Source organism: Loxodonta africana, chromosome 16 (genome assembly GCF_030014295.1).
Source record: "Loxodonta africana isolate mLoxAfr1 chromosome 16, mLoxAfr1.hap2, whole genome shotgun sequence".
Lineage (NCBI taxonomy): Eukaryota > Metazoa > Chordata > Mammalia > Proboscidea > Elephantidae > Loxodonta > Loxodonta africana.
This window is the reverse complement of record NC_087357.1, coordinates 79176983-79249071: the sequence shown is the minus strand read 5'-3', so window position 1 is coordinate 79249071 and position 72089 is coordinate 79176983. Positions and strand designations below refer to the sequence as shown.

At 39.7% G+C, this 72089-nt stretch overlaps 2 protein-coding genes across 2 annotated transcripts in view; both read right to left on the bottom strand.

Annotated features, from left to right (window-relative positions):
• Positions 1–25355: 25355 nt before the first annotated feature.
• Positions 25356–34123, bottom strand: ZNF487 (zinc finger protein 487). The gene is given in 6 exon segments (XM_064269091.1): positions 25356–26190; positions 26192–26276; positions 33509–33604; positions 33909–33964; positions 33966–34033; positions 34115–34123. Coding segments are annotated over 6 exon segments (726 nt in total). The 3' UTR covers positions 25356–25778.
• A 35855-nt stretch (positions 34124–69978) lies between these two features.
• The window catches only part of LOC100659333 (zinc finger protein 33B-like), a 25184-nt gene continuing 23073 nt past the window's right edge, over positions 69979–72089 (bottom strand). The window contains exon 4 of the mRNA XM_064269809.1: positions 69979–72089. This exon is cut by the window's right edge and continues 717 nt beyond it. Within this exon, the coding sequence (XP_064125879.1) occupies positions 71227–72089 (863 nt within the window). The 3' untranslated portion in view covers positions 69979–71226.

Below are 72089 nucleotides of genomic sequence, written 5' to 3'. Positions count from 1 at the left end.
ATTCCATGTTCATGGATTAGGAGACTAAATATAGTTAAGGTCTCAATACTACCCCAACAATCCACAGATTCAAAGCAATCCTGATCAAAATTCCAACAATCTTCTTTATAGAAATGGGAAAACCAATCTTCAATTTTATATAGTCAGGCAACAGGCCCCAAATAGCCAAATCAATTATGAAGAAGAACAAAGTAGGAGGAGCCACATTTCCTGATTTCGAAACATACTATGAAACTACAGTAATCAAAACAGTCTGGTACTGACTTATATAAAAGAGACACATAGACCAATAGAAGAGAATCGAGAATCCAGAAACAAACCCATACATCTATGGTTAGCTGATTTTCAACAGTGTTAAGTCCGTTCAATGGGGAAGCAAGAGTCTCTTTAATAAATGGTGCTGGGAATACGGAATTTCCACATACAAGAAAATGAATCAAGACTCATGCCTAACACCTTACACAGAAACCAATTCAAAGTGGGTGGAGTATTTTAAGTGAAAACTGAAGAAAAAAAAAATTCTTAGACGAAAATATAGCTTTATGGCTACAGGGCCTAGTTTTTAACAATGGATTATCAGATATAACAAAAGCACAAGCAGTAAAAGACAAACTGGATAAATGGGACTACATAAAAATTAAATACTGTTGTTCTTTAAAGGACTTTATCAAAAAAGTGAAGAGACAACCTATAGGTTAGCAAAATATCTTCAGGGACCATATATCCAAGGATCTAATACCCAAAATATACATAAAACTGCTAACTAAACAACAAAAAGACAATCAAACCAAAAAATGGGCAAAGCACTATTGAAGAAGAAGAACAAAGCAGGAAGAATTGCACTATCTGACCTCAGAAACTACTATACAGCTATGGTAGTCAAAACAGCCTGGTACTGGTACAAAGACAGACACATTGACCAACGGAACAAAACTGGAAACCCAGATGTAAATCTATCCACCTATGGTCACCTGATCATCGACAAGGGCCCAAAGTCCACCAAATGGGGAAACGACAGTCTTTTTAACAAATCGTGCTGGCAAAACTCAATGTCCATCTGCAAAAAAATGAAACAGGACCCATACCTCACACCATATACAAAAACTAACTCAAAATGGATCAAAGACCTAAACATAAAGCCAAAAACTATAAAGTTCATAGAAGAAAAAACAAGATCAACGCTAGAGGCCCTAATACACAACATTAACAGGATACAGACCATAACCAATAACATACAAACTCCAGAAGATAAGCTAGATAACTGGGATCTTCTAAAATTTAAACACTTATGCTCATCAAAATACTTTACCAGAAAAGTAAAAAGAGATCCTACAGCCTGGGGGAAAAAATTTGGCTATCACAAATCGGACAAAGGTCTAATCTCTAAAATCTACAAGAAAATTCAACACCTCTACAACAAAAAGACAAATAATCCGATTCAAAAATGGGCAAAGGAAATGAACAGACACTTCACCAAAGACATTCAAGCAGCCAAGAGACACATGAGGAAATGCTCCCAATCACTAGCCATTAGAGAAATGCAAATCAAAACCACAATGAGGTATCATCTCACCCCACATTAGTGGCATGAATCAATCAAAGAAACAAGAAATAACAAATGTTGGAGAGGCTGTGGGGAGATCAGAACTCTTATGAACTGCTGGTGGCAATGCAAAATGACACAACCATTTTGGAAAACGGTATGGTGGTTCCTTAGAAAGCTAGAAATAGAAATACCATATGATCTAGCAATCCCACTCCTAGGAATATATCCTAGAGAAATAAGAGTCGTCACATGAACAGACATATGCACACCCATGTTCACTGTAACACTGTTCACAACAGCAAAAACATGGAAACCACCTAGATGCCCATCAACAGATGAATGGATAAACAAACTATGGTACATACACACGATGGAGCATTGTGCAACGATAATGAACAACGAAGAATCTGTGCAGCATCTCATAGCATGGATGAATCTTAAGGGCATTATGCTGAGTGAAAATAAGTCAATCACAAGAGGACAAATATCATATGCGACCACTACTGTAAAAACTCATGAAAAAGTTTACACACAAAAAGAAACAATCTTTGATGGTTACAAGGGTGGGGAGGGCTGGGGATGGCAAAACACTAAACAGACAATGGATAAGTGGTAACTTTGGTGAAGGGTAAGACAGTACACAATACTGGGGAAGCCAGCACAACTTGTACAAGGTCATGGAAGCTCCATAGATACATCCAAACTCCCTGAGGGACCAAACTGCTAGGCTGAGGGCTGTGGAGACCATAGTCTCGGGGAACATCTAGCTCAATTGGCATAATATAGTTTATAAAGAAAATGTTCTATATTCTACTTTGGTGAGTAGCATATCAGGTCTGAAAAACCTGTGAGCAGCCATCTAAGATACTCCACTGGTCTCACCCCTTTGGGGGTATGGAAGAATGAAGAAAACTAAACATACAAGAGAAAGATTAGGCCAAAGGACTAATTGACCACATCTACCACAGTCTCCACCAGACTGAGTCCAGTATAACTAGATGGTGCCCAGCTACCACCACTGACTCCTCTGGCAGGGATCACAATAGAGGGTTCCAGACAGAGCCAGAGAAAAACGTAGAACAAAATTCTAACTCACACACACACACACAAAAAAAAAAAAACAGATTTGCTGGCCTGACAGAGACGAAAAATCCTGAGATTATGGTCCCCAGACACACTTTTAGCTCAGTAATGAAGTCACTCCCAAGGTTCACCCTTCAGCCAAAGATCAGACAGGCCCATAAAACAAAGAGACTAAAGGGGCACACCAGCCCAGGGGCAAGGACCAGAAGGAAGGAGGGGACAGGAAAGCTGGTAATAGGAAACCCAAGGCCGCGAAGGGAGAGTGCTGACATGTCATGGGGTTGTTAACCAATGTCATAAAACGATATGTGTACTAACTATATAATGAGAAACTGGTTTGTTCTGTAAACCTTCATCTAAAAAGAAAAAAACTAAAAAACCTTCATCAAAAAAAAAAAATCATCTAAAGTACAATAAAAAAAGAACAAAAGTAATAATTTTTTATTAAAAAAAGGGCAAGTGGCCATACAAGTTACAATAGTTGTTGTCTATTCACTTGTAGCAACAGAGGCAGGAGAGTTAGGAATAGTAGGAGGAAATGGAATGTGTCACTAACTGCTCTGTGAACAACTGCCTCCTTTGCCATGAGACCAGAAGTGGATGGTGCATAGTTACCATTACTGAACATCCTGAACAAATACGCTATAAAAGAATCCTGATCAAAACAGGGAAAATGTAAAACAGAATATCAAAGCCTCATGGAATCCAAATTTTCTGGAGCCATGAAGACTGGAAGGATCACCAAAACTACTGCCCTGAGATAATCTTTAAACCTTCAACCAAAAATATCAGTCAAAGTCTTCTCAAAACCAAACAAGTTTAGCTTAACTAGTAAAGAATGTTTGCTTTGAGCATTGTCTTCTTTCAAGTTCTATCTCTATGTGATCAAACTGACAACAGCAACGCAATAGATACAAAACTGTGGAAGCACTGAGTTTATGTTAATAAGGAAACAACTCAAAAAAGGTGAGAATGGCTGTATAACTCAACGAATGTAATGTTACTGAATTGTAGATGCAGAAATTGTTGAATTGGTATATGGTCTGCTGTGCATTCTCAACAACAAAAATAAATTTTTTTTTAAAATGGGCAAAGGTTTTGAACAGACATTTCACCAGGGAGGATATTCAAATGGCCAAAGCACATGAAAAGATGCTCAATATCATCAGCCATTGTTGTTAGGTGCCATTGATTCAGTTGAGACTCACCCCAACCTTAGGTACAAGAGAACAAAATACTACCCAGTCCTGCTCCATGCCCATGATCGTTGTTATGCCTGAGCCCACTGTTGCAGTCACCATGTCAATCCATCTCATTTAGGGTCTTCCTCTTTCTTGCTGACCCTCTACTTTACCAAGCATGCTCTCCTCCAGGGGCTGGTCCCTCCTGATAACATGTCCAAAGTATGAGAGATGAAGTCTCACCGTCCTCACTTCTCAGGAGCAATCTGGCTGTACTTCCTCCAAGACAACTTTGTTCGTTCTTTTGGCAGCCCATGGTTATTCAATATTCTTCACCAACACCATAATTCAAATATATCGATTCTTCTTTGGTCTTCCTAATTCACTGCTCAGCTCTCACATGCATATGAGGCAACTGAAAACACCATAGTTTGGGTCAGGCACACCTTAGTCCTTCAACTGATATCTTTGCTTTTTAACACTTTGAAGAAGTCTTTTGCAGCAGATTTAGCCAATGCAAGGCATAAATATGGATCTCTTCCAGTCGGTTGGCCAGGTAGCTGTCTTCCAAGTATCTTGGCACAGATGAGTGAGCACTTCCAGTGCTGCATCTCTTTGCTGAAACATCTAAATCGGTATTCTGTCAATTCCTAGAGCCTTGTTTTTTGCCAGTCTTCAATGCAGCTTGGTCTTCTTCCTTCAGTACCATTGGTTCTTGATCATATGCTGCCTTCTCAAATGACTGAACATTGTCCAGTTCTTTTTGGAACAGTGACTATGTATTCCTTCCATGGCACACAATAATTTTGCTGAATAAATAAAAACAAAACTTCTTCTGGGCCCAGCTCCAGACACACTTTCACATCTCTCTTCATTGAGTCTTTTCAAAGGAATGAAAATGGAAAACATGGAAGAACCAGATACACACTAGTTGATGAACAAATTCTACAGTGAGAATTCTCAGAGGGAAAAATAAATACTTGCAGAAGGATGGGGTGGGGTTATTGGATGTAATAATTTCCCACCAAACGAAAAACCAAACCCAGTGCAGCTGAGTTGATTCCGACTCATAGCGACCCTATAGGACAGAGTAGAACTATCCCATAGAGTTTCCAAGGAGCACCTGGTGGATTTGAACTGCCGACCCTTTGGTTAGCAGATGTAGCACTTAACCACTACGCCACCAGGGTTTTCATAATTTCCCAATGACCCTTAATATCTATATCATACCTCATTTTCATGATTTAAAATACCTACTTCCATTACTGTCTGTTCTGTGAGATGGAACTTAGATATTCTGCCTAGGAGGTATTCTTTGCAAACACTAATTCATGGATGATTGTAGTCGCAAGCAAACCAAATTATCTGCAATTTTTGGAAGCTCTATAATCTCTAATAAACAATAGTAATTTTGCAGTTTTGTCTTTCAAAGTCTAATTTTTTCCAGACAAGATAATGCAGCTTTGTCTAAACTTTTTTTTTTTAATATTGTATTATGTTTTTTTTGTTTTAGGTGAAAGTTTACACAGCAAATTAGGTTCCCCTTTAACAATTTCTATACAACTTTTACAATGTGTCAACATTCTCATTACTCCCATTCTGTTTGTTCTGTTTCCTTTATCTACCTTCCCTTTCCCTTCTTGCCTTCTCATCTTTGCTTTTAGGTAAATATTGACTGTTTGTAATGGCATCAACAGGGAGGGTGGTGGGGGGGGGAAACAAACCAGGGGACACTGTCAGAGGGACAAAATGACTGTCTATAAAATTTTTGTGTAGTGTTTTATCAGAAATCTATTATTTTTTATAAAAGTATCCCTGTAGTTAGTTACAACAACAAAAACTTTTTTTCATAAGCCTAGCTTACATGTACCAATATACCTACAGGGATAAAACTCTATGCTAATTTCATTTTTGAACCTTCTAATGCGCTTGTCAGAAGGGCCATTATTACCCAATTACAATCATGCTTTGAATCCCATGGTTTGTTCTGCACGTGCTGCTGTTTTCATTGCTGCCAGTATTTTTATAGTCCCTGATTTTGTCAAATTTTCTGGTGTTTTAGCTACAGTATTGTGGCAATTAGTATTTGTGAACCTATGTCAGTAACTTCTTTGAGAATGAAGCAGTAATTAAAAAAAAGACAAAGTGATGCACAGGAATTACAATTTATCAGTAACATTAGTACAAAACACATTATACAGATTCTGTATGGTCTGGTACAAGAGGAGGTGGTGGGGGGGTTGACACCATAAGTGTCTTAGTCATCTAGTGCCGCTATAACAGAAATACCACAAGTGGATGGATTTAACAAAGAGAAGTTTATTTTCTCACAGTAAAGTAGACTAAAAGTCCAAATTGAGGGTTTCAGCTCCAAGGAAAGCCTCTCTCTCTGTCATCCTTCTCATCAATCTTCCCCAGACTAGGAGCCTCTCTGCACAGGGACCCCAGGTGGCTCCCAAAAAATCACATCCTTGCAACATGCAAAATATATTCACCCTGTCATATCATAGTAAATGTCTTAAATCCAAGTCCAAAATCCAAAAACTCTTCTTCATCTGTGAAATCTAGAATACAAGTTATCTGCTTCCAAGGGTACAATGGCAGAACAGGCACAAGCTAGACATTTTCATTACAAATGGGAGAAACTGGAGGAAAAGAAGTGATCACAGGCACTAAGCAAAGTCAGCAGAACACACTGCATTAGCCCTCAAGGCTCTGAAAATAATCCTCTGTTCTCTGAGACAATTTACACAATAGCCCTGTCCTCCAGACTCTAGGTATTGGCCACTCTCTCCAGGCTCCAAGGGGAGGCCCCCTGGCCCTGGGCTTCAACTCCACCTTCCAGGCCCACCGGGACAGCAACTGTGCTCCCTCAGCTTTAGGTGCACCATTCTCCTAGTTCATCTGAGTGGCAACTCCACCCTTAGAAACACCAGAGCCCACGGCTCCACCGTTTGAAACCCCTGAGGTCCTGGCCATCTCTTGAGACTGAGGCAGCCCGGCTTCTTGTGTTCTTTGTCTCTTCGGCTTCTGCTTCCTGGTTTCTTGGTCTTTTGGCTCCTCAGGCCTCACAACCGCATCTGCCCTGTTGGGACAAGTGCTCCAAAGCTCAGCAGCTCCACCGATAACTGCCCAGAGGCACCCTGCTCTGCCAGGAAGCCTCCAGCGCACAGGCACTCAGCTCTCTCACTCTGTGGGTCGGCTCCAGTGCCGTCTTGAGCTGGTCTCCTGGTTCTGCTGCTGCCGCTTCTCTGACGTTACAGGTCCTCTGCCACTGCTGGTTCTTTATCCATTCACAGTTTCAAAATTGATTCCACATTTCAGGTAGCTGTTAGAGCAGCACCCCACTCTCAGTACCAAATCCTGTCTTAGTTATCTAGTGTTGCTATAACAGAAATACCACAAGTGGATAGCTTTAACAAACAGAAGTTTATTTTCTCGTAGTAAAGTAAGCTAAAAGTCCAAATTGAGGGTGTCAGCGCCAGGGGAAGGCTTTCTCTATCAGCCTTCTCATCAATCTTCCCCCAAATTAGAAGCCTCTCCGTGCAGGGAGCCCAGGTCCAAAGGATACACTGTGCTCCTAGCACTGCCTTCTTGGTAGTATGAAGTCTCCCTGTCTCTCTGCTTCCTTCTCTTTTTTAAATCTCAAGAGATTGCCTCAAGACACAATCAAATCCTGTAGGTTGAGTCCTGTCTCACTTACACAACTGCCGCCCATCCTCCTCATTAACATCATGGACCCAAGATTTACAACATACAGGAAAAACACACAATACCAGGAATCATGGCCCAGCTCACCTGATACCCACATTTTGTGGGGGACATAATTCAATCTACGACAACGAGTTACTGCACTGGATGACACCAACCCTGGTGATACCACTGACTGTTGGGTATCATATAGTTGATTGTTTAAGGGAGCACATTACTCATAGGTGATATTATTTTATAAGCCAATCTATTATCTGGTTGAAAAGTGACCTGCAGAAGTAGCTTCACTTACAAGTTCAAAGGGTATTTGTCTTAGTCATCTAGTGCTGCTATAACAGAAATACCACAAGTGGATGGCTTTAACAAAGAGAAGTTTATTCTCTCACAGTCCAGTAAGCCAGAAGTCCAAATTCAGGGCACCTGCTCCAGGGGTGGTCTTTCTCTCTCTGCTGACTTTGGAAGAAGGTCCTCATCATCAGTCTTCCCTTGGACTGACAGTATCGCAGCACAGGAACCTCAGGTCCAAAGGACATGCTCTGCTTCCAGAGCTGCTTTCTTGGTGGTATGAGGTCCCCAACTCTCTGCTTACTTCCCAGGGAAACCCCCTTTAAATTGGATCAGGGATGTAACGTGGGTAAGGGTGGTGTTACAACCCCACCCTGATCCTCTCTAACATAAAATTACAATCACAAAATGAAGGACAACACACAATACAGGGAATCATGGCCCAGCCAAATTGATACACACATTTTTGGGGGGACATAATTCAGTCCATGACAGTTATCTAGTACTGCTATAACAAATACCACAAGTGGATGGCTTTAACAAAGAGAAATTTATTCTCTCACAGTCTAATAGACTAGAAGTTCAAATTCAGGGTTTCAGCTCCAGGGGAAAGCTTTCTTTCTCTGTTGGCTCCAGGGGAAGGTCCTTGTCCTCAATCTTCCCTTGATCTAGAAGCGTCTCAATGCAGGAACCCTGGGTCCGAAGGACATGCTCTCCTCCCAGCTCTTGCCTGGTCATAATGAGGACCCTCTCCTCTCTGTTCACTTCTTTTATATCTCCAAAGAGACTGGCTCAAGATACAACCTAATCTTGTAGATTGAGTCCTGCATCATTAACATAACTACCTTTAATCTTGCCTCATTAACATCATAGAGGTAGAATTTACAACACAGGAAAATCACCTCTGATGACAAAATGGTAGATAACCACACAATACTGGGAATCATAGCCTAACCAAGTTGCCACACATTTTGGGTGGCCACAACTCAATCCGTAACATTTCCTACCTAATCTTCCCAGTTGCTGTTGTCAATTTGATCCCATAGAGATACAGATCTTAAAAGAGAAAAAATACTCAAGGCAGACAATTTTTACTAGTTACCACACCAAAAAACCAAACCCAGTGCCGTCGAATCGATTCCAACCCATAGCGACCCTATAGGACAGAGTAGAACTGCCCCATAGAGTTTCCAAGGAGCACCTGGTGGATTCGAACTGCCGACCTTTTGGTCAGCAGCTGTAGCACTTAACCACTACGCCACCAGGGTTTCCTTTTACTAGTTAAGCTAAATTAATGTTTAGTTTTTGTTCTGTTTTTAACCGTTTGGTTTCAAGAAGTGTTTTTAGTTTAAGGTTTAAAAATTGTCTCAGGGCAATAGTTTTGAGAGTTCATCCATCCTCCACAGCTCCAAAAAGTCTTGTTCATTCACTTTTGTTGCTATCTAATATTCTACAGTATGAATATATTGTAATATACTCAGTATTCTCTTGATGGACAGTTGGGTTGTTCCTAGTTTGGAGATATTGTAAATAATGCTGACACTTTCTTTAAATCAACTTACTTCCAGATTTACAGTACTAACGTCTACATTTCAAATCTCTGGTTGCTTCTGTGCGTATGTTATTATTGTTTTACTTTTACATAGTCTTTCATGCCGCATCATGGAAAATTAACAGACATATACAAAAGGAGAAAAAAATAGCATGATAAACACCCAAGTACCTATCACTTAGCTTCAGTACTTATGAAATAGCCAATCTTGTTTCATCCGTACCTTCACCTGAATCATTTTTAACCACAAAAAACATATAATTTCCTATGTACTTTTTCGACATGCATCTCTAAGATATAAGGACTCTTCTGAAAATCATAACAATTCCTGAAAAACTAATAATCCCTCAATATCATGAAACATCCAGTTCAAATTTCCCTAATTGTCAATTTTTTTAATTTTGTTTTAATCTGAATCAAAATAAGGCTCATATATTTTACCTATATATAACTATACATTTCCCACCCAGAACTGTTATTATGGTTTAAACAACTAATATTCATTCATATTTATTACATTCATTGCAATTCATTCCTCTGTTTACCTGGGACGTTTCACCTGGGATTATTTTACTTTTCTTTGAAAAATACTGTTCCAGATTCAATTGTGTTTCCCCAAAATGTGCTGGAATCCTAACCTATTCCTGTGGATGTAATCCCATTTGGGAACAATCTTTTTTGTTACGTTAATGAAGCAAGATGAGTATAGGGTGTGTCTTCAACCAAATCACGCACGACTGATATAATGAGCAGCACAGAGACAAGCAAGCACAAATTGGGGGAAACAGATGCCACATAAAGACTGCCAAGCATCACAGATTGAATTGTATCCCCCAAAAATATGTGTCAACTTGGCTAGGCCATGATTTCCAGTATTGTGTGACTGTCCATCATTTTGTCATCTGATGCAATTATCCTATGCATTATTAATCGTACCTCTAAGATGTTAATGAGGCAGGGTTAAAGCTAGTGATCTTAATGAGGCAAGGCTCAATCTACAAGATCAGGTTGTATCTTACGCCGATCTCTTTTGAGATATAAAAGAGACAATCCAGCAGAGAGACATGGGGACCTCATACAAACAAGAAACAGAGCCAGGAGCAAAGTGCATCCTTTGGGCCTGGGGTCCCTGCTCCTGAGATGCTCCTAGACCAGGGAAGATCATGACAAGGACCCTCTTCCAGAGCCAACAGAGAGAGAAAGCCTTCCAATGGAGCTGGCACGCTGAATTTGGACTTCTAGCCTACCAGACAGGGAGAGAATAAACTTCTCTTGGTTAAAGCCATCCATTTGTGGTGCATCTGTTATAGCAACACTAGATGACTAACACACCAAAGAACAGAACAGAAGCTGAAAGAGAAAAACATCTTCCCCAAGAGCTGACAGGGAGAGGGGCTTTCCTGAGAGCTTGTGTCCTGAACTCAGGATCATAGTCTTCAAACTGTGACAAAATAAGTGTTTGCCCTTTAAAGCCACCCACATGTGGTATTTGTTACTGTAGAACTAAGAAACTAAGACAAACATCCTCTTCGTATTTTTTAGTCAAAGACTTCTGAAAGAAAACTTTTGTTTGGTTGTCTAAAAATCTCTTTTATTTAGCCCTCATTCTTAGAAGTTATTTTTGCTTGGAACAGAATTTTATATAGATTTATCTTCTCTTGGCACACTGAAGATACCATTTCTTTTTTTCCTTTCATGACTGATGGTCAGCAGTCTGTCTGCTCCTCTGAAATGATCTTTTCATTCTCTGGATGGTTTTAGGATTTTAGATTTACCTTTGGTTTTCTAAAGTTTATCATGCTTCTAGTTGGTCATTTTGTTTTTAATCTAGCATAAAATTGAGTTTCTGGAGTCTGTTGATAGATATTTTTCCATATTTTCTAGAAAATTCTTGCCATTTACCTCTACTTTCTACTTTAACAACTCAAATATATACATAACTTATTAACTACATCCTCTATAATTCTGAATCTCTTCTATTTCATGTCTATTTGCCATGCTATTGATAAGTATAAAAATTCCCAAAAGTCATTAATTCTATCATTTGCATCTAATCTGTTAAACCGTCCAATCAGTGTTTAACAGTTCTAGAATGCCTACTTGGTTTTTTTCAAAAATGACTATCATTTTCTGTTTTCAGTAGCCAGTAAAAATATTTACACTGGCATTTTAACTTCCTGCCTAGGACATAAACAATCATTATTGTTCCGTAATTTTGTCGTCGTTGCTGTTTTTAGGTGCCACTGAGTAGGTTCTGACTCGTGGTGACCCTAGGTACAACAGAATGAAACATGGCCCCGCCCTGCACCATACTTGGAATTCTTGTTATCTTTGAGCCCACTGTTGCATGAATGTGTCAATTCATCTCACTGAAGGTCTTCCTCTTTTTCCCTGACCCTCCACATTAACAAGCCTGATGTTCTTCTTCAGGGACTAGACCCTCCTGATAACATGTTCAAAGTACACGAGACAAAGTTTCTCTACCCTCGCTTCTAAGAAGCAAACTGGCTGTACTTCTTCCAAGACAGCTCCATTTGCTGTTCTGAAATTTCATGGTATATTCAATATTCTTCATCAATACCATAATTCGAAGGCATCAATTCTCCTGTCTGCCTTATTCACTGTCTAGATTTCCCATGTAGATGAAGCCAATGAAAATACCATGGCTTGGGTCAGGTGCACCTTAGTCCTGAAAGAGACATCTTTGCATTCTAACATTTTAAATAGGTCTTTTGCAGCAGATTTCCTAAATGCTATACGTCGTCTGATTTCTTGACTGCTGCTTTCCATCAGTGTTGATCATGGATCCAAGTAAAATGAAATCCTTGACAACTTCAGTATTTTCTCCATTAATCATGTTGTTACTTACTGGGTCCAATTGTGAGGATTTTTATTTTCTTTATGTTAAGGTGTAATCCATACTGAAGGCTGTGGTCTTTGATCTTCATCAGTAAGTGGCTCAAGTCCACTTTGCCTTCAGTAAGCAAGTTTGCGTCACCTACATATTGAAGGTTGTTAATGCATCTTCCTCCAATCCTGATGCCCCTCTCTTCTTCATATAGTCCAGCTTCTCAGATTATCTGCCCACCATACAGACTGAATAAGCATGGTGAAAGGATAAAACCCGAACACACACCTTTCTTGATTTTAAACCACACAGCATCCCCCTGTTCTTTCTGCACAACTGCCTCTTGATCTTTGTACAGGTTCCTCACAAGCACAATTAAGTGTTCTGGAGTTTCCATTCTTCACGATGTTACCCCCAAGCTTTTATGATCCACAGTTATCAAATGCCTTTGCATAGTGATAAAACACAAGTAAACACCTTTCTAGTATTCTCTGCTTTCAGCCAAGTTCCATTTGACAATGCCAATGATGTACCTTGTTCCATGTCCTCTTCTGAATCCAGCTTGAATTTCTGGAAGTCCCCTGTCGATGCACTGCTATAATCGTTTTTGAATGATCTTCAGCAAAATTTTACTTTTGTGTGACAATGACACCGCTTGATCGTTTCCACATTCTGTTGGATCATCTTTCTTCAGAATAGGCACAAATACCGATCTCTTCCAGTCAGTTGGCCAGACAGCTGTCTTCCAATTTTCTTGGCAGAGACAAATGAGCGCTTCCAGCATTGCACCTGCTGGAACATTTTAGTTGGTATTCTGACAATTCCTGGAGCCTTGTTTCTTCACCAGTGCCTTCAATGCAACTTGAACTTCTCCCTTCAATACAAAAGGTTCTTGATCATATGCTACCTCCTGAACTGGCTGAACGTCAACCAATTCTTTTTTGTACAGTGGCACTGTGTATTCCTTCAATCTTCTTTTGACGCTTCCTGCATCGTTCAGTATTTTCCCTGTAGAATCCTTCAACATTGCAACTCAAGGCTTGAATTTTTTCTTCAGTTCTCTCAGCTTGAGAAATGCCCAGAGTGTTCCTTCCTTTTGGTTTTCTAACTCCAGGTCTTTGTACATATCATTACAATACTTTACTTTGTCTTCTCAAGCTGCCCTTTGAAATCGTCTGTTCAGTTTTAACAACATCATTTCTTCTATTCCCTTTAGCTACTCTACGTTCAAGAACCAGTTTCGTAGTCTCTTCTGACATCTATTTTGGTCTTTTCTTCCTTTCCTCTCTTTTTAATGACCTTTTTCTTTCTTCATATATAATGTCCTTGATGTCTTTCCACAACTCATCTGGTCTTTGGTCATTAGTGTTCACTGCATCTATTCTTGAGATGGTCTATAAATTTGGTGGGATATATCCAAGACTGTGTTTTGGCTCTTGTGGACTTGCTTTAATTTTCTTCACCTTCAGCTTGAACTTGCATATGAGCAACTCATGGTCTGTTCCACAGTCAGCCAATGGTCTTGTTCTCACTGATGATGCTGAGCTTCTCCATTGTCTCTTTCCATAACACTGTTAGTAATAGGATAATACCCATACCCCTACAAGAAAGATGAGTTAATACAACTATTATTCAAATTTACAACCAATCACTAACAAAGAAACCGGAGATTTTTACCAACTTCTGCAGTCTGAAATTCATCAAACATTCAATCAAGATGCATTGGTAATTACTGGTGATTGAAATCAGAAATTTGGAATAAAAAAGGATCAGTAGCTGGAAATTCGCAGCATAGCTGTTGTTGTTGTTACGTATTGACTCATAGTGACCCTAGGTACAACGGAACAACACAATGCCTGGTCCTGTGCCATTCATACCATCACTGTAATGCATGAGACCAACTTTACAGACACTGTGCCAACCCATCTTGTTGAGGGTCTAACTCTGTTTCACTGACCCTCTACTTTATCAAGCACAATGTCAGTGTTATGGATTAAATTGTGTCCTAAATGTGTGTCAATGTGGCAAGGTCATGATGCCCAATATTGTGTTTGTCCACCACTCTGTCATCAGATGTGATTTTCCTGTGTTGTAAATCCTAACCTCTATGATGTTAATGAGGCAGGATTAAAGGCAGTTATGTTAATGCGGCAGGACTCAATCTACAAGATTAGATTGTATCTTGAGTCAATCTCTTCTGAGATATATAGACAGAAGTGAGCAGAGACAAGGAGGGACCTCCTATCATCAAAAATGAAGAACCAAGATGGGAGTGTGTCCTTTGGACTCAGGGCCCCTGTGCTGAGAAACTCCTAAACCAGGGGAAGATTCATGACAAGGACCATCCCCATAGCCAACAGAGAAAGAAAGCTTTCCCCTGGAGCTGACACACGAATTCAGACTTCTGGCCTCCTAGATGCTCAGAGAATTAGTTTTTTAAAGGCAACCACTTGTGGTATTTCTGTTATAGCAGCAGTAGGTATCTAAGACAGAATCTGGTACCAGGAGTGAGGTACTGCTCTAAGAAACCCCTAAGATGCAGAAGTGGTTTCAAAACTGTGAATGAGTAGAGGCTAAAAGAGTTTTAAAGTACCAAACAGTAAAAGCCTAGATTGTCTTTAAGAGACTGTTGGCAGAATTATGGACATCAAACACAATTCTGGTGAGGACTCGGAAGTGAGGAGAGCTGTTACACTGGAGACAGCTCAGACGGCAAGCAGCAGCAGCAGAGAAACAGCAGCAGCAGAACCAGAAGACCAGTGAGAAATAGCGATGCAGCAGACCCACAGAGTGAGAGAACTGAGTGCCTTTGTGCAGAAGGCTTTCTGGCAGAGTGGGGCACCTCCAGGCACTTATCAGCAGAGCCAGGCTTGTCAACAGAACAAGAGAATTGAGTGTCTTCCAGCTGAAGTTTACTGGCAGAGTAGGGTGCCTCCAGGCACTTATCAGTGGAGCTAAAGAGCTGTGGAACAGCAGGGCAGATGCAGGCCATGAGGCCCAAGGCGCCAGGGAACAAGGAAGCAGAAGCTGGAGAGGCAAGAAACACAGGACGAAGAGCTGCGCCCATCTCAAAGCGTAAGGCCACAACCTCTGAGTTCTCAAAGGGCAGAGCTATGGCCTCTGGGGCTTCAAAGGGTGGGGCTACCACTTCCTAGGTTTCAGAGTTAGACCTTCACCAACTCAGTTCAGGAATGTGGGGCTGCCTTTTACAACTGCCAGTGGGATGGGGCCAGTTCTGCTGCCCAAGGCTAAGGGGGCAGGGCTGCCATGCCCAAGATGCAAAAGAACAAGGTCTGCTGTGGTTGAGGGGATAAGGTGGCTACTCAGATGGACTAGGAGCAATGAGACTGCCCAAATGCAAGGGAGCTGAGTTGCCATTCCAGTGGACCTGGAATTCAGAGCTGAAGCCCAGGGACGAAGGGCCTACACCCAAGATTCAGAGAGTGTGGCCAACATCCAGAGCCTGGAGGGCAGGGCCACTTCGTAAATGGTCTCGGAGAACAAAGGATTATGTTCAAGCCTTGAGAGCTAATGTAATGTGTTCCATTTACTTGCTTCGTGCCTGTTATCCCTTCTTTCCCTCCGATTTTTCCGGTATGTAATGGAAATGTCTACCTTGTGCCAGTTCCATCATTGTACTTTGGAAGCAGATAACCTGTATTCTAGACTTCACAGATGAAGAGGAACTTTTGGATTTTGGACCTGTGGTTAAGATTTTTCCTATGATATGATGGGGTGAATGTGTTTGACATGTGACAAAGACGCGAGTTTGGGGGGGCCCAAGGGTGGAATGTTATGAATTGTGTCCCCCAAAAAGTACGTCAAATGAGCTATGATTCACTGTATTGTGTGTTGTCCATTTGTCATCTGATGTGATTTTCCAACGTGTTGTAAACCCTACCTCCATAATGTTAATGAGGCAGGATTAAAGGCAGTTATGTTAATGAGGCAGGACTCAATCTACAATATTAGGTTGTATCTTGAGTCAATCTCTTTTGAGATATAAAGGAGAAATAAGCATAGAGACATGGGGACCTTCTACCACAAAAGCAAAGAATAGGAGGGGAGTGCATCCTTTGGACTCAGGACCCCTGCACTGAGAAACTCCTAGACCAGGGGAAGATTGATGACAAGACCTTCCCCCAGAACCAACAGAAAGAGAAAGCTTTCCCCTGGACCTGGCACTTGAATTCAGACTTCTAGCCTCCTAGACTCTGACAGAATAAATTTGTTTAAGCCATCTACTTGTGGTATTTCTGTTACAGCAGTACTAGGTAAGACAATGCCCTTCTCCAAGGACTGGTCCCTCCTGATAACATGTCCAAAGTACATCAGATGGAGTCTCATCATCCTTGCTTCTAAGGGGCATTCTGGCTTGGACACCTTCCAAGACAGATGTGTTCACTCTTCTTGCACTCCATGATATATTCTTCACTGACACCGTAATTTGAAAGCATCAATTTTTCTTCAGTCTTCCTTATTCATTATCCAGCTTTATTCTGGCATAGTAGACCATATGATTGTCTGATTCAAAACGGTCAATTCCAGTCCATTTCAGCTCACTAATGCCTAGAATACCGATCTTTATGTATTCTATTTCATTTCTAACAACTTCCAATTTTCCTAGATTCATATTTCATTCATTCCACATTCCGATTATTTTTAATGGATGTTTGCAACTATTTCTTCTCATTTGGAGTCATGCCCCACCAGCAAATGAAGGTCCTAAAATCTTCACTCCATCCCACTCATTAAGGTCGACACTATTTTGAGGGGACAGCTCTTCCTCAGTCATATTTTGAGTGCCTTCCAACCTGAGGGGCTAGTCTACAGCACTATATTAGATGATGTTTCACTACTGTTAGTGAGGTTTTCACTGGCCAGTTTTCTCAGAAGATTACCAGGTCCTTCTTACTAATCTTACTCTGGAAGCTCCACTAAAACCTGTCCACCTAGGTGACCCTACTGGTATTCAAAATACTAGTGCACAGCCTCTAGCATCTCAGCAGCACACAAGCCACCAAAGGACCACAAACTGACAGACAAGTGGTATCTGCCAAATTCCCATTAAATCTAATCTGTGGAGTCCCTTGAGTCTATCCATTATTTCTTTTTTATTGTGCTTTGGAAACCCTGGTGAAGTGGTTAACAGTCTGGATGCTAACCAAAATGTCTGCAGTTCAAATCCACCAGGTACTCCTCAGAAATTCCTATAGGGTTGCTATGAGTCAGAATCAACTCAACAGCAACGGGTTTTTGTTTTGTTTTTTGCAGTGATTTTTTTTTGTGTGTGTGCTTTAAGTAAAACTTTACATTCAGATCAGTTTCTCATACAAAATCTTACATACACATAAAAATGTGTGGCCCTAGTTGCTTTCCCTACAATTTCTCTCCACCTTGTATTTCCCGTGTCCATTCAACCAGCTCCTATCCCCCTGTGCCTTCTCATCTCACCTCCAGACAGGAGCTGCCCACGTAAGTCTCATGTGTCTACTTGAGCAAAGCAGCACACTCCTCACCAGTATCATTTTATGTCTTATAGTCCAGTCTAACCTTTGTCTGAAGAGCAGGTTTCAGGAATGGTTTTGGTTTTGGGCTAACAGAGAGTCCAGGGACCATGACCTCTGGGGTTCCTCTAGGCTTAGTCAGACCATTAAGTCAGGGCTTTTTACTAGAATTTCAGTTCTGCATCTCACTTTTCTCCTGCTCCACCAGGGACTCTCTGTTTTGTTCCCTGTCAGGGCAGTCACTGTGGTAACTGGGCACCATCTAGTTCTTCCAGTCTCAGGCTGATGGAGTCTCTGGTTTACATGGCCCTTTCTGTCTCTTTTGGCTCATATTTTCCTTGTGTCTTTGGTGTTCTTCATTCTCCTTTGCTCCAGGTGTCTTGAGACCAATTGATGCATCTTAGATGGCTGCTTGCTAGCTTTCAAGACCGCAGATGTCACTCACCAAAGCGGGATGCATAACGTTTTCTTAATACACTTTATTATGCCAACTGACCTAGATGTCTGCAACAGGTTTTTGGTTTATTGTGCTTTAGATGAAGATTTACAGATTAGTTTCTCATTAAACAATCCACATATTGTTTTGTGACACTGGTTGCCAGCCCCACAATGTGACAACACTCTCACCTTCCTGACCTTGGGTTCTCCATTATCAGTTTTCCTGTCCCCTCCTGCCTTCTCATCCTTGCCCCTGGGCTGGTGTGCCCATTCAGTCTCGTTTTGTTTTATGGGCCTGTCTAATCTTTGGCTGAAGGGTGAACCTCAAGAATGACTTCAGTACTGAGTCAAAAGCATGTCCAGGATCCACACTCTTGGGGTTTCTTCAGCCTCTGTCAGGCCAGTAAGTCTGGTCTTTTGTGAGTTTGAATCTTGTTCTACATTTATCTCCAGCTCTGTCCTGGAACCTCTATTGTGATCCCTGTCAGAGTAGTCAGTGGTGGTAGCCAGGCACCATTTAGTTATACTGGACTCAGTCTGTGGGAGGCTGTGGTAATTGCGGTCCATTAGTCCTCTGGACTAGTCTTTCCCTTGTGTCAGTGGTTTTCTTCATTCTCCCTTTCTCCAGGTGGGATGTTACCAGTGGAGTATCTTAGATGGCTGCTCACAAGCTTTTAAAACCCCAGACACTACTCACCAAAGTAGGATGTAGAACATTTTCTTTATAAACTGTGTTAAGCCAATTGAGCTAGACGTCCCCCAAGTCTAATTTGTTATTTCCACTGGTTCTCTCTCATGATTTCTTATCTCTTTCTGGGCTGGCTGTGCTGGGCACTGTAGTTGAAATATCATATTTAAAAATTTGAGGCCTAAGATGATGTTTCTTTCTCTAGAGGTATTTTTCTTGCCTCTGACAGGGAATAACAACACTCCTTTTTATCTTTAATAGCATTCCAGGACTTAAAAATGTTCAAAACCTTCCAAACATCCTGAACTGTGGCTACAATCTGTGGAAGGATGATTCCAGTTCTTACACGGAGGAAAGTCATTCAGTACCTAATCAGGGCAAAGATGTTTTATCACGATCCAACTGATCCATGGTCCCTTGATGTCTCTTGTTCTCCCATCAGCCCTGCAGCACTCTCAATAGCAAACTCAGCCAGTCACTCTCTCAGATCAGCCTATGCCTCCACGACAAAAGCAGTTTCATGTTATGCTAATATCTTGGAATTTGTTTTCTCCCGTATCACATCCCAGTAATTACTTTCTTAGTTCTTTAATGCTCTTAGGAAGATTTTCAGAAAAACATTTTGCTCAGCTTTGTCAATTCCTTTGGTTGGTTAATATTTTCTTGTCTACTCTTAATGGAAGCACAAGTCCCCTTCAGGGGCGAAACTATAAACTATCTGAATGTCAAAAAATAGGATACAAGTAAAACCAAATGCTATTTTATTTAAAAGTGGGAAAAGTATCTGACAATAAGGACACTGTCAAGATAAAATACGGGCATGGAAGAAGAGTTCAAAGTATATCACAAAATTAAAAATATAAGTTACACAAAAACATGTAAGATATAATTTTATTTTTTCAAAAATTACACACACATTCTGAAGTCTAAACGATAAAATGTAAGAAACAGAGAAAAATTTAAACAATATAATCTATCCCCATATAGCAATCCCGAACAGCCTGTATCAGAAACATTATCCTAAAGATCTATAAAATTTTTAATTACATGATTCCATGCCAATTTTCCCACACCACTGAATGAAACACAGTGCGGATGCATTCTCGTACAGGATAAATCTACAATCTCTCCAGTATATTTTCTTATAATTTATTTTACTTTTGTTGTTGTTGAGAATACACACAGAACGTTCACCAATTCAACAATCTCTACATGTACAATTCAGTGACATGATTACATTCTTCAAGTTGTGCAACCATTCCTACCCTCCTTTTCTGAGATGCTCCTCCCTCATTAACATGAACTCACCGATCCTTAACTTTCTTATCTTTCCAGGTGCTGTTATCAATCTGCTCCCATAGACATAGACCTTAAAGGGCACAATGCTCAAGGTAGACATTCTTTATTAGTTAAGCTAAACTACTGTTTGGTTTTGAGGAGACTTCAGGGGATATTTATTTATGATTCCTAAGGCTTAAAAATTATCTCTGGGCAAGTTTCAGGAGTTCATCCAGTCTCTATGGCTCCAGGAAAACCTGGATTTCATGAGAATTTTAAATTCTGCATTTCCCCCTTGTGATCAATAAAATCTTTGATCAAAACATTCAGTAATGATAGCCGAGCACCATCCAGTTTTTCTGGTCTCATGGTAAAGGGGGCAGTTGTTCGTGGCATATTATTTTTAATGCTGCCTTGTATTTTTAAGCATTATTTTAGAAATCATTGGAATAATGTATCATGGTATTGCTTAAATTTCTTCTCCGCCTGCTGGCAGTGGTTCAGGTATTTTATGATATTTTTAAGTATAACCCTGAATATTAAATAGAAGTCCAAGTTATTAAATCAACTTCAAAGCCTCCAAAGAATGTGTTACGGATTGAATTGTATGGCCCCAAAATATGTGTTGGAATCCTAACTCCTATACTTGTGGATGGAGCACAGTGGTTAAGTTCTACAGCTGCTATCCAAAAGGTCAGCAGGTTGAATTCACCAGCTGCTCCTTTATACCGTATTGGGGCAGTTCTGTTCTGTCCTATAGGGTCACTACGAATCGGAATCTACTCAACAGCAATGGGTTTGGTTTGGTATACCTGAGAATGTAATCCCATTTGGGAATAGGGTTTTCTTTGTTATGTTAATGAGGATATATCATTGTAGAATGTGTCTTAAACCTATTCAGTTTTGAGATATAAAAATAACAGATTAGGCACAGTGAAGGAAGCACAAATGGAGAAGATACATGCCACCAAGAAAAGCCAAGAACACTTGAGATGGTGAGTGGACAGAGAGATCCTTCCCCTATAGCCGGCACCCTACATTTGGACTTCTAACCTCCTAAACTATGAGAAAATAAATTTGTTTGTTAAAGCCACCCACTCATGGCATTCCTACTACAGCAGCAGTAAGAAACTAAGACAGCGTGTAAATGGTAGCATACTTCATTCCCAGGATACTGACACGGTAGTTCATACTTCACTCCCAGGATACTGACACAGTAGTTTCTCTTTACTGGTTAACGTGCCACTAGTATGCAACAATAAAAGCAACTCTATTAAGCATGCCAGCTTTAAATTTTGTGATACAAGATTATTATAAAATAATTTGGGAATTACATTACTTAAAATTCCACATACTATTTGCAAGTATTAACATTTAGGGAAAATTTCAAATTTGCACAATTCAAATTCCCCTAAAATGACAACATTGTGTGATATATTTGGTATGTGTACTTACATTTGCATTGAAGTGCATAGAAAATTATCAGGTAGGATGTACAGTGACCTAATAAAACTAGTTCAATGAGTGGCAAGTCTTGATACTGTAGTCAGAGCATTATAGGAGATCTTTACCTGTTATTATTTAGAAAATGAATATTATATAGTACATGTGAGATGAAAGGAGACCTGGTGACAAAACAGTTAAGCACACAGCTGCTAACTGAAAGGATAGCTGTTCAAACCCATCCCACTGCTCTGTGAAAGAAAGTCCTCATGATCTATTTCTGTAAAGGTTACAGGTAAGATATCCCTATGGGGCAGTTCTAATCTGTCACACATGGTCACTATGAGTCAGAATCAACTCAACAGCACCCAACAATAACATTTGTAAAATGAAAATAAAAAGACAGTTGTCATAGATACTCAGTTAAACATTTATACATTTCTATTTTAGATGAGTAGGCGAACCTTTCTCCCTGTGGTGTCAGTTTGCACCTCTGGTCCTCATTCTCTTCATCTTTATCACAGCAATACCATTACCACCATATTCTGTTCAGTAAAACCTGAATCTGAATATTCCTAACATAGTGCACTTAAAGTACCTACCACCATACAAAGAAGGCTGTAAGCACTGAGAAGAAAAGTGAGGTGCCTGAAGTCTCCCAGCACTGCGAGTTTTGGTCTTTCCACTCTTTCCTCTCAGTTACATCCTCTACAAGGGATCCAGATCTCTTCTTCTTTCCAGTAAAAATAGCTGGTGTCAACCTAGACTTGTTTATCTTGAACCCAGGTGCACGAATCCAGGATCTCTTAGTCCTGAGAAGCTGTGAAGGTTCTAACATTCCACAAAGTTTCGCCATGACTATTAATCTCTTCTAGATGTTACTCGGAGATTGTAGAGCACAATTACACTCATGCACTGAGGTGGGACTGTGCAGCTGTAGAGTACAAGCTGTCTCTCCTCTGCTCTAAAGACTTGAGGTCTCTGTATAGCAGGCAGAGGGATACCTTCTTAGGCAGTGTATTAACGGAGGTTTGTTCAGAGAGTTAGTTCAACCTTACTGTATATGGATAATTCTTCTCATTAGGAGATCCATGAGGAGACAGGGGGTCCACTGAGAGTGGGAGAGGTTTTAGACATTCCAGAAAGTTCATTTTAGGCATCACAACCATCTCCAACTCTTGTCCATTCCAATATATCCATGGGAACTTCAGAAACAACACCAAAGTGGACTAAGAGTAAAGACTGAGATCTTAGTTAGGATCTGAGGGAAGAGGAGTCTTAGCTGATACAAATTCTGTATGAGCTCTGGGATTTGTTTGTCTTAGAGCTCCCTGATAATTGTTCCTTCCTCAGAAGCCTTTTGTGCCAGGTCTTCAAGAGCCTCACCTTTCATGTGTACAGATTTGGGCTCAGATTTTTCAGGCTCTTTCTCTGCTAGCTCCCTCTCCAATATTCTGCTCCACAAATTACAACTGCCTTAGCCCCCTGAATTCCAAAATATACCTTCTTTATTAAGCAAGGATATATTTGCAGTTATCCGTACCCATGCCATGGTCTGGGTAATTCCTCCTAACAGGAAGCTGGGCCAAACATAAGAATGATATTCACTTTGTTTCTCTCAAGAATCACAGTTCTGTGATTTCTAATGTCCTATGACTTTAAAAAGGTATTTCAAATATTTTCCAGCTTTCTAGTTGTTTTATTATATTTTCATGTGTTTTCTAGTTGTAGGCAGTGAGATAGCAAGTTCCACAGAAGTTCATGGGAAGAAGTAGAAGTCTTTTTTAAGAAACTTGTACTTCACCGTTATGTACCTATTATTCCATTTGACTGACTCTGAGATAGATGAAAAACTTATAAACACATTGTTTAGATTCTTTATTGGAGAGGTAGTTTAGTCACAATATCTGTTTATACATGCTAACAGAGTTGCAACATATAAGTACATCCATTTACACTCCACATATATTTTATTTAAAATATACATTTGGTTCTTCTGCTTAGAAAAGACAGAGGTGATAAGTATGAGAATTTTAAACATGTAATAATTATAAAGCTAAGGGTACATTTTGCCTAGGATTATGAGTTTCCAGTAACCAAACTAACACACAAAATGTTTCTCTTATAAAGCATACTCACATAACTCAATGACTCTTCACATCTGTATTTAATACAGTGCTTGTGATTATTCAGCTTAATTGTAGTGTTCAAAGACAAATTTCTTTTACACAGTAAATGTCTATTACTGAATATTTTCAATAACAATTTTGGTGTCGTATCTTTTTACTGTAATATTTCTAGAGAAAATGTTTTATTCTGAATTCCCAAATCACTGTATTTCCAATGAGTTACATTCTCTTATATACAAAACCAAAATCCATTTCTCCCGAGTCAATTCCAACTTATAGTGACTCTGTAGGACAAAGTAGGAGTGCCCAATAGGGTTTCCAAGACTATAATCTTTACAGAAGCAGACTGCCACATCTTTCTCCTCCAAGCAACTGGTGAGTTTGAGCTGCCAGTGTTTCAGTTATCAGTCAAGCACTTAACCACTACCACAAGGGCTCCTCTTATATATACTTACATATAATCAAGAATTACTTTCAAAACTTTAACATATTCAAAATATTCATAAGGTCTTCCAAATATCAAATATCTGCTGACCGATGAAATGTCACTTTTATTTCTGGATGAAAAAAATCCCCGTATTTATTAAGATTTTCCTCTGTGCTATTTGAGATGTAAACTAAGTCCGACAAGAAAAGGTTTCTGGACCTTCAGAATGTTGACAGGGGTTTCTTGTTCGTGTAGTTCCTTGGATCAGTGAACTCTGAATTCTTGTAAAAGCCTTTCCCACATTTGTAGATGAACAGGATTTCTCCCTTGTGTTTTCTGATATGCTGTGAGGGATGATTTCTAGTACGTTTTCCCACATTCATTACATTCGTAAGGTTTCTCACCTGTGTGGCTTTTGAGAAAAAGTTTTGGCACATTCACTACATTTGTGAAGTTTCTCCTGTGTGAGTTCTCTGATGTTTAGTGAGAGCTGATTTCTGGTAAGAAAACTTTTCTGCATTGAATACACCCATATAGTTTCTCCACTTTGTGTGTTTTTTGATGTACCGTTACGGGATGACTTCTGGGAAAAAGTTTTCCCACATTTATTACATTCATAAGGTTTTTCCCCTGTGTGTATTCTCTGATGTACTGTGACAGATGACTTCTGGAAGGTTTTCCCACACTCTTTACATTCATTGGGTTTTCCCCGTGTGAGTTCTCTGATGTACACTAAGATTTGGCTTCACAGAGAAAGACTTTCCATATTCATTACATCCATAAGGTTTCTCTCCAGTATGAGTTCTCTGATGATTAATGAAATTTGGGTTTTGGGAGAATGTTCTCCCACATTCATTACATTCATACGGTTTCATCCCTGTGCGTATCCTTTGACGTAACATGAGGAATGAACTGTAGAAGGTTTTTCCACATCCATTACATTCACAAGGTTCCTCCTGTGTGAGTTCTCTGATGTACTCAGAGATTTGACTTCTCACAAAATTTTTTTCCACATTCATTACATTCATAGGGTTTCTCCCGTGTGTGTTCTCTGATGCACTGTGAGGCCTGACCTGTACCTGAAGGTTTTCCTCCATTCAGTGCATTCACAGGGTTTCTGTCCTGTGTGTATCCTCTGATGAACTGTGAGGCCTGACCTGTTTGTGAAGGTTTTCTGACATTCAGTACATTCATAAAGTTTCTCTCCTCTGTGTATCCTCTTAGGTACTAAGAGAGATGACTTGTCGCTGAGGGCTTTTCCGCACTCACTACATTCATAGTGTTTTTCCTTTATGTATGTTGGCTTATGTTTAGAAAGAATCGGTGCCTACCAAAATGATCTCCCATGCTGATTATAGGTTTTCTTACCCGCGTGTGTCTGCTGATACTGAAAACAATTTGGTTTCTTGATGAGTCCCCCACCTTCATTACATTCAAAAGTTCTTTCTCCTTTGTGAGTTCTTTCTTTGTAAGTAGAGAGTGACTTCTTGCCAAAATTATTCCTGCACTCATAGTATTTCATCCCCATGAGACCCTTATGCTCTTTATTTAGAGTCAACTTTTCACCAGCAGACCTCTTCCTACAATCATTAAATTCACAGTGATTCTTCCTTGTGTGATTTCTCTGAGGATCTATAAATGTTGGTCTATAAGAAAGGGCTTTCACTGGTTCATTACATTCACAGGGCTTCTCTCATGACCATGGGTAATAAAGGCTGCCTCCTCAGGGAAAGTTTTCCCATATTCATTACATTCAAAATGTTGTTTCAATGTTTGAATATCCTGAGGCTGAAAAAGGTCCCCATTTTGACTGATGGCTTTCCCACTCCTATCATATTCAAAAGGTTTATCTCTGGAATGAGGATTCTCCTGCTTTGTACAGAGGGGCAATTTCCTAAGTGCATTAAACTCATCGAGCTTCCTTACAAAGGATTTTCCACTACTAATTGTTAGTTCTGAAAAATAATTCAAACTCATTCTGCATGAGTCATATTTATCAGGTATTTTTCTCATTGGCAGAGGGTTTGTGTCTAGATAAAATGCTTTTCCTAACGTACTATCTCTCTAGTCAATGTTTTTTGTTGATGAAATCAATTTTCCACAAATGCTGGTCTTGGTTTTCCTGGTTCTTCTCCATCTGGTCATCAACTACGCAGAATTCTAGAAATGAGAATAATTTACCATACCATACCATAACATACACATCATGTGGAAAGGAGACTTGATAAACACATAGTACAGCCTGGTCTTCTGGTCTGAAAACAGCTCCAAGGGCATACTTTTCGCTCCCCGAGGAGTTGACAGAACAAATAACCTGCAATAGTGAAATCTGGTAATAAAAACACAGTAACTTGACACTTTAGAAATGTGATCACCAAAACTAGACAAAGAAAGTAAAACAAACACATAATGCAATAGGGTGCTGTTTGGATGAATGCTTGTGGCATAAATGGGAAATAAAACAAAACAATGAACAACAGGCAGAAATCACAAGAAAAATTAGTTGACAACAGTGTTGAGGGAAGATATCAGGAAAAAAAAATTAGATTTGGAGGGAGCAAATGAAGACACAGGTCCTTATCTCTTACCATAGGATCCTCACCAACGTACATGCTTCCAATCTCATACAGCTCTTTTCTGTTCTATTTGCCAACACTACATAAATTTCAGAAATCAATAATTTCATGTTAAAAAAAAAAAAAGGAATTCTATTGTCTAGACTGTAATTCTCATTTGATCTCTGATTTATATGGAAATCCAATATCCAGAGAAAAGATACATTCAGGGAATTCATGAAATAAGATTAGGTGCATAGTTTTACTCAGCTGTTGTACCTTCATGCTCTTCTACCAGAGTTGTTCACTAACGAACCTGTCATGGCCATCAAATTATAAAGTTTCCGAATTTCTATCCACCAATATACTTATCTCCTGAACGGTACAGCTCCTCACACAACACTATTCCTTTACTTCGCATACACATATTTGTTTCAGCCTTTCTGATTCTGATTTACTGTATGAATCTTAAATATCATTGTTTTCAATCTAGTCTTGAAATCTTTATTAATCTTTATACGTATTTATTATGAGGTTTTTTTTTCTAAAACATGACAGTTTTTACCCTGTTACTACCCACATTCAATCCAACATTAACAATATTATGCTCAAATTCTATAACATCCTGAACCTAATGTCCCAAGGTACCAAGAAATCAAATAAAATTTCTGGGTTCTAACTGCTGTCGGTAATCATCATTCTTCATGACCACAATCAATATCCTCTGATCTCCATAAGCCAGTCAATTTTTTTCCCACAAGCTGCTCATCTCCAACCACAGACCTCTACTTGATTAGTAGGCCTTTCAATCTTAGTGCTAGTCATAAGCTACTCCAGCCTTCAGGAAATGGCTACAATCCCAAAACACCTGAAAAATGTCTTCTCAAACATTACCAGTTAGACGTTAGTGATAATAATTGTAATACTTGGTATAATATTGCTCTATATGGATAACATTCCTTTCTAAACAATGAATTTTAAAACATTTTGATGCTGCTTTTCTTGTTTCACAAATAGAACCCAAGGTTCTGGCAAGTATTATCACGTATTCAATTTCCTTTGAATGCCTCTGAATGGGTAATATCAGTGGACGTATAAGTTGTGTGCCGCATAATTAACTTAGAAAACTATTTCAAAGCACAAAATCTCAGGCTCCTGACCAGCTTATACCTAACTTACACTGCTGTTATTATGTGCCATCAAGTTGATTTCGACTTATAGTGACCCAGAGTGACAGAGCAGACCTGCCCCATGGGATTTTCTAGGCTGTAATCTTTACGGGAGTGGATCACCAGGTCCTTTCTCTCATGGAGCTACTAGGTGGGTGCAAACTGCCAACCTTTCAGTTAGTGGCCAATTGCTTAACCACTGTTCCACCAGGGCCCCTTACACTAGCTTATATAGATTCACGCCTAAGAAAAAAAGAGAGAAGACTCCAATAACTAAAATCAAGAACGAAAGTGGGGACCATTATTACTGCACTTACAGAAATAAAAATAAATATCAACAAATACTGTGAATAATCATATGCCAACAAATTAGCTAACCTAGATACAACTGACAAATTGCTAGAAAGGTACAAACTATGAAAACTCACTCAAGATGAAAGAGAAAACAGGAGTAGGCCTATAAACTAAAAAAAAAAAAAAAAAAACACTGAATCAGTAATCAAAAAACTTCCAACAAAGAAAAGCTCAGGATCAGATGGCTTCACTGGTAAATTCTACCAAACATTTAAAAAGAATCCTGTTCAAACTCTTCCAAAAAATAGAAAAGGAGGGAATACTTCCCTAACTCATTCTATAAGGTCAGCATTACCCTGACACCAAAGCCAGACAAAGACATCACAAAAAAAAACTACACACCAATTATCCCCTATAAAGATACATGCAAAAATCTTTGAAAAAATACTAGCAAATCAAATTCAGAAGTATAATGAAAATATTATACATCATGAGCCAAGCAGGATTTCTTCAGGAGCATAAAGGTAGTTCAAGATACAGACATCGATGTAATACACCATATTAATAGAATGAAGGGGAGGAAAAAAACACATAATCTTCTCAATTGATGCAGAAAAAGCATTTGACAAAATCCAACACAATTTCATGATTAAAAACGTTCAACGAACTGGGGATAGAAGAGAACTTTCTCAACATAATAAAGGTATTTATGAAAACCCTACAGCTAACATCATACTCAATGGTGAAAGATTGAAAACACCCCCTAAAATACGGAACAAGGCCAACAAGGATGGCTGCTTTCACCACTGATATTCAACATTTTACTAGAAGTTCTAGCCAGAGCAATTAGAAAAGAAAAAGAAACAAAAGGCATCAAAATTGGAAAGGAAGAAGCAAAATTATCTCTATTCACAGAAGGCATAAACCTACACTTAGAAAATTACGAAGAATCCACACACACACACAAAAAAAAAATACCAGAGCTAATAAAAAAAAATTCAGCAAAGCTGCAGTGTACAAGATCATCAAAAAACTCTAGTTGTGTTTTCTATACATCAGTATGAACAAACCAAAAACAAATTAAACAGTTTCATTCTATACATCAGTATGAACAAACCAAAAACAAATTAAACAGTTTCATTCACTATAGCATCCAAAAAAATAAAAGTTAAGAATAAATTTAACCAAGGAGGTATAAGACTTGTACACCCAAAACTAATTAACCAAATTAAAGAAAAAATTAAGTATTAAATAATTAAAAGGACTGGAAGACTTAATATTATGAAGATGATAATACTCCCCCAACTGACCTAAAGATTCAATGCAATTCCAATCAAAATTCAAACTGCCTTTTTTGCAGAAATGGACAAGCTCATGCTCAAATTCATATGGAATTGCTATGAGCCCCAAATAGACAACCTCGAAAAAGGAGAAAAATGTTGGAGGACTCATACTTCCCAATTTCAACACTTACTGCAAAGCTACTGTAATCAAAATAGTGTACTACTGGCATGAGGACAGTCATATAGAGCAATGAATTAGAATTGAGAATCCAGAAATAAACCCATAAGGAAAGAAGGTCTTTCAACAAATGGTGCTGGGATAACTGGATATCTACATAGAAAACAATGAAGTCTGGACCTCTCCCTCATACCACACATAAAAATTAAATCAAAATGGATCATAGGTAAAGTTATGAAGTTCCCAGAAGAAAATATAGGGGTAAATCTTCACAACCTCAGATACAGAATGGATTCTTATACATGACACCAAAAGCACAAGTAACAAAAGAAAAAACTGGACTTTCTCAAAACTGAAAACTTTTGTACAAACGACACTCTTAAGATGACAATCCACAAAAATGGAGAAATACTTACAAATCAATCTAATAAGGGTCTCATGTTCATAATATGAAAAGAACTCTTAAAATGCAACAGCAGAAGACAAACAGCCGGATTAAAAATAGTCATATACTAATGGTCAATAAGCACATGAAAAGGTGCTAAACATCATTAAGGCAAATGAAAACCAAAACCACAATGAGATACCACTTCACACCTACTAGGATGATTATAATTGAAAAAATTAAAAAAAAAAAAAAAAAGAACAGAAAATAACAAATGTTAATAAGGATAGGGAGAAATTGTAGCCTTCATGCACTGCTTCTGAAAATGTACAACGGCGCGGTCACCGTGGCAAACAGTTTGGCAGTTCCTTAAACAATTAAACATAGAATTACCATAGGACCTAGCAATTCTACTCTTATGTATATACTCCAAAGAAGTAAAAAGCAGGTGTTTAACCAAAAACTTGTATATGGATATTCAGAACCCAAATGTTCATCAACTGATGAATGACTTAAAACAGTGGTATATTCATAATAAAATACTATTCGGTTATAAAAAGGAATACTGAAATATGTTACAACATAGATGAATGTGGAAAACGTTATGTCAAATGAAAAAAGCCAGACACCAAAAGGTATATATTGTATGATTCCATTTACATGAAATAGCCAAAATAAGCCCATCTATATTTTTTTTTATAAGCAGATTAGTGATTACCACTGACTGGGAGGAAAGGGAAGTGGGAAGTGACTACTTAAAGGATATACAATTTCTTTTTGCGGTGATGAAAAATGTTCTGGAATTCGGATAGTGGTGATGGTTACACAACATTGTGAACGTGTTAGAAGCCACTGAAATACACACTTTTAAACAAAGTGGTGAATTTTATGTTACAACAATTTTACCTCAAAAAAAAAAAAATCCATACTCTTTAACTGCTGAAGCATTACAATAAATCTGCATCCAGGAAGGAGGCCAAGGTCCCCTTCCTGTTTCTCATTCTTATTCCATACCAAGTAAATTTTATCATATTAAGTGCTAAAACAACAAGACAAACAAATCAAACTCCAAGCAAAACAAACAGTGGAGACTTTTATGGAAATGACACCGAAGCCATAGGTAAATTTAGGTATTTTGCAACTTGACATTACCGAGTGCTCCCTATCTCCATTTTTAGGTTTCCTCTAATATCTCTAAACACATTTTTCTTATTTTTTCTTGCTATTACAAGCTGTTTAATTTCTTTGAATTGTTTTCTCAAGTTTACTTGTGCTCAGAAACGTGATTACATACGTTGATCTTATATTCAGCCAACTTGCTATAAACTCATACTATTTTTAATCATTTTTCTGCAGATTCCTTTACTGTTTCATTAGGACAACACGGCGTCTTTAAATGAGTCTGGTTGTCTAATGGTTTTAATTTTTAATTTCACTTTTTGTCTCATCATTCTGTGTAGGAACCTCCGAACAATATTAACACACGTGGTAGAGTGAACATTTGCTTTTTATTTGGTTTGAAGAACGATGTCTGAAGCAGATTCCATTACCCCTTGGAACAATAAAGATGTATTCTTCTATCCTACTTCAGTAGATACTTCTATTAAAAACGGGAACTGATTTTTATCCAACATCTATGAAGGTGACATGAGTTTTTACTCTTTAAAGTATTAATGCGGTAAACTATAATCAAACACTTGCTAACGTTAATCACCTTGCACTGACCGCTAGGGTGAACTCACTTAATCATGCTATACACTGTTTTTTGTTAACTCATTACTGAATACAATTTCCTAATACTTTGTTTAGGATTCTTGTTTTAAAATTATGAATTTGTGTTTCAAATTTTCTAGGTTTTTATTAAAGAATTTTATCCTTGATTTATCAATAACTGAATGGGGTGTGCTGTGACCTCTCATAACAGTAGATTTGGCAATTTATCTCTATAATTCTATCAAGTTTTATTTGAAGCTATTGTTTTAGTTCTAATTGTCATCTTTTCCTTTCGTGATGGATATGCTGTGAGCATTTGTATCCCAGCAGACATTCTTGTCCTGAACCAATTTTATTTGATAGCAATAGATACCTCAATTCTATTTTCTTTAGTATTTGACTCTGTTTATTCCCTTTATATTCTCCTTTTACATTATGTATTTAAAGATAATAAATACGTAGCTTTTAAAAAATCCAACTTGATAATGTCTTTTATCAGGAAAATTTAATCCATTTGTATCCTGGAGTTGTTTCCTACATTTTTTCTTATAGTTTCTATTTGCTCTACATTTACCATCCTTTACTCTCCATTCATTATTATCCCTTTTGGATCTGATTCAATTTTTTTTGACAATGGCTGGTTTCTTCTTTTCCATTTTCTTCACTTTCCAGGTTTGGAAGTTATAGGTATTGTTTTGCTTATTTTAGCACTCACTCATTAAATTTTACCATGCATATTTAACAAAATGTCTTCAGAAAAACAAACGAATTTTATAAAAGAACTCTAATTAACCACTAATTGGCTTACATGCTATTTTCCAGAATTTTGTTTGCATTTTCATACCCAACAGATATTATTTTACATATACAATATTTGTCTAGATTTATTACATCCTTACAATTTCCTTCCAAAACTGTTTCTCCCCAGTATTCTCTTCAACTTAATAAATTATATCTCCATGTACCGAGTGCTACTTTTTCTTATATTCCAAAAGCAATATAACAAATACTATTTTGGGTACACCTTCAAAATTTATCCAGAAACTAAATATTTCTTATGACCTCCATAACTTCCAAGCTCATGTACGCCATCATCATCCCATACACATGGCCAACTGCAGATCTTATTATTGCCGTCTCCCCATCCTACCCTACCCTCTCAACTGGCATTTTCTCTGCACAACAGCCAGAGAGATACATGAATCGGATCATGTCACTTCTTTGCTCAAAACCCTCCAATGCCTACGATATTCAGAAACCACAGTTCACGTACTTCCTCGCTTCATTAAAATCTGCATTCTGATACTGGCCCCAGAGGGTCTTTCTGAAAACACTTGCTAAAATAGCATACCACGTTTCACTCTCTTCCAACACAAGAATAGAGAGTCCATAAAAGCAGGATCATTATACTGTCCACAGTAATAGTCCCAGCTCATAAACATAACTACAGTACAAATAAATAAATGCTAATTTAATACTTGTTGAATGAATAAATGATGCACAAGTAAAATTGTACAATTAAAAGAAAATAATAGAGAAAAATAAAAAGATCTAGGTGAGCTAAGCAAGAATTGGATTTTTAGAAACATTAAGAATGGTAAATCTGTCTATAAAATTTAAGGAAAAAGCCAAGAGCATTTAGCTATAAGTGTTTGTTACCTGCAAACGTGATGTACGTATCTAAGGAATACAGGCAAACTATTCTCAGCCACTCTAAAGAAAAGATTCCTAAAAAAATCTCAAAGGTACCAACACCTAAACTGATCTTCTGGGATCTAACGTGGCTTATGGCTGTTTAGGTACTGACTAGCTCACCTGGGTGGCTCTGGCTTGAGGACTCTTCTTCTAAGATCTACGGCTCCTCTCCTTGCTCCAACTTGAAAACCACCTCTAGCTTGGTAAAGCAAACCCTGTGAATGGAAAAAGACACAGAAGTTGGGCCAGGCTACTGGGCTTTAGGGCCACTGAAGGAGAATGGTGCAGCTTCAGGAGCTGTATAACAATAGGGCCATTTGAACTTTTCTAAGGGGAAAATACATTCTCCGTACTAAGCAAAGGGCATCAATCAGCTTATACCTGCTGCCCAAGGTTCACCTCTGGACCCTAAACTTCAACCCCCAAAATCATTTATAAATCTCTACAAAGAAACCAACAATATACAAGCAGATAAAATGGAAATGAATGTTATTTGGATTACATATTACACAATCCTTACCCACTGAAACAAGGTGACTGTAGTTCTCCAGCATCACATCTCTGTACAGGGTTCTGAGCAGGGTGCAGATGCTGCCACTCCTCCTGGGTGAAGCCCACAGTCACATCCCTGAATGGCACTGGCCCCTGGAATAACAAATTTGTATTCAATCTAAGGTTATCATTGTATTCAATCTAAAGTAACATGCACTATGTTTGGAGTCTAACACTTGTCATGTTCACTGTTAATAGCTGAAGAGAAAATGTCACATAGCACACCTACTCTGGACTTTACTTGGCATTATATGTTGTGAGAAAACAATCACAAAGTACTCTAACCACATATTAATTTATTAATTCATGCAAAAAAAAATTGTGAAGTTCCCCAGTGTACCTGCAATTGTCCTGCTGTCTTGGAGTGGGAAGATGAATTTTTTAAAAATCTTGCTCTCGAGAAACTCATAATGTGATTGACAAACATATTTAAATATATATCTATATCCATACATATATATACACACACTCCAAGGCTGGCTGATGAGGACTGGTTCGTCTTTTCCATTTTCTTCACTTTCCAAGTTTGGAAGTTAGGGATATCGTTTTGCGTACACACACCAAGGGGTGTGTGAGTGTGTGTGTGTGTGTGTGGGTGTGGGTGTGTGTGTGTGTGTCTGTATATTATGTAACACAATAAGATGTTACAGAAGAAATGCTACAAGTAACAAAAGATAGATGGTGGTTGCACAGGGAAAGAAGTGCTAAGATCTATTTTGCATTATGACACTGGGCTTCTTGAAGGAAGCAAAGCATTGAGCCCTTCCATGTCAATCATGTGTTCTTATGATAATGGGTCAACAATAAAGCAAAGGCCTGGAGGCATTAAAAACACTTGGCAAGTTAATGCAACTACAAATAGCAGTCTGTCAGAGAAAGGATTTGAAATGTATTAAGATAAAGATCCATAACCATAATTAGAAGTGAGATTATGCATTACTAGGGATTAATTTCTATTTCAGGGGTCTCCAAAATGTTTTCATAAACTACATATATATGCTATGAAAATAAATTTTTTTAGATACAGATACATGTGAATAGATATCCTAGTATTTTCTTACAATATGCTGATAAAAAAAAAAAAAGTTTTTCTTTTTATAGGTTTTCTTAAATATTCACTAACATATACACCTCAGCTTCAAGATCACAGCTGTGGATAATGAAGAACCAATGAGAACGTAAAGGAAGCACTGGGGTTATATGTCCAGATGGCCATTTTAGAGGCAGTGCTTTAAAAAAGGTCCAAAAATGCTTTAAAGACTTAAGAAGAAATATAAGGCAAAGAGCAGAGGGAGAAATGATCACCTATATTCAGGTGGGAAGGTAGGCAGGGGTGGGCAAACCATAGCTCACAGGCCAGTTCTGGCCTTCCCTATTTTTTATAGCCTGTGAGCTAAGAATTGTTTTTACATTTATAAATGGTTGCGGAAAAAAATCAAAAGACTATCATTCTGTGACACCTGAAGATTATATGAAATCCAAATTTCAGTATCCATAAACAAAATTTTATTAGAACGTAACCACCCTCATTTGATTGTACGTTATCTATGGCTGCTTTTTCATTGTAACAGCACAGTTAAGTACCTGTGACAGAGACTGTACGTAACACTCATATTAAGATCCATCAGTCAACTCCAGTTCTCACAAATGAATAAAGAATTTACTATCAACTCAGTTCGGCTCTGTTCAATTCTGACACCAATTGCATAATATAGTACTTCTTCCTCTGATCCTATCCACCAGAGCTAAGTCACACCTCAAGTTAAAGGGCACAGTCCTCCAGGCTGCTAAGTCTGCCCAAGGCTTCAGACACCAGCCACAAGCTTCAAGGTCCCCACAATACCCTCACTTCTGACCTGCTGGCTGCAAAATCTGGGTTTTTTTTCTATCCTCTCAGGATGCTAACCATAAGCTTAAGGGTCCCCAGGACTCCTTCAATTCAGACTTCCTGGCTACAAATTCAGGGGTTCCCTCTACCCCCTCAGGACACTAGTCTTAAGCCTGGAAGTCCCAAGCCCCCTACCACCATCATTTCTCATTTATGGGCTATACTTACAATTACAGTTTTATTATGGCAAAAAGGATTCAAATGAAGAGACACAGAGAGTATCCGGGAGAGTTCCCTCCCATGTGCATCAATGTCTTCCATTAACCAGGAAGCCCATGCCGTTTCCATGTCCACAGCCTTTACTGAAGCTTCATCTAATAGGCATGATTGATTGAATCAGCTCCCTCCCCTGAAGCTGGGCTGTTATGAGTGGTGGGTCTTTCTAGCCAGGCCAGCTCTTACCCAAGAGGGACCTTATCAGCATAAACCCCGAAGTGTGGTCTGGAGGGCTCATCAAAGGCACTCCAATCTCTGCAGAAATTCCAAGGTTTTAGAGGTCATCTCTCAGGAATCAAGGACAAAGACCAGATTCTTTTAGTAACATTAAATTCTTTATCCCACACTCTTTCATTGCCTTGCACTGCTGCTGGGCAAAGAGCAATGATACAGTTTTAACTTCACTACATTTCAAGTGCCAGGCTTATCATCATAATACGGCACTTTATTTTCGTTTGTATCACCAGTGCATATAGTGTCAACACAAGAAAAAGGGACTTTGAATGTCATATTTTTAAGACACGGTCTAGTCCACACTAGATTACTCTCCTACCAAATTAGATGGCAACACACTGTGCTTATCATGCAATGACACCATAGCTGTGCTAAAAACACCATGTAGGTCAACACTGCCAGACTAAGCACTCATAAGAGTATTCCCAAACCACAGGAAAGTACCAGTCATAAACAAACAGAAAAGCTAAGGCAGAATTTCTTCACAAAAATAAAAAATGAAATGAGGATGCAACCAAAGAAAGCTGCTGAGTGGCTTATTTGTCGGACAAGCAAGGAAAGCCATTTACCAATGCTGAGTTAATTAAATTGTGTTTGGTTAAAAACAACTAAAGAAATGCGGTCAGAGAAAATAAACTTGTTTACGTCTCTTGGTGAGAAGAGTTACTCAAAGAGTTGAAGACACCAGAAGCAGCATCAATAGTCAATTAAACAAAGGTAAATGTCCACGTGGTTTTCCTTGACTCTGGAGGAGTCAACAGGTCTTACTGACACTGCTCAGTTGCTACATTTATTCAGGGTGTCAATGCCAAGCTCGAAGAAACTGGAGTCTGTGTGCAACTAGAGAAGAGAATGCTTTCAGCCAGAAAGCGAAAATACAAACTCAGTATGACCTGAAGTGGAATCTGCCAGTATGTGTTACAACTGATGATCATGGAAACACGTGTGGAGCAGAAAAAGGCTTAATGGAACAAATTTATAAAGCCTATGAAAATGTAAGTCACCCAAAATCTGTGGCTCTTCATTGTACTGTTTATCAGAAGGCACTCTGCAGAAAAATTTTGAGCCCAGCATGTATAATTGAGCCAGTAGTGTCGATGGTGACCTCCATTCGCTCTCATGGATATAACCACAGTCACGTCCATGAATGACTGTCAGAAATAGAAGCTCAGTATCCTGACCTCCCCTACTACACACAAGTCCAATAACTTAGCAGTGGTAAAATTTTATTGGGATTATTTGAGTGCTGGGTCAAAACTGAAATTTTTCTGAATAAAAAGAATGACCTTCTACATCTATTATATCAAACATTTAAGAGCTTTAGAAATTAGCTCTTGCTACAGACTTGATAGTGTTTCCTAATGAATTCAACCTAAAATCAGAAAATAAAACCAAGTTTATATTATGGTAAAGTCATTCTGACAACTATTAGAATCACAGGTAACGTCAAGCAGCTTTATACATGTATGATGCTGTCAAAAGTTAAATCAAGAAGCAGATATATTTTCTGAACTCAAACTACACTTCCAACAGAAAGCATTTTTTGGACCTCTAATAGAAGTCACAGGATATTGCCATATTCCAAAATACATTTAACTTTAAAATTAAGGAGACTTCCCCTAACTTCAGTTGGAAGTGATTAATCTGAAATGTTATGGCATGACAAAAGGCAAATATCAAGAATCTGACAGAATTTTACAACTGTCCTACCAGCTGGGAACATCCTCAATTAAAATTATATGCTTGTAGACTGCTATCAGTAATTGGCAGTATTTTATCTGTGTGAAAAGACATTTTTAAAGATGAAGTGTGTAGCACTAATAGATGAAGACTTGCAATAAATTTTAGTAATATGGAACACTAAAACCTAAATTAAGCAAAAGGTTATTCCTCCCCACCACCAAAAAAAAAAAAAAATTCTCTTTATTAAAAAAAAAAACACTATACTCAGTCACTGTAATATTTTCAATTTCATCAATAAAAATTGTTGGAAACTTGTGTTCTTTCTTGTTCAGTAAGTACCTACATAATTCCCTTTATTTTCTCTCTTTACCTGCAAAGCCTAATATATTTGCTATCTGGTTCTTTACAGAAAAAGTGTTTGCCAACTCCTGGAATACAGAATTGATTACACAGACTAAGACATTATTTTGATCCCTAATTCATGGTACAAAAGGAAAGACGGAAATTACGATCCTGGTATCTTTGTGAGCATCCAGGTAAACACACGAGTCATTTGCAAAGAGCAGGAAACAGAGAGAAAGAGGCTGGGCAGAAGGTAAGAGTTAGAGAGCTCTTGTACATGCTGAGCTTGATGTGTCTGTGGAGCAGGCAGCTAGAGACGTGCAGGAGGCACCTGGATGTGTGGTTCTGGAGCTCAGCGGGAAGCGCAAGATGAAGGTGAGAACTAGTGAGTAACTGGAATTCCAGTGGTTGTGAAACCAGCACTGAATAAGGAAAGGAAAGAGACTGAGAGGCAAAAGTCAAACAACAGGTTCTGAGGGAATCCCACAAAGAAAAAATTCTCTAAAAGGTAAAAACAAAACCAGGAGAGAAGAGCGTATTAGCAACCTACAGTGAACATAATAGTTCTTCATTATAGAAAATGAAAAGGCAGAGATATTTTAGGAAAACCAAGAGCAAATGATAAAAACTAATCACAAGAAATGAACAAGGGAAAAACAAAATCGCAGCAAAAAATGGAAGAAAATCTGCTTTTAATTCCACTGGCAGTCTTACATACATTTAAGGAAAAAATTGCTTTAAAAATTGGTATCAATTACAAGGAGCTACTAGAAAAAGAAAGAATTCTCAAAAATTAGTATTCTTGAATTATAAAAACCAAAATCAAAACTCTCAAAGTCCAGAAACGGAATGGACATATATGGGAAATGGTGCAAATTTCCTACAACATAGAAAAAAAGACGTTGTGTGCCATCGAGTTCATTACAACTCACAGCAACCCTATAGCACAGAGAACTGCCCTGGAGGGCTTCCTACGCTGTAGTCTTTACAGAAGCAGACCGCCATGTCTTTCTCCTGCGGAGCAGCTGGTGGGTTGAAACCGCCAACCTTTCAGTTAGCAGCTGAGTGCTTAACCACTGCGCCAGCAAGGCCTCACATGGGAGGCCCTGGGAGGCCTGAAGCTTCTTTTCTGAGCATCTAAAAGAGTAACAGTTTCCAGCTTATTCGCCACACACACAAAAAAAAAAAGGCAGAAACTGACTTGCCCTCTACAGTCTGGGTAACACCTGCTCAAGAGACCAAAACAGCCTGTTCCGTCAAAGTGCGCAGGGAACATACAATCCTGCTCATGAAAAAGAGAATTACTAGCCCAATTTAAGAGGAGCCAGAATTGCAAGAAAAGAAGTCCAAGCTCAGTTATTAGTACACAAAATGGTTTTGGCTGACATATTCAGCAGAGCTAACATTTAAATAACAAGGGTTCCAGAAAATTAGGAATTGATGAGAAGAACTAATCATGAACTACTTAAGAGTTTTACTAAGAACAGCTGGGTTCTCACCGCAAGAATCCAGAATTAACGACAAAGACTGCAGTTTCAGCTCTGACATACAGAGAACTCGGCACTCCTCACTCCTGTCCTTGTAACAAGAAGAAGGTGGATGAAGTAGAAATCAGTGGCTCTCCCTGAACCCATCAGAGAACTAAGGCTGCAGGAAAACTACCACCCTAAAATCTGGAGAAACAGGCACATTCAAAGAGACACATCTGAAATCTGTTTACTCAGAGTATAAACTGCTGGAGCCACAAAGTGGTAAGAACACTTACACAGCGATCGTGAACACTGCTGGAGGCTGAATGTCGACAAGTATTGTCTCAGTCACCTAGTGCTGCTGTAACAGAAGTACCACAAGTGGAGGGCTTCAACAAAGAAAAATGGAGTCTCTCACAGTCTAGAAGGCTGGAAGTCCAAATTCAGTGTCAGCTCTCGGGGAAGGTCCTTGTTATCAATCTTCCCCGGTCAAGGAGCATCTCATCACAGGGATCCTTGGTCCAAAGAATACACCATTCTCCTGGCTGTTGTTTCCTGGTGGTACAAGGTCCCCATGTCTCTCTGCTCACTTCTTTTATATCTCAAAAGAGACTGACTTAAGACACAACCTAATCTTGTAGATTGAGTCCTGCCTCATTAACATAACCACTAATCCCACCTCATCAACTTCAGAGAGACAGGATTTACAACACACAGGAAATCACATCAGGTGACAAAATGGTGGACAATCACACAATAGCCAAGTTGACATACATTTTGGGGGGACACAATTCAATCCATGACAATCGCCTAGTCTTTCTTCCTAGTCCATATTAGTCTGAAAGCTCTGCTGAAACCTGTTCAGCATGTTTTAGGCTGGGTTCTCTAGAGAAGCAAAACCAGTGAAGTGTATATATATACATAGAGAGAGAAATTTATATGAAGGAAATGGCTGACGTGGTTGTAGGGGCTGGAACATCCCAAGTCCTTGGGTCAAAATTGAGGCTTCTCCTGATTCGCAGGGGCTGGCGAACCCAAGACCAGCAGATTGGAGAGCAGGGCTCTTGCTCAAAGGCTGTGAAGATCGATAAATCCCAAGATCGGCAGGCAAGACTGCAGGTAAGCTGTCAGCTCAAGTCCCCAGAACCGGAGATCAGACGAAGAGGAGCCAGCTGCAGGATCCAGAACAAGCAAAAGCCTCCACGCCTTGCCAGAACACCTACCTATATTTCTATGCAGGCCACAGGCCTAAGGAAACACCCTTTCAACCGACTGGCTACTCACAGTAGATCCCATCAAAGGGGTGATCACATTACACCTCAACAGGGAAGTGATCACAACATTACATGACTGCCGAAACCCAGCCAAGCTGACACACAATCTTAACAATAACAGCATCGTAGCAACACACAAGCCTCTACTGACAGACAGGTGGTGGTTGCTACCCTGGAGGTGCACTGGCTGAGAATCAAACTCAGGTCTCTCACATGGGAGACAAGAATTCTACCACTGAACCACCACTGCCCCCATCAGTAATTAGGGAAATGCAAATCAAAACCACAATGAGATATCATCTCACACCCACCAGGATGGCTATGATCAGAAAAATGGAAACTAACAAGTGTGTTCACAAGGATGTGGAGAAATTGGAACACTTATGCCTTGCTGGTGGCAACACAAAATAGTACAGCAGTGTTGAAAATTTTGGTGGTTCCTCAAAAACTTAAACATAGAATTACTAAATAACACAGCAATTCCACTGCTAGGTATATTCCCAAGAGACTTGAAAGCAGGGACTCAGATAGACACGTGTACACCAACACTCACTGCAGCATTATTCACAAGAGCCAAAAGGTGGAAACAACTCAGGTGTCCAGGAAGAGATGAAGAGTTAAATAAAATGTCGTGTATTCATACAATGGAATGTCCTTCAGCCACAAAGAGAAATGAAGTCCGGATACATGCTGTGATATGGATGAGCCGTGAAAATATTATGCTGAGTGAAATAAGTCAGACACAAAGGACAAATACTGTGTTTCCATTTACATGAAGTATAAGCAAGCAAATGCAGAGCCAAAGTGTATTTCTGGTTACCAGGAGCTAGTGAGAAAGAAGAAGGGGAGTTTTTGCTGACAGAATACTGAATTTGTTTCAGTATTGAAACAGAATGGATATGGTGATGGTAGCACAACATGGTGAATGTAATTAATGGCACTAAGTTGTACGCTTACAAATGGTCAAAACGGCAAACTTTTTGTTATATATGTTTTACCACAACAAAATTTTTTTTAAAAGAAGCAGTCTTTTCTAAATAGTTCAGAAAAGACATTTAAACTAACTGAATGTACATTCCCTATTTAAAAGGAAATAATTTATTAAACTTGAGCAGAATTCAGATGTTGTCACAAATACTAGGCAACAGAAAAACTGTGAACTAGATAAATCTGAAAAAGAATAGCAGAGGGAGGGAGCGGCTTAAGCAACAAGTTTTCAAGATATTTTAAAGCTCTACTTAATTAGCCAAGGTAGAATGTGAGCAAGAAGAAAACACACACGTTATATGAACGAAATAACTGGCTGCACACCATCAGGAGCCTAACTAGTATCACTGAATTGTGCATGCAAAAAATGCTGAAACGGCAACTGTTTTGTTACATATACACCACAATAAAGATATTTTTTAAAAAGCACCAAAAGAAATACATGCATATATAACTTTACAATTCACTGAGGAAATAGTAATTGGATATGGAGCAACTGGATTTCGTATAGAAAAAAAATAAATCTCTTCCTCACAACATACAAAAAAATATAAAGAACCATGCAGATTAACCACATAAATTTGAAAAAAAAAGATTTTACTATTACTAGACAAAAATACAGCAGAATATCAACACGATCTTATCAAAGGAAATTTTTTCAAAGATCTAAAACCTAGTGAGTACATCACAATTTAAATTTTACTCTTACCTAAGAAATTCCCTTGTTAAAAACAAGGAAAATACTAAGGGAAAGTTAAGCGCAACATAAATTAGAGAAAAAGGATTGGTATCCAAATTACATAGAGGATTCTCATCAAAAATAGAACAAAATGGACTAAAACATAAACAAGGCAATCTACAGAAAAAACAGCACATCACAGTTGCAATAATTCACTGTCAAATAATAGACAGGCCATGGTAGGTATGTGACGACGGGAAATAGGAACTTGTCATTATGTCAGCAGCAGCCTCGTACATCACAGGAGCTTGGGCTTCACGTTGAAGATGGCTGGAAACCAATGAAGTGCTGTTCACGACATTAACTGATTGACATTTTAGACAAATTATTGAAAACAAGCTTGAGCTCCTAGAAAAAGGAGGTATACAGACTGACCCAGAGACGAGAATATGAAGGTATGGGCAAGTAGAAGGGATGAGGGAGAAAAGACTTAGGAAGTATTAAGAATTGAAAAGAAACAAAAATGAATGACTGAATAGATGGACTGAAGAATGGAGACAGGGAGTAGTTTGGGACAAATCCTGCTCTCTGTCACTTGGACGGCTGGCTAAATGGAGTAACATTTGACAAAGAAAAAATGAACGTAAGTGTTTTCATGTTGGATCTGCTGAGTTGGGATACCTTTTGGACAAGTTACAGAGAGGACAGCAACAACGTGCATGTGTGTCCATGCCTGAAGCCAAGCACCAGGCAGGAGGGAAAGACCCTGGAGTCCCAGAAACTGCTTCCAGCTACAACCAGAGAGGAAGGAATCTGCTAGAGACAAAACGAATAGTAAGAAGTAGAGGAACCAGGATAGGCGCCTAGGGATAATAATGTTTAAGGGCCAGGGGATGAAGGAGGCACCACAAAATAGAACATTCAGACAAAGACACAGAGCCAGTGGGGTAGTGCCACAGAAACCATAAAGGAGACTCTCAGGAGAAAGTGGTAAGTGGTGTCAGTAAGATAGCAGGCACTAGAAAACATCCACCTTTGTCTACAATTAGATCACTGTGACTTACCAATAGCGGTTAAGGGAAGCAGAAAGGAAGAAGCAGGAATGGTATGAAGTCTGAGAGAGAATTATAAACACAAGTGCCAGAGAGTATAACTGAACTGTCTGTGCCACCCATACGTACAGCCTAAATGGGGGGTAGGGATCACTTACAGAAATAAGCTGAAGGAGATGCACTCCATTCCTTCCTCCAGATACTCTAGGTTTTATTCCTGGAGCAAGGAGGACTATCAGAAAAAATAATCTAGGGCAACGCTGCCAAATGTGATAGCCATCAGCCACATGTGGTAACTAAGCACTTATAACGCTGCTACAGAAACTTAGAAAGTAAATTTTAATTATTTTTAACTAAATTTAAATATCCACATATGACTAGTGGCTACCGTACTGGACAGCATAAAACCACAATGTTTTGATTCCCTGAAAATCTACATTCACTGAATTCTTCCTTAGTTCTAGAGTCCCCTGCTTCCACTGAAGAACTACTGAATGAAAGAGGCTGTACTGCATTCAGGGAAGTTATTGGAAGGTTGTATACTTCGACCGTACAAAGTGCAAGAACGGAACATTTTACACTTCAGTACCAGGAAGTCTTCATGTCCCATTAACAATCGATACGGTTTCTCCTTATGGAAAATGCAATGCACGTAACAGAAAATGTCTGCACTTTGCCATGCCTATCAGGTAGATCAAACCGGCAGCTCAACTTTGACAACTGTGAGGTTATAAAAATGTGTACGTTTCTACAGGGTATATGACATCACCCTTTATTAACTTGCTACTTTACATTTTCCCTGTTGATTTATATCAATTTCTATATTTCCATCCTAACCTTCTGACATTTAAAATCCTCATACAAAGCACTGTAAATAAAATACCCAAAACCCGTAAATAAAATAAAAAATAAAAATAACTAACCTGAGATCTGTTCATTTCCTGCTGGTCTTGGAAAACTGGAGAAGTGTGGCAGTGGAGCTGGGGTAGAAGGAAGGAAGAATGAAGTCAGAAGTGACTGGCCCTGACTGCAAGTCCCGGAGTCACCTGCCTAAACACTGACAGAAGAGGCCGTTTGCACAATGTGGAAATGTGTCTCTGACAAGATCACACAGAGTTCAGACATCCAATTTTTCACTGGGGGAAAGCAAGCATAGGTATCCCACTGATTTACTGAACAATCTGTCTCTCACTGACTGAGGTACATACAAAAAAATTAAAACACAGAACCCATTTATAGATACTCAGACTGTACTGTTTTCCTACTAATAATGGGAATATTGTTAAAGTTGAATAATTCACAGAAACTCTGAAAATGAAAATGAATGCTTTAGCATGAGATTTTTAAAAATACTTGTTCTAATTAGACTGTAATTTCATTGTCTTTTGATAAAAAAACTTGTTTTAACTGTGCATAGAAGATATCTCGGGAACCAAGAAGTCAAGAAACTCTTGGCTTGATCAGTAACAAATGAGTGACCGAGAGTTATTATTTCACACTCCACCAGGCTCTGCATTCTTCATCTTTGAAAAGAGACAGAAATAAACCCTGTACACCCTTCCTGCACTACCATTTTGCAGTTCTAAGATCAGAATATCTCTGAATGCCAAATACGTGGATAGATACCATATGTAAGAACAGGGTCTAGAAACGTGAGTGGAGAACAAAAGATTTGTGGGGTCTCAAAAAAACTCACTGCCATCAAGTGGATTCTGACTCATGACAACTCCATGTGCTACAGAGTAGAACTGCTCCGTAGGGTTTTCGTAGCTGTAATCTTTACAAAAGCAGATTGCCAGGCCTTTCCTCCACAGTGCCAATGGGTGGGTTCGAACCGCCAACCTTTAGGAGATTGCCACCTAAGGACCACAGGGGGCGGTGTAGGGAGGGTTAAACAGAACTTCCTTAGCCATGGTGAGGATTCCTACTGGCCAGGACCAGCACCCACAAAAAAGTAACATGTCCTGGGCAGCACACACAGCCACCCTTCACTCACCTCTCAGCCAGCCTACCTCTCTGCTGAGGCCTGGATCTGACCTTCCACTGTCACAAAGCTGTGATGGCTTCTAAAGTCTTGCTCATTTCGCACATGGGGATCAAAAATTGTTTTTAGCCTTGTAAATCTAGAACCTGCTCCTTTGGGGGCTCTTCCACTTTGGCTCTGAAGCTCTGGTGAGAGGTGTGAGGTCACTGAGATATTTTCTTCCAGGTGGAATTCTGGTTCCTTCAGTTCTTTCCCTCTTTTCTCCCTAGAACTGCCTGGTTCCAAGGGAGACAGGCCCCAGACCTAGAGGACAAAATCATTTAGTTGGACTCTTTATACACGATCCCTCATCTGACTCTGGGCAGTCACTGCCCCTAGATGGCTGGTCTAGACCGTCCACAGGCACAGACCAGAACAGCTGGGCACCGAGGCTGGGAAAGGTAGCAGGGGCCCATACCCTCAAATTACCAAACTCTGAAGCCAGGCCTGCCAAGAGTAGCCAAGAAGGCACCTGTGCCACCTCGGAGCTGTGTAAGGACCTTAGCTCGCATCGAGGCAGTGTCCCATTAGCAGCAACATGGCATTTAAGGCAGATCTGGGTTTCCATCCTACTCCCTCACCTGCTGGTGTATGATCTTGAGTAAATCAGTCGCCTCTCCAAGCCTGTTTTCCTATTTGCTAAAGTGGGCTAGTTATCCCCACCTTGCAGATAGTTGTGAAAAGTCAAAGAATTACAGATGGAAAATAACAGCCATTTAATCATTAGCTAGCAGAAAGTGGGCTAAATGCTTTCCATATGCCGTCGTTCTGAGGGCAGAGAAGCGGGCACTGAGAGAGCCCGGACTTCCCTGAGGAGCGCCGCGGGACCGAACCCGGGTCGCCGCGCCACAGGCTCTGCTCGCTCCAGGGCCCCGCCCCCTCCACGGAACGCGCCCGGCGGCGCCTCAAGGCAGGGGCTGGCGACCGCGCTCTCTGGCGGCCCCGGCCTTTCCCCGCGCCCCTGACCGGCCACGCTCTCGACCCGCGCGGCTTCGAACCCCACGGCTACCCTGGCCCTAACCGCGCGGGCTCCCTTGACCGCGCTCTACCCTCCACGCACCCCCGGAGCCCCCACGGCCGCGTCAGACGCGCCCTTCGGCAGCGACACCTGAACCGGTCGCGACCATATCCGCGAGAGGCAGCCAAGCGCAAAGAGCCCGCCCTGGCGCGCGCTCGCGCACAGGCCGCCGGGAACGCCAGCTCCCGTCAGCACCCGCGGGATAGGTGTAGCCTCTGAAGTGGGCGGAGCGACGGGCACGTGGGGTTTCGCACGTGCCCGGGCGGTGCTGAGTTAACTGCACCGTCTTGGGGACCAGCGGGGTAAGAGCTGTGCTGGAAGTACAAACCAGCAATACAAATAAAGAAAAATACGCGCGAACAGCAGGGCTTCTCCTGGGGTAGGAAAATTATAATTAATAGTTTATTACAATACATTTTACGAGACTAACCTGCAAGAATTACACAGTAACATATTTTAGGAAGATCAGAAAATAAATACAAACCAAAAGAAGGAATACAGCTTCACCTCCCGCTGAGTCTCTTGCTGAGACTTACGTGCTTAACCATTTAAAAAAAAAAATTGCTGTGAAGTCGATTCCAGTTCATAGCATCCCTACCGAACAGAGTAGAACCGCCGCATAGAGTTTCCAAAGAGCGCCTGATGGACTCAAACCGCTTAAGCACTGGGTACGCAAAAAAAAAAAAAAAAAAAAACACCACCAAATAGAGTAGAGCTGAGCTGCACCATAGGGTTTCCAAAGAGTGGCAGGTGGATTCACACTGCCGACCTTTTGGTTAGCAGCTGAGCTCTTAAACACTGCGCCACCAGGGCTTCATATTTTGCATAAATGTGATCACATATGCACAATATTCGTGACTATCAGAAAATGATATCTTGGAAAATATGACACCAATTACTTTTACGCCAATGATATTAAGAAAAATAACTTGCATTCACAATAGCATTAAAAGTTGTAAAAATTACTTAGAATTCAAGGAGGAAAAAACTGAAGAAAATGACATTTTGTGGTGTATGACATTTAAAAGACTTGAATAGGCAGAGATTCCTATGACTTTTGAAGTAGGATGATTAAATCATTGATAACATTCATTAATAGAACCTTAACAAATTTCTGCACCTGTTTTCTCTTTGTATTTTGCATTGTCTTACTCAACAGGACAATTGTAATCTTAATACAAAAAAAAAATACTTGGAAAAAACAGTCATGTCTACCATATGTTAAAAAGTATTCTATTGCTGTAACTTTAAATACTTTGGAATTGGCTCCAAAAAGAGACGAATACTTAGGAATTTATTACAGCATTGGCAAGATACCAGCATGAGCGGTTCTAAGAGCCTGAGCATCTGTCTTAGTGTGATGGTTAAGATTGTGTGTCAACTTGGCTGGGCCATGATCCTCCGTGTTTTGGCAGTTGTATAATGTCGTGATCGCTTTTTGAAATTGGTATGTGTTCACTTCTGTGATGGAATCTGCAGAATGGTACTGGCAGGAGTGAGGCCTGTGGCGGCTTACAGCCCCTCAGCCTTCATCCCTCCACCCTTTGCCACCTACTTCTTTCCTGCTCACCTTGCAAAGGTTTTGGGCTTGTTCTGGATCATGCAGCTGCCTTTTGTTCGTCTGACCTCCGGTTCCTGGAACGTGAACTAGCTAGCAGCTTACCTGCTGATCTTGGGATTCGTCGATCTTCAAAGCCTTTGAACAAGATTCCTGCTCCCTGGCCTGCCGATCATGGGTTTGCCAGCCCCTGCGGCTACATGAATCAGGAGAAGCCTTGTGATCTTGCCTGCTGATCTTGGGATTGGTCACATTTCACAGCCTGTAAGCAAGAGCCTTGCTCTCTGACCTGCCCATCTTGGGTATGCCAGCCCCTGCGGCTACATGAATAAGGAGAAACATCTATTCTGATCCATGGACTTGGGACGTTCCAACCTCTATAATCACATGTGCTGTTTCTTTGATATAAATCTCTGTCTATATATATACACATATATATATTTATATGCTTTACTGGTTTTGCTTCTCTAGAGAACCCAGCTTAAGACATTTGGTACCGAGAGGCTCTAGAGAAACAAAATTGTAAGGATGAATTTTTTAAATTGGTCCTCAAGTTTCATTAGTCTTAAAGATGTTGATGACTCACTCTGCTTCCAGTAGTAAAGAGGGCACTGCTAATCCATGGTGTGAGGTGGCAATTCAAATATGCAAAATATCACCACCAATAGATCAGGTATTGGTGAAACATGAGGCTCTGGGTGATTGCATATATGATACCTTTCTACAATTTTGTCATAACGAGAAGTAAAAGGAATCTGGTTGATTGGTCCTACATTCACTAGACAAACTGATGAAAGAAAGAAATGCACTCAGGGCTTCAGAGTCAAAGCTCACATGCCACATAAACAACCTCGAAGGTTCCTCTTGTGCTTTGAAAGAAAGCCTATTTCTTGTAGTAACAGACCTGATATCACCAAAAAATAAACTGAGACTCTTATTGTAAGAGTGTCTGAATTACAATGCCAGCTCAGTTGCCAACCTCAAGAGGCGCCTGAAGTTAAAGTGAGGGCATTCACTGGGAAGAAATGGGATCCCGAATCTCGGGATGGGGACATATGGGCAGATAATCAGGAAGCTGGAGACTGACCCTCCAAATTCTGCTGAATCACTTCTGCCAACACAACCACTCCGATCTGAAGAGATTACTTCATTTTTGTCTGCTACACCACCCTGCCCAGAAAAACCATTAGCCTCTCCATTCCTATCTGATGAGATTAGCCCTAGCCCAGCTGCCCCTAAAGAGCCCTTGCCTGAGTCATTGCCTGGGGCATCGCCTGAGGCAGATGCTTTACAAGACAATGCTGAATGTTCACAAAACAATTCCGTGCTACTGATTCTGGCTTATAGACCTATAACTAGTCTTGAGTCCCTATGAGCCCCAAAAGGTGAAGTACAAAGTATGACCCAGGAGGAGGTATACTACACTTCAAAAGAACTGCTTGACTTTTCTAATATGAACAAACAGAAACTGGGGAATATGTGTGGAAATGGATATTAAGGGTGTGGGATAATGGTGCAAGGAACATAAAGATGGATCTGTCTGAGTTTATTGATATGGGTCTGCTAAGCACAGATTCTTCATTCAGTGTTTCAACTTGAGAAGTTAGGAAAGGATCTAATAGTTTATTTGGTTGGGTTGCTGAAGCATGGATTATGCAGTGGCCTGCACTAAATCAAGCTGAAGTATCAGACATGCCTTGGTGTATGGTAGAAGAAGGTATCTAAAGGCTTAGGGAAGTGGCATGCTAGAGTGGATTTATCAGGTTAGACCCACAGACCCACAAATGAAATGCCGAGAGGACACACATTTTACCACAACTGTGAGGAACGAATTTGTGAAGGGAGCTCCAGTATCCTCGAAGACTACTGTGATTGCTGTTGTATATAAATGGTGCTTGAAGTGTCAGTCGCAGATAGATGTGCTCTTTGGAGTTTTTGGCAGGTGAGTGAATGTCAGAGCAGACCCTTAGGATTTTGGAGCAAAGCCCTGCCATCCTCTGCAGGTAACTACTCTCCTTTTGAGAAAGAGCTTTTGGCTTGTTAGTGGGCCTTAGTGGAGACTGAACACTTGACCAGGGGACATCAAGTCACCATGGGACCTGAGTTGCTCATTGTGAAGTGGTATATATGAGATCAGGCCTGAGCAGGACCTGAAGGCACAAGTAAGTTGCATGAGGAAGTGGCCCAAATGCCCATGGCTTCCACTCCTGTCACATTACCTTCCGTCTCCCAATCTGCACCTATGGCCTCATGAGGAGTTCCTTATGATCAGTTGACTGAGGAAGAGAAAACTCGTGTCTGGTTTACAGATAGTTCTGCACAATATGCAGGCACCACTCAAAAGTTGACAGCAGCAGCACTATAGCCCCTTTCTGGGACCTCCCTGAAGGACTGTGGTGAAGGGAAATCCTCTCAATGGGTAGAACTTCAAGCAGTGCACCTGGTTGTTCACTCTGTTTGGAAGGAGAAATGGCCAGACGTGTGATTGTATACTGATTCATGGGCTGTGGCCAGTGGTTTGACTGGATGGTCAGGGAGTTGGAAGGAACATGCTTGGAAAAGCAGAGATAAGGATTTACGGGGAAGAGGTATGTGGATAGACCTCTCTGAATGGGCCAAAGAAGTGAAAATATTTATGTCTCATATGAATGCTCACCAAAGGGTGGCCTCAGCAGAGGATTTTAACAATCAAGTGGATAGGATGATGGGTTCTGTGCAAACCACTCATCCTCTTTCCCCAGCTTCTCCCATCATCACTCAATGGGCTCATGAACAAAGAGGCCATGGTGGCAGGGATGGAGGTTATGCATGGGCCCAGCAACATGGACTTCCACTCACCAAGGGTGACTTGGCTACAGTCACTGCTGTGTGCCCAATATGTCAGCAGCAGAGACCAACATTGATAAGACACCATTCCTCGAGATGATCAGCCAGCAACCTGGTGGCAAGTTGATTATGTTGGACCACTTCCATCATGGAAAGGGCAACATTTTGTCCTTACTGGAATAGACACTTACTCTGGATATGGATTTGCCTTCCCTGCACTCAATGCTTCTGTGAAAAATACCATCCGTGCACTCACAGAATGTCTTATCCACCATCATGGTATCCCACACAGCATTGCCTCTGATCAAGGGACTCACTTCACAGCAAATGAAGTGTGGCAGTGGCCCCATGCTTGTGGAATTCGCTGGTCTTACCATGTTCCCCATCATTCCAAAGCAGCTGGCTTAATAGAACAGAGGAATGGCTTCCTAAGGACACAGTTACAGCCCCAGCTAGGTGGCAGTACCTTGCAGGGTTGGGGGAGTGTTCTCCAGGAGGCTGTATATGCCCTAAACCAGTATCCAGTATATGGTGCTGTTTCTCCCATAGCTAGGATTCATGGGTCCAGGAATCAAGGGGTGGAAGTTTGAGTGGCACCGCTTACTATTAACCCTAGTGACCCATGCACAAGAGTTTTGCTTCCTGTCCCTGTGACCTTATGCTCTGCAGGTTTACAGGTCTTAGTTCCAAAGGGAGGAATGCTCCCACCTGGAGGCACATCACTGATTCCGTTGAACTGGAAGCTAAGAATGCCACCTGGCCACTTTGGGCTCCTTATGCCTCTGGATCAACAGCAAAGGAAGGGAGTTACCATACTGGCTGGTGTGATTGATCCTGGTTACCAAGAAGAAATCAGACTGATATTACAGAGTATGTCTGGAATGCAGGTGATCCCTTAGAGCATCTCTTAGTACTACCATGCCCGATGATTAAAGTCAAAGGAAAACGACAGCACCCCAATTCTGACATGACTAGTAATGGCCCAGGCCCTTCAGGAATGAAGGTTTGGGTCACTCCACCAGGCAAAGAACCATGGCCAGCTGAGGTGCTTGCTGAGGGCAAAGGGAATATGGAAAAGGTGGTAGAAGAAGGTAGTCCTAAATGCCAGTTATGGCCACATGACCAGTTGCAGAAATGAGGACTGTAATTGTTGTGAGTATTCTGCTTTGTATGTGTGCATCAAATATTTTTGTTTTTTTTCATTTATAAAAGATGTAAATGGGGCTAGTCCACTTTTGGTTGTATGTGTGTTAGTTATATCATGTTAGGCACAGGTATGACTTTGTAATTGTCTTTATTCAGAGATTATGTATGGTTTGGGGAGATGTTTACATGTGCTGAGTTGATAAAGGTTGGACCACGATTCTCAGTGTTTTGGCAGTTGTATAATGTTGGGATCACTTCCCTGTTGAATTTGATATGTGCTCACCCCCATGATGGAATCTGCTGAATGGTACCAGCAAGGGCAGGGCCCGTGGCATCTCACCACCCCCTCAGCCTTCATCTCTCTGCCCTCTGGTGCCTACTTCCTTCCTGCTAACCTTGCCAAGGTTTTTGGCTTGTTCTTGATCCTGCAGCTACCTCTTGTTCATCTGACTTCTGGCTCTTGGGACTTGAAGTAGCAGCTTACCTGATGATCTTGGGACTCGTTGATCTTCACAGGCTGTAAGCAAGATTCCTGCTCTTTGGCCTTCCACTCTTGGGTTCGCCACCCCCTGCAGCTACATGAATCCGGAGAAGGCTTGTGGTCTTGCCTGCTGATCTTGGGATTCATCAACCTTCATAGCCTGTGAGCAAGAGCCCTGCTCTCTGACCTGCCAATCTTGGGTTTGCCAGCCTCTGTTGGCTACTTGAATCAGGAGAAGCCTCTATCCTCATCCAGACTTGGGATGTTCTAGCCTCTACAATCACATGAGCTGTTTCCTCAAAATAAATCTCTCTCTGTATTTGTTTATGTATATATATGCTTTATGCAATTTACTGGTTTTGCTTCTCTTGGAACCTGGCCTAAGACACCTAATTTTCTAGTGCTGCTATAACAGAAATACAAGAAATAGATGGCTTCAACAAACAAAAGTTTATTATCTCACAGTCTAGTAGGCCAGAAGTCCAAATTCAGGGTGTCAGCTCCAGGGGAAGGGTTTCTCTCTCTGTCAGCTCTAGAGGAAGGTCCTTGTCATCATTTTCCCCTGGACTACGAGCTTCTGCATGCAGGAACCCTGGGTCCAAAGGACATACTCTGCTCCCAGTGCTGCTTTCTTGGTGGTATGAGGTCCCCATGTCTCTGCTCACTTCTCTCTTTTATATCTCAAAACAGATTGGCTCAAGACACAATCCAGTCTTATAGATTGAGCCCTGCCTCATTAACATAACTGTGCTAATCCCATCTCATCAACATCCTAGAGATAGGATTTACGACACATAGAAAAATCACATCAGATGACAAAATGGTGGACAGTCACACAATACTAGGAATCATGGCCTAGTGAAATTGATACACATATTTCTGGGGGACACAATTCAATCCATGACACTATCCCATATGAACACTCTGTTTGGAGCTTTCAGAAAAAGACTGTAAAATAATTGGGGTGACTTTGTTAAACAGGGAAACCTTGGTGGCATAGTGGTTAAGTGCTTCAGCTGCTAACCGAAAGATCAGCAGTTCGAATCCACCACGTGCTCCTTGGAAACTCTATGGGGCAGTTCTACTCCATCCTGTTGGGTCTCTCTGAGTCGGAGTCAACTTGACAGCAATGGGTTTGTTTTGGTTTTTGGTTTTTGTTAAACAGAAGAAAAGAAAGGGAAATATAGAAAAAAGAATGGATAATTTTATCAGAGAACTGATACCTATAAGAAAAAAACAAGTGGAAATTATAGAATTGAAAAATATATACGCTATTCAATCAATTGGTTTGATTAATGCTACAATGCTGGAAGACAGACCAACAGAAAACATTCAGACTGAAGCACAGAGTGAAAGAAGAATAAAGAAGCAGAAAAGAGCCTAAGAGACGTGTGAGCTAGACTCAGAAAGACTAATGTTGATGTAATTGGCGTCCCAGGAGAGGAGAATACAGTAGAAGCATTGTGCAAAGCAGTCATGCCTGAGCGTTGTCCAAAACTGATGAAAAATATCAGCTCACATATTTAAGAGATTAAGTATACGGAAAATTTAATAAATATGAAGAAACCATACATAAGAACAAATTGCAGAATAAAGCAAAAAATATGAAAGTATGTGTGTATACATATAAATATACAGTCATGAGTCACTTAACGTCTATGGTATGTTCTGTGCAATAGAACGTTATGTGATTGGGACATTGTATAAATATACCTAAATCATGAGCAATAGCATTTGCTGATTTTCCACCTTCATGTTGTTTTAATAACCTTTTGTTTCACTTCCAAATTGACACTTCTCCTTTGCCCCTTGCTGATGCTATCATAGCACTGGTTTTGCTGCATTTGGGAGCCCTGATGCACTTCCTGGTAATATTTTTTAAAGAAAATTAAACAGAGCGATAATGCTACAACATTCAAGAGATGCGTAATACACAAGATTGAATGCTGTTGCCTAGCAATCAAAGCACATTTTGTCATGTGGTAAACTTTTTATTTGTAAGCAGGCAAAGTTCACATTAAAATAACGATAGAAAGTACAGTACATACACATACACACACACACACACAAAAACAAACCCATTGCTGTCAAGTTGATTCCAACTCATAGTGACCCTATAGGACAGAGGAGAACTGCCCTACAAGGTTTCCAAGGAATGCCTGGTGGATTCAAACTGCTGAGCTTTTGGTTACCAGCTGTAGCTCTTAACCACTATGCCACCAGGGTTTCCGTACATACACAAACCAGTGACACAGACATTTATTATGATTATCAAGACATACATGTTATAGGTTATATAAGTACCATACCATTACATCCACTCCTCACTTATCAACATGGTTAGGTTCCAAACACCAGGTAGCTATGCAAAAATCACCGTTACATGAAAATGGAGGATGACCACATCAGATCACAAAAATGGAGAATGACTACATCGTTACACAACTGCCAAATTATATCATTACGTAACTGCCAAATTACGTCATTACATAACTGTGAAACCACAGAGAATCATGGCCCAGCCAAGTTGACACATAACCTTAAGCCATCACAGCCAGCATTACTCTTGCCTTGACTGCCGGACTCACTTCATTAATGAGCAAAATAGTCAGATAGTAGATTTCTTACTATTGTCTTAAATGCAAAATGTTGGATAACAAGGTAGTCGCTAAGTGAGGAGTGGGTGTTTATGCCTGCCAGCACAATCACTTTGTATACAAGAGACAGGAGATGTGCGTGCTGCGTGCAGGAAGCTGTTGCACTCACTATATCTGGTTACGTTCACTATGTTCCACTCTCCATTCAGGGATTTCTGAACTCTGTCATACCTTCATGGGACCACGGATGTATATTCAGTCGGACATTGCCTGAACAGACGTTACGCAGTGCGTGACTATATACTTACAGCAGCCAGAAAGACATATTGCCTTAAAACAAGCAATGAGACTCATAAATGACTTCTCTACAAAAATTATAGAAGCCAAAAAACATCCATAATATATATAAAAAAAAAATCTAAAATTCTGTAATCCGCAAAAATTTACTTCAAAAATGGACATGTAGCTCCAGAGTAAGAGGAACATCATTAAGTACACAGAGACCACAGACAACACTGACAAGAATTTAAACGGCTATAATTATGTTAAAATATTACCTGAAAGATGGAGAAAACTGATTAACAGATGAAGAGTCTCAGCAAAAAAAAGGAAACTATTAAAAAGAACCAAACGAAAATTCCAATGTGATAAAATATTATAAGAGAAGAGTTTATTTGATGAACCTAACAGTAAACTAGACACAGCAGAACAGATCAATGAACTCAGGTCAATAGAAATTACCCAAAATGAAGCACAAAGATAAAATGGAATAAAATAAGTTAACTGGGCATTGGCAACTTTAGGATAACACCAAATATCTGCATATATATTGGACGGAATTTTCCGAAATTGATGAAAGATAACACCCATACCCAATAAGCTCAGCAAACCTCTGGGAGAATAAAAACAAACCAAGCCACAACTACATGTACATCAAATTCAACTGTTGAAACTAAAAACAAAATGAACATCTTAAGAGAAGCCAAAGGAAAAACAATATCACATTCAGGGAAATAGCCATATAGATGATTTCTCATCAGACACAGGGGAGGTCTTTAGAGTGCCAAAAGGAGAGGAGGGGAAGGACAATTAAGGTTTATATAATAAATAAAAAAGTTTTTTTTTTAAGGTTTATATATCCAGTGAAAATTCCCATAATTCAAAGAAACATAAGCCCGTTTTTATTCAAATCAACAAAAAACAAAATCTATCACCAAGAGACCTGCACTGCAAAATATGCTGAAAGAAGTTCATCAGGCTAAAAAGATATGATACCAGATGAATACAGAAATGAATTAAGTGAATCAGAAATTGTCAATATATTTAAAAATATAAATGGCTTCTTCTCTTACATAAACGCATTGTCATCAAGTTGATTCTGACTAATAACGTCCCTACAGGACAGAGTAGAGCTGCCTCATAGGGTTTCCAAGGAGTGGCTGGTGGACTCAAACTGCTGATGCTTTGGTTAGCAGCCAAGCCCTTAACAACTATGCCACCAGGACTCCTCTTAATATATAAAAAATATAGTAGATATAAATCCAACCATATAAAAATCAACCATTCTGAAATCTATATGGAGAAGCAAAGGATTTAGAATAACTAAAACAATTTTGAAAAAGAAGAATAAATGGTAGGAATCAGTCAGTTTACATGATTTCAAGACTTACTACATAGCCACAGTAATCAAGACTCTAGACACAGTGGCATCACTAGGCTTGATGTCACCCAGTGCAGTAACTCGCGGTGTCACACTCTTTCTGGTGGGCAGAGGAGCCAGGCCTGCCCTCCCCATACAAGGCCGAGGGCTGCACCACAGGGCCCTGCTCCTCTACCCCAACCCCCCAGGTCTCCCTGCAGCTCCTCCCTCTCCCATCAGCCAAGGTGGAGACCCTCCTCTCAACCCAAGATAAGTTACCACACTGAGTGATGGGTGACACCAACCTTAGCATCATCACCTTGGTCTGCCCGCCACTGCCACTGCCGTGGACCCTGGGATTAGTTTGGTATCACTTCCTCTGGCAGTGTCAGGGGGTGCAGTGCCCCAGTGATGCCACTGGATAGACACGTGGATTAATGGAACAGAATAGAGAACCCAGAAGCAGACTCACACTTCTTCCAAATTAAAAGCTTTTGCTCTGTGAAAAACCACATCAAGATGATGAAAAGACAAGGTACAGACTACGAGAAAATATTTGCATACCACATAGCTGACAAAGGACTAGTGTTTAAAATGTATAAAGAACTCTCAAAACCCGAAAGTTAAAAAAAAAAAAAGGAACCAGTTCTAAAATGGGCAAAAGATATGAAGAGCCATTTCACTGAAAAGGATATACAGATGGCAAATAAGCACATGAGAACATGTTCGACATTACTAGCTGTCTTAGTTATATAGTGCCACTATAACAGAAATACCATAAGCAGGTGGCTTTAACAAACAAAAATTTATGTTCTCACAGTTTTAGGAGGTTAGAAGTCCAAAATCAGGGTGCCAGCTTTAAGGGAAGTCTTGCCATCTGTCAGCTCTGGGGGAAGTTTCTTGTCTCTTCAGCTACTCTTCCTTGGCTCCTTGGTGATCTTCATGTAGCGTGGTTACTATCTTCTATCTCTTTTTCCTTGCTTGCCTGCTTAATCTCTTTTACATCTCAAGAGAGGTTGATTTAAGACACACCCTGCACTAATTACTCTCTCATTAACATAACAAAGAAAAGCCAGTCTCAAATGGGATTATAACCACAGATATAGGGGCTAGGACTTACAATAAATATTTGGGAGGCACAATTCAATCCATAACACTAGCCATTAGGCAAATGCAAATTAAGACCATGATGAAATATCACTACACACCTCTTAAGACCAGTTAAAAAACAGTGAAACACTCAAAGTCTTGAAAGGATTCAGAGTTGGCATCTCATATGTTGCTGGAGGGAATATAAAAGAGTACAGCCAGTCTATTTGTGACTTCCCCATCTGGGTTGACATCTAGTTGTCCTGTCCTGTGTTCTAGTCTTGGGTTGTTATCTGAGGTTATTGATTTTCTAACTGAAGGACTCCCGTTAGTAATTCTTGTAATTTTGGTTTGGTTTTTACAAATTCCCTAAACTTCTGATTATCTGGAAATGCCCTAATTTTGCCATCATATTTGAGAGACAGTTTTGTCAGATGTGTAATTCTTGGCTGGCAATTCTTTTCCTTCAAGGCTTCATATATATGTCATCCCATTGCTTTCTTGCCTGCATGGTTTCTGCTGAGTAATCAGAGCTTACTCTTACTGTCTTTTGTAGATGACTTTTCGTTTATCCTTAGCCACGCTTAAAATTCTCTCTTTATCTTTGGTTTTGGCAAGTTTGATTATGTCTTGGTGAATTTCTTTTGGGATCTACCTTGTGTGGAGTTTGATGAGCTTCACGGATAGATATCTTCTCATCCTTCACAATGTCAGGGAAGTTTTCTGCCAACAAATCTTTGAAAATTCTTTCTGTATTTTCTGTTATCCCCCCTGGTGTGTTGCTCCAGTCACTCATAGGTTATTCCTTTCGATAGAGTCCCACATAATTCTTAGGGCTTATTCATTTTTTTCAATTCTTTTATCTGATTTTTCCTCAAATAAGTTGGTGTCAAGTGCTTTATGTTCAATCTCACTAATTGCCCTTTATCACCACTCTTATTCAACATTGTGCTGGAGGCCCTAGCCAGAGCAATTAGGCTAAATAAAGAAATGAAGGGCATCCAGATTGGTCAGTAAGAAGTAAAAGAATCTCTGTTTGCAGATGACATGATCCTATACAAAGAAAACCCTAAAGAATCCTCAAGAAAACTACTGAAACTAATAGAAGAGTTCAACAGAGCATCAGGATACAAGATAAACATACAAAAATCAGTTGGATTCCTCTAGAGCAACAAAAACAACATCAAAGAGGAAATCACGAAATCAATACTATTTACAGTAGCCCCCAAGAAGATAAAATACTTAGGAATAAATCTTACCAGAGATGTAAAAGACCTATACATAGAAAACTACAAGACACTACTGCAAGAAACCCAAAGAGACCTACGTAAGTGGAAAAACATACCTAGCTCATGGATAGGAAGATGCAACATTGTAAAAATGTCTATTCTACCAAAAGCGATCTATAGATAGATCCAAATTCCAATGACATTTTTTAATGAAATGGAGAAACAAATCACCAACTTTATATGGAAGGGAAAGAGGCCCCAGATAATAAAGCATTACTGAAAAAGAAGAGCAAAGTAGGAGGCCTCAATCTACCTGATTTTAGAACCCATTTTACCGCCACAGTAGTCAAAACTGCCTGGTACTGGTACAACAACAGACACATAGACCAATGGAACAGAATTGAGAATCCAGACATAAATCCATCCACATACGAGCAGCTGATATTTGACAAAGGCCTCAAGTCAGTTAAACGGAGAAAAGACAGTCTTTTTAACAAACGGTGCTGGCATAACTGGATATCCATCTGCAAAAAAAAATGAAACAAGACCCATACCTCACACCATGCACAAAAAGGAGCTCAAAATGGATCAAAGACCTAGATATAAAATGTAAAATGATAAAGATCATGGAAGAAAAAATACGGACAACATCGGGAGCCCTAATGCATGGCATAAACAATATATAAAACATTACTAACAATGCAGAAGAGAAACCAGATAACTGGAAGCTCCTAAAAATCAAACATCTATGCTCATCCAAAGACTTCACCAAAAGAGTAAAAAAAATTACCTACAGACTGGGAAAAAGTTTTTAGGTATGACATGTCGATCAGGGTCTGAAATTTACATGATACTGCAAAAACTCGACTACAAAAAGACAAAAAACCCAATTAAAAAATAGGCAAAGGATATGAACAGACACTTCACTAAAGAAGACATTCAGGTAGCTAACAGATACATGAGGAAACACTCACAATCATGAGGCATTAGAGAATTGCAAATCAAAACTACAATGAGATTCCATCTCACTCTAACAAGGCCAGCATTAATCCCCAAAACACAAAATAATAAATGTTGGAGAGGTTGTGGAGAGACTGGAACACTTAAACACTGCTGGTGGAAATGTAAAATGGTACAGCCGCTTTGGAAATCAATTTGGTGCATCCTCAAAAAACTAGAAATAGACCTACCATAAGATCCTGCAATCCTACTCCTTGGAATATATCCTAGAGAAGTAAGAGCCTTTACACGAACAGATATATGCACACCCATGTTCACTGCAGCACTGTTTACAATAGCAAAAAGATGGAAGCAACCAAGGTGCCCATCAATGGATCAATGGATAAATAAATTATGGTATATTCACACAATAGAATATTATGCATCAGTAAAAAACAACGATGAATCCGTGAAACATTTCATAATGTGGAGGAATCTGGAAGGCGTTATGCTGAGTGAAATTAGTCAGCTGCAAAAGGACAAATATTGTATAAGACCACTATCATAAGAACTTGAGAAACAGTTTAAACAGAGAGGAGAACATTCTTTGATGGTTACATGAGGGAGGAAGCTCATTCTTTACCAGTATTATTGTCTATTCCATAGTCCAGCCCAATCCCTGTCTGAAGAGTTGGCTTTGGGAAAGGGTGCCGGCTCCTGCAGGGTCAGGTCTGGGAACTCCTCACTGCTTCTGAACCGTTTCTCCCACCTTCTGCCACTCAGTCTGATTTCTCAACTTTGCCTTTGATGTTCAGGGCTCCTACATTATCATATATAATTGATTCACTTGTTTTTTCAGGTTGTTGTTGCAAAACGGACCACAGGAAACATCTGACTACTCCGCCATCTTGGCCCGCCTCCAAACAGTGGTCACTCTAGAAAGTAGTTCCGCAGGTTCTTACAAAACTAAATACATGCTTACCATATGACCTGCGAAAACTGGAAACAACCAAAACATCCCTTAACATGTGAATGGTTAAACAAACCGTGAGTCATCTGATGATGGAATGCTACTCAGTGATAAAAAGGAAAGTTGAAACGTGTGACAGCTTGAATGGATCTTAAGTGCATTACGCTGAGTGAAAAGAGCCAACCTCAAAAAGTCACATTATATATGATTCCACTCATGTAATATTCTTCAAATGACAGAGGTGTAAATGTGAAGAACGCATTAGTGATTGCCAAAGGCTAGGGATGGTGGGGAGGAGGGTAGTGGGTTGACTAAAAAGGAGTAACACTCAGGAGATGTTTGTAGTGATGGAATAGTTCTGTATTTTGATTATAATGGTAATTTTACAAATTTACATATGTAATAAGTTGACACGGAATTATACACATACATTGAACCAATGTCAAATCTCTGATGTTCATATTCTACTATAATTATGTAAGATGCAACCATTGGGAGACACTGGGAGAGGGTACGTGGAATCTGTGCATCTTTGAAACTTCTTGTTAGTGCGTAATTATTTTAAATAAAAAGTTTTAAAAATATAAGACAAGCAAACTGTATGTATATGGAAAGGCTATATCAATAACAGACAAGTAAACTTCAAACAAAGAATACGAGCAGAAACATATCATCATAAAATGGTCAAGTCATCAAGAAGAAATTTAGAATTATAAATGTATATGCATTTAATAAGAACTTTAAAGCTCACAAAACCAAAGTAAGAAATTGACAAATCTATAATAAATGTGGCAATTTAAAATTTATACAACAAGTAGACATAAAGTCTGTAAAGATATAGGTCTGAATGAGAGTATCAATCACCTTGACCTGTTATGTATAAAATGCAACACATAAAACACAGAACGACAGCAGAATACATATTTTTCTCAAGTGGACTTAAAACATTCAGCAAATAAACCATATACTGAGGCAAAACTAAGTAGTAATAAATTTTGAAAGATTATAATTTTACAGAATAGGTTCTCAGACCACGACCTGATTAAACTGGATATGGATGACATTAAAATATCTAGAAATGACACAAGTATATAAAAATTAAACAATATTCTATGTAATAACTGGATAGAAGAACTATAAAACAATTAGGAAATGCTTCTAATTTAATGACAATAAAAATAAAACATAATAAAATTTGTAGATTGCAGCTAAAACCGTGTTTGGAGGACTATTCACAGCACTAAATGTTTATATTAGAAAGGAAGAAAGGCTTAAGAAGTAGCGACATAAGTTCCCACATTAAGAAACTAGAGGGGGAAAAAGCAATATGAATCCAAAGAAAGTGTTGTTGGGTGCCGTTGACTTGATTCTAACTCTTGGTGACCCGATGTGACAGAACAGTACTGCCCAGTAGGTTTTCTTGGTTATAATTTTTACAGAAGCACATCACCAGAGTGCTGGGTGGGTTCAAGCTGTCAACTGTTTAGGGCATCCAAGGCTTAACCATTACACCGCCACGGCTGCTTCCAAAGTAGGACAAAATAATAAAGATAAGAGTAGAACCGTGCAAAAGAAAATTAACAAAATCCAAAGCTGGCTCATTAAAAGGATTAATAAAATTGATAAGCCTGCAACAAAATTAATTAGGGAAAGAAAAGTGAAAACTCACACATTTCGGTATCAGGAAAGAAAGAAGGAATATCAACACAGATTTTAGAAAATAAAAGAATAAAAATGGAATATGATGAGTAGCTTTATGCCAATAAAATCCTCAACATAGAATAGACAAATTTCTTGAGAAATAAGACTTAGCAAAATTGAAGTATAGCCCTGTATCTATTACCCAGTGCCGTCGAGTTGAACTATATTACCAAAGTTATATTCTTTACAGAGAACATTTTCACAAAGAATAATCCAGTTCACATGGTTTCTTCAGTGAAAACATGGAACATTAAAGTAAGAAATACTACCAATCCTACACACACTTTTAGGAAACAGAGGAGGGAGGACTACTTGTCCCAGGAAATGGCTCAGTATATTATCTAATGTTGTATAACAAATTATCCCAAAACATAACATCTTAAAACAACAAACGTTTATTATCTTACAGTTTCTGTGGGTCAGGAATACAGTTTAACTGTGTGCCTCTGACTTAAGGTCTGTCATGTGATTGCAGGGACTGCAGTCATCTCAAAATCACTGGGGCTAAAGCATGTTTCTAAGCCCGCTCGTGGTTGTTGGCAGGTTTCAAATGCCTTGCAAGCTATTGGACTAAGGGCCTCACTCCTCACTCTCACATATGGCCTCTCCATTGGGCTTTGTCACAGCATGGCATCTTGTGTCCCCCAGTGAGAGTGATTAGAGAGAAAGAGAGAGAGAGAGAGAAAGGGACAAAGGAAGACGACCGAAGATAAACGCCGAAGTCGTTTTGTAACCTGACCTTGTGAGTGACAACCCATCATTTCTGCTGTACACTATTGAGTAGAAGAGTCATTAAGTCCAGCCCACACTGAAGGGGAGGGAATTACACAAGGGCATTGTCTTAGTTTCCTAGAGATGCTATAACACAAATACCACAAGTGGGTGGCTTTAATGAACAGAAATTTATTTTCTCACAGTTTTTAAGGTTGGAAGTCTGAATTCAGGGCACTGGCTATAGGGGAAGGCTCTCTGCCGGATCTTGGGGAAGATTCTTGTTTCATCTTGTTGCCCCTACATTTCCCAGTTCCTTGGTGATCTTCACGTGGCCATCTGTCTTCCCCAGTTTGTGCTTCCTTGTCTCTGTGTCCGTGCTAGCCCTTACTACTCAAAAATGATTAGGCTGAGGACGTACCCTACGCTGATATGGCCTAATTAACATAACAAAGGAAACCCTATTCACAAATGGAATTACATCCACAGAATTAGAATTCCAATACGTATTTTGAGGGGACACAATTTAATCCATAACGGGCATGAGCACCAGAGGTGAGGATTATTGGGGGGAATCATCAAGGCTGCCCACTACACTCACCACCAAGGGAGTCTCCACATGTAACAGTGAATAGGCCCATGGGAAAAATACAGTGTAATTTTTTATTTTGTGTAAAATACAATAAATACTACTGTTGATGGTTGTTTTCCTTAAATTAATGTAAGCTTGACCTATTAATGGAAACCCTGGTGGTGTAGTGGTTAAGTGCTACGGCTGCTAACCAAAAGGTCGGCAGTTCGAATCCGCCAGGTGTTCCTTGGAAACTCTATGGGGCAGTTCTACTCTGTCCTGTAGGGTCGCTATGAGTCAGAATCGGCTCGATGGCAGTGGGTTTGGTTTGTTTTTTGACCTATTAATAGTTTTCTAGTCAAATATTTTATTTACAGACATGTCATAAATCCTCTACCCATTGCCGTCAAGTCGAATACAACTCATTAGTGACCCTATAGGACAGAGTAGAACTGCCCCATAGGGTTTCCACGGAGCACCTGGCAGATTCGAACTGCCGACCTTTTGGTTAGCAGCCGTAGCTCTTAACCACTATATCACCAGACCCCCCAAAATCCCATAAAATAAAAAAAAAAATTTTTTTCACCAGAGCCCCAAAAATCCCGTAGACATTGTTAATTCTACCTTAAACAAGGCATTTTGCAAACATTTTCTATAAAAAGCCAGATAGTAAATATTTTAAGCTTTGTGGGCCAAATATGGTTTCTGTTACGTATTCTTCACTTTTTTTTGTAAGTCTTTAAAACTGTAAAAACCATTCTTAGCTCATGGGCCATAAAAAAGATGGCCAAAATTCAGACTGGCCAAGCAGGCAGTAGTTGGCTTATGCTCGTTTTAAATAGTCAACTACTTTTTTTTTTTTAATTAAAAGACTATTTTTTACAGCAGTTTTAGCTTTACAGAAAAACTGAGCAGATAGTACAAAGAACTCTCTCCCTTCCCAGTTTCTATTATTAACATCTTGCAATGGTGTGGTTCATTTGTTACACCTGATGAACCAATACAGATACATTACTATTAAAGAAGTCCGTTTTTATATTAGGGTTCACACTTCGTGTTGTAGTCCTAAGGGTTTGGACAAATGCATAACATCATACATTCACTATTACAGTACCATACAAATTTCACTGCCCTTAAAATGCTCTGTGCTCCACCTACTCAATCCTCCTCTCTTCTGCCCTCACCCCCAAATCTCTGGTAACCACTGGTCTTTCTACAGTCTCTGTAGTTTTGCCTTTTCCAGAATATCATACAGTTGGAATCACACAGTGGGCAATATTTTCAGATTGGCTTTTTCAACTTAGCAATATGCATTTAAGGTTCCTCCATGTTTTTTCATGACTTGATAGCTCATTTCTTTCATTGCTGAATAATATTTCATTATATGAATATACCAGTTTGTTTATTCATTCACCAATTTGGGGACAACTTGGTTGCTCCCAATTTTTGGCAATTATGAATGGAGTGGCTATAAACATTCATGTACAGGTTTTTGTACATGAACATGTCTACAACTCCAGGGAACAATTGCTGGGTTATATAACAAGACTATGTTGACCTTTGTGAGAAACTGTATAATGGTCTCCCAAACAGTCTGTACCATTTTGCATCCCCAGCAGCAATGAATGAGAGTGACTGATGCTCCACATCCTCACCAGCATTTGCTATTGTCAGTTTTAGGATTTTGGCCATTTTTTTAAATAGGAGTGTAGTGGTATCTCACTGTGGCTTTAATGGGTAACTTCCTAATGACATACGATGGTGAGCATCTTTTCATACGCTGATTTTCCATCTGTACATCTTCTGTTCAGATCTTTTACCCACTTTTAAAAGGGATTGTGTTTTTCTTACAGTTGGGTTTTAAAAGATCTCTGTATATTTTCAGATATGCCAACAAAAGTACAAAGAGCAGAAACATAAAAGAGATAAATGGGACCACATAAAAACTAAATACTTTTGTTTATCAAAAAAGTGAAAAAACAATCTGCAAGTTGGGAAAACAAAATTGGGAATCATATATCTGATAACAGTATAATATCCAAAACGTGCATTTTTTAAAAAAAACTTCTAGAGGTGGGGCCAAGATGGAGGAATAGATAAACGCTTCCAACAAACCCTCTTACAACAAAGACCCAAAAAAAAAAAACAAGTGAAATGAGTATATTATGACAAGCTAGGAGCCCTGAACATCAATGGCAAAGTTAGAGAACGAACTGAGCGACAGGGGGAGGAACAGACAGTTGAAAAGCAGAGTTAGGTTCAGAAGCAGAGTTACCTGACCTGAATCGCTGGGAGCCCTCGGGCACTATTGCCGGGACCGGCGGCAGCAGGCTGCTACTAGCGTTCGGCCGCGATTTCCTCAGGGAGAAGCAGCCAGCCAAACAGCCTACTCACACCTCCAGTACCAGAGAAGAACGGCACTCTCGGCAAAAGCTAAGTACTTGCACGTATTTTACTGCACCCCCCACCCCAAAGCCGGATTCAGCAGCTGTTGATTTCCCTGGGCCTGAGATAGGCCCTGTTGAGCACCTAGAGCCATCCTCCCGGCCTTGGAAAAGGAATAAATTTGCAACTGGGGGAAAAGATAATTTGCAAGCTCCACTAACCAGGAGGGCTCAGGACAAAAGCGGCTCCTGTCCAGGCATAAACGGTCCCTGGACTTTGGGTACCTTTCCCCCCTCCATGGACTTATGAGGGCCTATTTCAGGAGAATAGGCCCTTGTTGGCAGACTACAACTATTGCAGCTGTGCGGTGGAGAGGTGGGTGTTTGATGTTTGACACCGCTTTGCCTATTAAACAGGGTCTTCACCTACCCACACCAGTCCTTCACCTAAGGACTGGTGGCTCCACTCAGGTCACCCGGTCACCCGCGACAGGGGTCCAAGGATAACTGGTACCTCCCAGTCCTTACAACCAAAAACATTGGGTGCCCATGGTCCATCTGCAGAACTCACTCACCTGTATGCTCTAGGGAAGAGGGACACGCTTTCCTCAGTGACACTTGGGGGATGATTCTCACACCTCTGCCTTGCTCAGAGTGTGACCCCCTGCTGTAACCAGATACCGGTATCTACACCAATCATCCCTGCCCCTCTAAGACTGTAGGACACAGCCCATACCACATGCTTGATGATCAGCTACCTGGACACATGAGCTGAATTCATACAAGAAAAGTGAATGGACTCCTAGACTGATATATCTGATAACAGCTCTAGCCATCTGCAGTCAGGACGCCAGAGCTCCAAAGGCAAAAATAATCAAGCTAACTCACTCAAGCAACCCATTTGGGCATATCAAAACAAAACAAAGCAAGAAGCTATGGATCAGTAAGCAAACATAAAATAAACTAATAACTTACAGATGGCTCAGAGACAACAGTCAATACCAAGTCACATAAAGAAACAGACCATGATCACCGCAACAAGCTCTCAGGACTAAGAATCAAGGGATATTCTAGCTGAAAGTGCCTTCCTGGAATTACTAGATGCAGAATACAAAAGATTAATATACAGAATCCTTCAAGACATCAGGAAGGAAATCAGGCAATATGCAGAACAAGCCAAGCAACACACAGATAAAGCAGTTCTTACAACTAAAAAGGTTATTCAGGAACATAATGAAAAATTTAATAAGCTGGAAAAGTCCATAGACAGCAATCAAAAATTCAGAAGATTAACAATTACAGAATTAGACAACTCAATAGAAAGTCAGAGGAGCAGAATTGAGCAAGTGGAAGGCAGAATTTCTGAACTTGAAAATAAAGCACTTGGCACCAATATATTTGAAGAAAAATCAGGTAAAAGAATTTAAAAAAATGAAGAAAACGTAAGAATCGTGTGGGCATCTATCAAGAGAAATAACCTATGAGTGACTGGAGTACTAGAACTGGGAGGTATAACAGAAAATACAGAGAGAATTGTTGAAGATTTGTTGGCAGAAAACTTCCCTGATATTGTGAAAGATGACAAGATATCTATCCAAGATGCTCACTGAACTCTACATAAGGTAGATTTTAAAAGAAAGTCGCCAAGACATGTTATAATCAAACTTGCCAAAACCAAAGATAAAGAGAGAATTTTAAGAGCAGCTAGGGATAAACGAAAAGTCACCTACAAAGGAGAGTCAATAAGAACAAGCTTGGACTACTTAGCAGAAACCACGTAGGCAAGAAGGCAGTGGAATGACTTATATAAAACACTGAGGGAAAAAATTTCCCAGCCAAGAATCATATATCCAGCAAAACTGTCTCTCAGATATGAAGGTGAAATTAGGACATTTCCAGATTAAAACAAAAAACTTTCACAACTTAACAAAAAGAGAAACAACTCAATCAAAAAATAGGCAAAGCATTTGAACATACATATCACCAAAGAGGATATTCAAACAGCCAACAAGCACATGAAAAGATGGTGAGTGTCATTAGCCATTAAAATACCAAACCAAACCCAGTGCCATCGAGTCAATTCCAACTCATAGCGACCCTATAGGACAGAGTAGAACTGCCCCATAGAGTTTCCAAGGAGCACCTGGCGGATTCAAACTGCTGACCCTTTGGTTGGCAGCCGTAGCACTTAACCACTATGCCACCAGGGTTTCCCATTAGCCATTACAAACAATTAGAGAGGTACAAATTAAAACTACAGTGATACACCACCTTGCCCCTATTGAAATGGCAATAATAAAACAAAATATATAGAAAACAAGTGTTGGCAAGGCTGTGGAGAAACTGGAATCGTCTTCCATTGCCGGTGGGAATGTTAAATGGTACAACCACTGTGGGAAACAGTTTGATGGTCTCTCAAAAAGCTAAACATAGAATTACCATGTAATCTAGCAGTCCAAATCCTAGGTGTTTTAATTATCTAGTTTACTATAACAGAAATACCACAAGTGGATGGCTTTAACCAAAGAGAAATTTATTCTCTCATAGTTTAGGAGGCTAGAAATTCGAATTCAGGGTTCTAGCTCCAGGGGAAGGCTTTCTCTCACTGTTGGCTCTGAGGCGAGATCCTTGACACCAATCTTCCCAGGTAAAAGAGCTTCTCAGCTTGGGGACCCTGGGTCCAAAGGATGCACTATTTTCCTGTCTCTTGTTTCTTGGGGTTATGAGGTCCCCATGTCTCTCTGCTTGCTTCTTTCTTTTATACCTCAAAGAGATATAAGACACAACCTAATCTTATAGATTGAGTCCTGCCTCATTAACATAACTGTCACTAATCCCACCTCACTAACTTCATAGGGGTAGGATTTACACCACCTGGGAAAATGACATCAGATGACAAAATGGTGGACAATCACACAATACTGGGAATCACGGCCTAGCCAAGTTGACACACATTTTTTTTTAGGGGGAGGCACAATTCAATCCATAACACTAGGTATATAACCAGAAGTGAAAGGAGTGCAAACAGAAACCACTAATGTTCACTGCAGCACTTTCCACAACAGCCAAAAGGTGGAAACAACTGAAATGTGCATAAACATATGCATGGATAAACAAAACGTGGTATATATGTACAATGGAATATTATGCAGCCGTAAAGAGAAATGAAGTTCTAATGCCTGCCACAACATCGATGAACCTTGAACACATTATGTTGAGCAAAATAAATCAGTTGCAAAAAGACAAATATTACATGATCTCGCCTACATGAAATAAGCAAATACATAGAAACCAAAGATTATTAGTGGTTATCAGGGGTGGGAGGGCAGAAGAAAGGGAGAGTTTTTGCTAAGGGGGCAGTGCGTTTATGGTAATGGTGGTGAAATGCTGGAGAAGAATAACAAGAATGATGCACAACTTGAAGAGTGTAATCAGTGTCACTGAACTGTACGTGTAGAAATTGTGATGGTGTATGCTATGTTGTGTATATTTTCACTGCAATAAAAACAATTAAAAAAAGATTACACACTGTATGATTCCATTCATATAACATTTATTAAACAATAAAATTTTAGAAACATAAAACACATTACTAGTTGCCAGGAGTTAGAGCAGATGAGGGGAAATACGAGAGGGAGGTGGGTTTGGTTACAAAAGGAAAACACACAGAATCCTTTGGTATAGAACTGTTCTACATCCGGACTGTGGTGGTAGATACACAGACCTACACATGTGGTAAGAACTGTACAGAACTAAATACACACAAATGAGTACAAGTAAAACTGGGAAAATGTGAACATGCAACGCATTCTATCAGTGTTAGTATCTTAGTTTGTGATACTGCGTTCTAGTTTTGGATGATGTTACTCTTGGGGAAGACTGGGTAAAAGGTACGCAGGTTCACTCTGAATTATTTCTTACATCTTATGATCTCAATTATCTCAATTTCAGTTAAAGCAAAATATACCGATATTAAGTGTGAGAAACTGTATACATGTTATACTTACAAGCAAACATGTATATATTCTAATGTAGACTTCTAACAGGCAAACCTAACAGGCAAAATTTCTCCTATATAGCATACTTATGTATATCCTGCAAAAGGGACTCTTCATATTTTTGTGTCATATCAGTGATTATTCAACTCATTATTTTTTTTAAAGATTCCTATTCCATATTATGTCCATTAACTGAACACTTTCAATGAAAATGATATCATATCTGAAACAGGAATTCTAGTATAATATTTTAAGGAAAAACTTTTCATTCACAAATCCCAAAATGACACATTTCCATCCAGTTCAAACTGGCTGATACAGGATGTAAACTTTTTGCTGACACTGTAACATGTTCAAAATATTAACAAGGTTTCATAAATATCAATTATTTGTTGTTCAATGAAATGTCACTTCTGGGCAAAGGAGTGTTCTCATTTATTAGATTCCTCCCCTCCCTCCTCCTGCTGGGTTGTTTCTGCTCTGCAATGAGTCTGACAAGAGCATGAAGGTTTCTGAGCCTTCAGGATGTTCTCAGTGTTGCTTCCTGATTAAGTCAGGGTTCTAGTGAAAGGTTTCATTACACTAATAGTGTTTCTCCCTACTGTGTATTCTCTGATGTGCTGTGAGGGATGACCTCTGGTAAAAGGTTTTCCCACATTGGTCACATTCATAGGGTTTCTCCCCTGTGTGAGTTCTCTGATGTACTGTGAGGGATGATTTGTGGTAGAAAGTTTTCCCACATTCATTACATTTATGAGGTTTCTCTCCTGTGTGTGTCCTCTGATGTTCTCTAAGTTTTGACTTCACAGAGAAAGATTTCCCACATTCCTTACATTCATAGGGCTTCTGTCCTGTGTGAGTTCTCTGATGATTAATGAAGTTGGGCTTCTGGGAGAAGTGTTTCCCACATTCTTTACATTCATAAGGTTTCTCCCCAGTATGTACTCTCTGATGTACTGTGAGAGCTGACCTATCACTGAAAGCTTTCTGACATTCATTACATTCATAGGGCTTCTCCCCCGTGTGAGTTCTCTGATGTACACGGAGATTTGACTTCTCACAGAAATTTTTTCCACATTCATTACATTCATAGGGTTTCTCTCCTGTGTGTATTCTCTGATGTACTGCGAGGCCTGACCTATAACCAAAACTTTTCCCACACTCAGTGCATTCATAGGGCTTCTCGCCTCTGTGTATTCTCTGATGTAGGATGAAAGAGGATTTATGGCCGAGGGTTTTCCCACATTCACTACATTGATAAAGTTTTTCTCCTGTATCTGTTTTCTGATATGTAGGCAGGTTTGGCTTCTTGCAAAAAGGGTGAGCACACTGATTAATTTGACAGGATTTTTTTCCTTTATGTGTTTGTTGATGCTGAGTAAAGTTTGGCTTCTTGCAGAGTACTTCCCAATTTTCATTACAGTCAAACATTCTCTCTCCTATAT